Source organism: Rhipicephalus microplus, chromosome 10, assembly GCF_043290135.1.
Source record: "Rhipicephalus microplus isolate Deutch F79 chromosome 10, USDA_Rmic, whole genome shotgun sequence".
Taxonomy (NCBI): Eukaryota; Metazoa; Arthropoda; class Arachnida; order Ixodida; family Ixodidae; genus Rhipicephalus; species Rhipicephalus microplus.
The window spans coordinates 67,694,775-67,766,863 of record NC_134709.1 but is presented as its reverse complement, the minus strand read 5'-3'; the positions used below and the strand labels follow the sequence as shown (position 1 = coordinate 67,766,863).

Below are 72,089 nucleotides of genomic sequence, written 5' to 3'. Positions count from 1 at the left end.
AACCAATCATGATACTGTGGCAAGTCTTCCACCATGTTCTCTCCAGTATATTTTCAAATTCATACAACACTTAACCTTGGGACGTTTACCAATAAGGCAATTAAGTAATCACACTGCTTTCTCTCTTGACTGTTTCTGGAACAGTCCCTCCTATGAAGGATAACCATATTATCGTGACTGAAAATCTCCTTGTTGAAAGTGTCGCCCCGCCTAGCAGTCATTGCATCATGTATTTTGCCTGTTTTGTTCAGATGTAACCGTAAACACAGTTCCAAGTTTGAAAAAGTTTGATACAAAGAATCATTCGGTTTAGCTGCGTTTGATATAGTGATGCATGACAGTATATCGTATATTTCATATTTTCAGATTTCAAATTCTATTTTTTCTTGAATCACAATAAGAAAGGTACAGAGGCTAAAAGTATAGCAATACCTGAAGAAAAGCCTCTGTACCCGTTTTACAGAAATAGCGAACAGCCACTATACAAAAAATGGTTCCCAGCGTACAATAATTTTGTTTCAGTGCAGATTGAAAAAGACCAAAACACCGTTCACAATACCTAGTGACGGTACAAAAAAGGTCATGTACAGGATTAAAAAAATGAATAATAGCACACCAGTTAGTACAATTTATTTATTACAATATTGTTATCCAAAATAAATAATAAACGAACAAAATACGTTTAAGACAAGTTCATCTAAATATTGTATAACATGTCATTACAAAAAAACAAGAAAACTGCATTTTTTACACAAAATAGTGGCATGTTTTTTAATTTGACAGCCTCCAAGGAAGCGCGTTATATATTGTTACAGCGAGTTGTGATGAAATGGTTTTATTTACAAGAAGTTAGCGATGGTCGTTCGTGGTAGCGCATTGCGATCTTGCCAAGCCTCTTCGTCTTCCTCTCTTTCTCTTCTCTGCCTTTCACATGTCCGTTACATTTCCCTGCAAGCAGACGGAGCCCGTAGGGCAAGTATTGGTGCACAAGGAGGGTAGAAAGGTTTTATTCGAGCAATGTGAGTGAGCTGCGTTCTGCTCGATTGTCAACCATTACACAAAAGACGAGCTAGTATCACGTAGGTGAGCTGGATGAGACGTTCCAAAACTACAAATGGGCCTGAATGCCGTGACATGAAATTTTGACACACTCCACGCTTGCGTTGCAGTGTTCAAAGCAACACTAAGTCACCTTTTTTGAATTATAGTGGTTCGTCACGTTTGTCTTATCGTTCCTTCGAATGACGTTGAGAGACCAGAGTCCGAAGACGAGCAATTCAATGGGCTTATTCCACGAGGCACAAGGTGTTCAATACAGAACCGTAATTGTGTAGATGAAAGAGTAAGAAAATGTCCAGAGGGCTTAGTGGCAGCCTGGCGTACAACAAATAATATGGGCTAAAGTTTGTTGTTTCGTGTTTTGCCATGTTGTACGCGTACGTGATAAGAGGCAGTACGTCATGCCAGTTCTTGTGAGTGGAAGAAAGATACGGCAAGCATGCTGGTGAGTGTTCTGTCTGCCCCATAAACGAAGCCGTTCGTCTGAGGGTCATACGGTGCGGAATGAATGACATGTGAAGTCATTCTTCAATGGCAGCAGCAGTGGACTGGTGGCCATGGTCACTGATAATAACACGCAGTGGGCCGTGGCGAAGAACCACGTAGTGGAGCAAGAAGTCTGCCATGGAAGCAGCGGTAGAAGAGGGAATGGCTGCGGTTTCGGCATACCGCGTAAGATAATCCACGCAGACAATTATGCTATGGTTCTTACGGTTAGAAAACAGAAAATGACCCATAATGTCAATTTCCACTTGCTCCAAAAGCGTGCTGGGTGGTGTTAATGACTGAATGGGACCTGGTGTTGCGATGGCCGGGCGCTAGTGACGTTGGAATGTCTCGCAGCTAGCGACGTAACGGTTCATTGTTTCGTACATCTTAGGCCAGTAAAAGCGTTCCTTAGTGTGGTGCAGCGTTCGTATGAAACCGAAATGACCGGATGTCGCATCGTCATGCATAGCACGTAGAACATGGGAGCAAAGGTTCTCGGAGACAACTAACAGAAAACGTGCTCCAGGCCTGGAGTGGTTGGTCTAATAGAGCAACTGTTCTCGAACCGTGAAGCGACCACTGTGTTGAGAGGCGCGGGCGGCGGCAAAAAGAGCATCCAGGTTGAGATTGTTGCGTTGTTTTCTCTGAAAGTCAGCCGCGTCGGGGAACGGGCTTGTAACAGCAGCAAGGCAGTCGTCAAAATTGATTGATATGTGGGTTTAACGTCCCAAAACCACTATATGATTATGAGAGACGCCGTAGTGGAGGGCTCCGGAAATTTAGACCACCTGGAGGCAGTCGTCAAAAATCTCAGCATCGCAGTCGGTAGTCGCATGAGGAATCCGGGAGCGGCAGTCTGCGTCAGCGTGACGACGGCCACTCTTGTACGATACCGTAAAGTCGTATCTCTGAAGTCGCAGCGCCCAACGTGCAAGTCGGCTGTAAAAGAACCTTCACATGCCCACAGAGGTTGATATCAGGAGCCCACGTATAGTCGGCTGACGGTAACTGCATCCGGATAGCGTGTCTACACTCGCAGGTAATACAACTCTCTTGAATAACCCCAGCCTCTTTCAAAGCCCTCGCATGAAACAGCGGTACGCCAGAAAGCGATATTTCCTGGAAGAAGGCATAAAAAGACAACGCTGGAAGTGCAACTTGAAAACGCTTTTATTGTAAATTCCGTATTACCTGCACACCTCTTAAACCACAGCGCCGCTTTCTTGCAGGTCACGATAGACAGCGCTCTGCAACGCGGAGCTCAGGCACGCGCTTCGGTACTGTTCGCGCCGACAATGCAGTAGTCCGGCCTTTCGCAAAAAACATCCGGTGTGTCGCGACAGTAGACATATTCAAGGGCCGTTGGCATTGCTCTACAAATCCCGTAGTCGCAAATGGTTCTGGGTTAATTGGCCTAAGTTATTCTTATTGTGGACGCTGCACATACACCCCCATATAAAGTCAATGTCAAGACGAAATTGTTTGTGCGCTTTAGGATAGCACGAAGCCTACGTTACACGCACGGCATAGGAAGCGCGACTGCTACGTGTGGCCGAACAAGTATCGAACAAAACAGGCTACTTAAATTATTTAAACTTACTCATATTCGTAATTATTATGCGGGATTTATGGCCACTTTAGACCATGGCGGCCAAACACCCTCACGACCCGTGGGTGCTCCTTCACCCTGAGGAGGCAGCCTTACAAAGCAAAGGAAAGCCGTTGAAGTGCGATGCTCTTCATGCGCACGAGATGATTCGGCGCTGATTGAAAGCAGCTTTGCTGGTCATTGCAGTCTCCCAGTGGGACACAGCCGGAGGTGGAGAATGTGGGAAGGTGGGACATGTCAGGAGGATGCGGAGGAAACCTCCTGGTTCGCAGAAAAGTTTGCATGAAGAGGAGAATCGGTCTGGGTAGCTGGCGCTTAGTAATACGAGGTATGGAGCAGTTTGAGTTTGTATAGCCATCACTAATGTGCAGCCTACGCTATGTTTATGGATGGGGCTGGGAGTTTATATATTCTTCGTTGATCGTCGCAATACGATATAACATAACTAAAAGCGAGCACGTGCTCCTCGACCTATGGAGCGAGCTCCATTTCTCCTGCTCGGAACGTGGCACCTCACGCAAGAGAAGGAGCCTGCTCGTTTCCACGGAGCCCGGCATGTGCTGGCATCTTGACGAGGGTTCTGAATCGCTGAGGCTGCCAGAAGCGTATAGTAAGCGAGCAGCAGTGCGGGATATCAAGCCGTTGGCATAGTTCAGAATAGCCGATATTGAGTCGCTTATGATTGCGGTGGCGGGGGCCGAGATAAGAGCAAGCGCGATAGCAGCCTTTTCTGGTTTTGTGGAGGAATTCCTGGCAATTGAGCACAAAGAAGATTTGCGTGATTGTCAGCCACCGCTAGGAACATGTGGGATCCCCGCGCATATTGTGAGGCATCTACGTAGACATTATGGTGGTCCTCACAATATTGTGTCTGGGGGGCCAGAGCCCTTGCCTTTCTGCATTTCTCGTGTCGAACAGGATGCATGTTCTGCGGGATGGAGGGTACGTTCAGGTGATAGCGGAGGTTCGAGGAAAGTGCCCCATTGGGTGAGTGTGTAATTGGGTCTAAGTTTTATTGAGGCAAGCGAGTGCGGTCAGGAACCGAATTAGACGACATTTCTGTGCCGTAAAGGTATCTTCAGCAAGTTCCTTCTTGCAAAATGTCTGTCATTGAATGCGCTTTGGAAAAGGCGTAGAGCCATTTTTATGTAAATTTTTAGAAGCGCGTCAACCCGGTCTTTCTACTTTTGTCGGAGTAGGTATGGTATAGGGCATACGTGGTGTGGCTTACGATGTAGGCCTGGCTGAGGTGAACCGTGTTTTGCTCCCGTAGGCACGCCTGACGGTGTGCTATGTGACGAATCAGTCGAGTGGTCTAGTGAGCGTGCGTTTAGAGAGTCCTGATGACTTCTCTATGTGCACCACGTGAGTAGATAACTAGCCCTAGCACCCGAACTTTGAAGACAAGTGGGATCAGATGGGCGCCTAGCGTAAGGGGGATATGGGGAATGGCTGCAGTATGTTGCTTCGGGTGGTAAAAAAGAAGCTGCGTTTTCGAAGGGGAGCAGGTAGGGCCACGTTCTTGAATATATATGACGATGGTTGTCAGTGCCAATTGTAAGTGTTCTTCTATTTCGGCGTGACTACCACGGTTGGCTCAGACGGGAATGTCGTCAGCGTAGACGCTGATGTGGATGCGGGAATCTGACTCACCTTTTGGGTAAGATGAAGAAGCGCAATGTTAAAAAGAATAAGTGAGAGAACTCCTCTCTTGGGCGTACTACGCGTGCCAAACGTGATGTCTGGCAGGCTGTGATCTCCAAAGGTAAGTGTGGCTGTGCGGTGGCTGAGGAAGTCTCGGACTTAGCTGCACGTCTTTGCGCCGACTTCCAGGGTTATAAGGTTCTCTAGGATAGGCGAGTGTGCAACGTTGTCGAATGCTTTTGTTAGATCTACTCCTAAGATAGCTCTGGTATCTCAGGCTTGAGAGTTGAGAATGTCATGTTTCAGTTGTAGGAAAACATCATGCGCGGAAAGTCCAGGACGAAGTCCAAAAATGCAAGTATGCAAGAGATTGTTGCTTTTAGGTACTGGCAAAGCCTGGTTTGGAGTACATGCTTCATAAGTAGGCCGACACAAGAAGTGAGCGATATGGGCCTGAGGTTAAACGTAAGTAGAGGATACCCAGGTTTTGATATCAAGGTGCCCTTGGCCTCATTTTATTGTGGTGGGAGAATACCCTTTAGCCAGCACTAATTAAAGTATTCATAACAGATGGCGATTCATTGGTGGTGACGATTACGGAGTGTGTTCTTGTGAATACTGCCCGGATCAGCGCTGAGGAAGTGCTTCGCTTCTTTAGTTTGGCTTGAACTTCGGCTATTGTAATGGGTTGGTCGAGGAGCTCATTAGGAGGACCTCTACAGTTGGGATGCGATATGGCGGGGTACGTTGGGAAGTACTGATTCCGAGAGCCTGGAGGAGTTCTGGTGGAGGTGTATCGCAAGTATGTAGGAGTTAGGCGAGTTTATGTTCTTGGATAGTCTTTGAATAAGTGGGATCAATTAAGTGTCTGAACAAGTCTTATGTCTGCGGCGAGCTCATATTGTCATCTAATTCATTTCAAAGCGATTCCTAGTTATGTCATGAAAGAGTGGCTGCACCGGTCTCTATCTCTGTGCTCAGGCGGGCGAGTCGACGTCTAAGAGTTTCGTTCCAACACTGGCTGTGCCAGCATCGTTTTGGGCTTCCTTTCGCGTCAAATATTCTAGGAGACGGGAGTAAACTGTGTCACTTGGTCAGTCCTCTCGTACTAGACGAGTTGAGAATCGGAAATCACTAAGACGTTGTTTGACCCTTCAGCGATGTCCGTGATAGAGGCGTGGGTGCGCGTTGCCCTATAAGGGCGGGAAAACTATCCCTGTTGGTGAAAGTAGAACCTCTGAGAACCCTGCAGGGTAGTTGCATATTTAAGAGACTTTCGATAATGCAGTGTGTACTACCGAAATTCTCTTGTGCATTGCACTATGTGGCATGAGGAAGGTGATGTGAGAACGTCAGGTCTGGTGTAGTCTTTTTGCAGACACTATTCCCCATACATATTGGAAAGGCAGAATCTGTGAGCAGAGAGAGAGACCGACTTGCTGCGTTGCTAACCCCACCAGATGTCCTTTTGATGTGTCGCGCGGGTAACCCCAGACCATATGTGGGGCGTTAAAATCTCCCATGACGTGTAGGGGGCACTTATTTGCTATGCGTTTAGAGAGTGTGAAGAGGCGCTGGAAGTGACCTTGTAAGCACTTAAGGCTGCTATATTCGGAATGACAAGGCTGTTGGCTCTATCATGTCATGGCACAAGCCCAATTGGAAAGTGATAAATGTGCTGAATTGCTAAGCAGCGGGAGATGGAGGTAATTGAGCGATTATTTAAAAACGCCAACGGAGAGGGTGTAGGGCATGTGGGTGTGATAGAAGTCTGGCCGGGTGAGGGTCGTGAATGGGAGGGTTCTTTCACGGTAAGGACATTGGGTCACGCAGTGCAGCTGGTGGACACCATGACGCTTCTGGCCAAAACCTTGACATTTTCACTGCTACAGTGTCCGACTACGGTTTGGAGTTACCATCATCAGAACTGAGAAGGTGCGTCGCCGCAGCGCACGGTTTGAAGGCGTGAACGACGTCAGGTAGCTGGTTGTCTTGCCTTTCAGCTGCTTTCGGTTTCTTGCGTTTACTTGGGGTGAGATTCCGCTTTGGAAGGCGTGTTTCGAACAAATTAAGCTGTGAGCTATGATTGTTGTAGTGGTCAATCAATTTTTGAGCTAAGGCATCAAAACGATGATCAAACCACGTCTTTGAGCATTGCGCATTCTTCAATAATGATGCTATAGTTGATAACATCTTGCAATTTTGCCTCAATACGAGCAGTATTAGCCTCAAGCAGGATCGGCATATTGACTAGTGAAGCGTGTGGAAGGATGGGGCACTGTGTCCCGATTTCCTTGCCGAGACAGTTCCGTGTTGATATCTAACTCAAGCAAATCAGAAGAGGATGTGGCGTTGACATTACTGGGTGTGAAAGAGATGTTAGAGGCAGTGGGTGGGTTGTGCGTAGGAGGTTGGGATGCAGTAGGAGTTGGGTTAGCTGGAATGGCATGGCTTGTTGCAACAGTACTTATCTGGGCCTCTACCTTCGTGATGGGTTCTCGAAGGGCGGTGGCTTCAGCTTGGGCTGCCTGAGCTTCTGCTATGGCTCCCGCTGCCTCCTCCGGAGACTTGGTCAGGGCGTTTTATAGACTTATTGTCGCTTCTGATGATGGTGCGTGCTTGGAGGAAGAACGTGAAGGGCCCACGTCTTGTTTAAGCTGTTCGATCCAGGCTTGCTTTTGTTGGCTGGGCTGAGTGGGCTCCGGCGACAACTGGGTGAAGTTTTACCTCTGTGGAACCGGTTCTCGTCACTGCGTTTGAGGCTGCTTTATCTGTTCCCAGCACTGGTGATGGTTGCTTCTTTTGCATAACCCAGCGCCGGCAAGACAAGAGCCCTCGCACAGAATGCACTTGGAAGTGCGAGGAGGGTCCTGGGGCAGTGTTTGGATGCCACAAAGTGGCCGAAGGTTGGTCTTGGGGCTTGGGCATACGTCGTGATGATGATGCAGCCGTCTGCAATCCGTACAGGCATCCGTACTTCCACGGTATAGTGTGCAGTCTTAAATGGCTTTCATATATATATTGAAATGTGACACCTAATTGGCGTCGAAGGTGATGAGAATAGAGTGCGTCTTCCCCATTCGTCTGGCTGCGAATATGGCGTATTCAAGGTTTCATCTGACCAGGTTTTTGCACAGCGGCGTTAGGGTCTCGTCGTCAAAGACGTTTCAGATTACTCCTCTTGTAGCTCCTGGTGGGGGAGCCACGTAAGCCACGCTAGGGTAAGCGTGGCCGCCAATGGTGATTGAAATCAGTGATTTTAAGAGCTCAGCTTCTGCGGAATGTGTTGTAGTTGCAGTAAATGTATCATTTGTGGGGTGCATTCGCAGGCAGAAATCATCGGGTAGAGCAATTTGGAGTGCGGCCTGCTCTGTCTTCATGAGTCGAGGCGGTCGGACATCACGGAGTCGCATTTGGTCTCACGGGCAAACGAATGATGACGGGAATAGCGTTCAGTGGGAGTCGTGGCTGTTGCTTGCTGCATTGTAGAATGATGCGTGTTTTCTTGGTATCGGGTGGTAGGTGGGCCGGCGTCTTGCTTTTGCTAGTTGCGGCTGCTTCGACGCATGCGATGTTGCCGGTGTCCGGGTTGGCTGCCTCGAAGGTAGCATGGTTGCGAAAGTGGTTTCTTTGAACAGGCTGGTCAAGACACATAGGCTTTAAAGTGAACTGGTGTCCAATGGCCTGCCTGGAACTCTTCAGCAGAGATGGTGTGGCCTTCAGCCATTACTTTATAGTAATGAGAGGCGTCGCTGGCAGTGTCGAGGTAGAAGCGGCTTCTCAGAGTGGCTTATCTCGAGTGCTTAGCGACTTGGTTCACTAAGTGTTCGTTGCACACAAAACATCGAAGCTAGCCCGGGATTGGTGTCTTCCTCAGGCGCCTGTGTTACTGTCTGAACAAGTTACTGACTGTAGGAAAGGTTGGGTAGGAGTAGCACGTACCATTTGCCGGAACGGATGTTACAAGCATCCGCTCACGTTGGCCACCGTGAAGCGTTCTCCCTTGTTGAGAGGCGCCCAGTCGGAGGACGGCCGAGAGTGAAGCGAGAGCAGACGGGAAAGTAGGGTGCAGGAAGGAGAGAGAACAAACGGTGAGATATCGAGTGGCAGAGCACTGCGTTTATGGTCTACCCTCTCCTACCGTAGGAGAGTGACTCTTTCACACCACATGCTCCGGTTGCTAGGGGCGATGTTAACCGTGCGCGCCCGCAGCTGTCGCTATGGGCGAGAGAGTGAGCGTGGAAAGAGAGCACCCGCCGGCGCACGGGCACCACTGCGGACAACGCCAGATACCTGACATAGCCCGTTTAACCCCCGTATTCAGAAACACCGCTTGACTTCAACTTGACTTATCACCGACTTCAATGCAGCACAAACGCTTTTCGAACGCGCTGTCTTTAGGTGGTGTCAAGGCAGCACACACGCACAAACGCACTTGAAACTCGCTGAACTGAAGGTGGTTTCACGTCAATTACAAGTCAAGGAGTGTTTCTGAATATGGGGGTAAGAAACTTATTCACATTTAAAAAGCCGTCCACGCCCTCTCACGAGGGCACTCGAGTAAATGCGTACAGAGTGGTGAGGGTGTCACCTCAATCTTGTGTAATTGAGTATAGTTTGGGGATACGTAAGTGGTATTTCGTCCTTATTATTATAACTTATTGACTTAAGCAGAAGCGTTGTTTTGAACGAGTAGGAAGACGCTTATGTACGATCTAGCGAGAGCGGTTGTGAAGCAGGAGCAGTCAGGTTTTACTAGCAGACGGTATACTCGGGGACCACTTTCTGTGGTAATGAAAGGAAAACTGGGGTGGAGGAGCTACAGCGCATGTGCTTTTCCGCCAAGTAGTTTCGGATCAACTCGCTTTTCGAATGACAACCATGATCGAGTGATACCACTGCATAGAACTGGCTACGTCTGCTTGCACAGCCATTTGTAAGGGAAATATTCGACACAAGCTCATTTGGCAAGTCGTCGGAATAGCTGGAGGGTGACGTCCACGCACCTAAAGACAAAGACGCCATTTCGAATGTGAGGGAAGCCTTGCCACGGTGTTCTAGTGGCTAAGGTACTCAGCTGCTGACCCGCATGTCGCGGGATCGAATGCCAGCGGCGGCGGCTGCATTTCCGATGCTTGCGGAAATGTTGTGGGTCCATTTGCTCAGATTTGTATGCACGTGAAAGAAGCCCAGGTGGTCGAAACCTCCGGAACCCTCCACAACGGCGTCTCTCATAATCATATTGCAACCTGGTGTTCTGTGCCAGTGAACAGTGGGTCAGTTCTGTGCCGGTGAACGAGGAATACGAAGACGAGCAACCCGTGCCAGTGGAGACGTCCTTTTTTGTATCTGAGATTTTCGACAGTCGCGTCCCTTTGTACATTCGTTCGAGCTCTTAGCGCGTAACAACTGGTGGAGGTTCTGGGTACCCTATGCACCGAACCCCACCCAGTACAAGAAGCTCCAGCCACATACTGGTGGTTACGCCTGTTCACCGTGCTAGCCGCAGGATCCGTGGACTGGAGCCTGGGTTCAGACTTCTCTCAGAAAAGATGACGGCCCCAACTATTCCAGGCAGCGCCGTCCCAAGCGGCTCCAACACAGCCGGTATGGAAGGCGCAACGCCATTGCAATATACGCTGTTCAAACCACGAACGCCGAGTCCCTTTCGTGGTGCTGTCCAAGAGGATGTTGAAGATTGGCTAGTCCACTATGACTTCGTTGCCGCTCATAACATGTGGGATGACACAGACAAGCTCCGACATGTCTACTTTAGTTTGAATGACGGGGCCCGTGTTTGGTACGAAAACCGGGCAGGTGTGTTCACGTCATGGCTGGACTTCAAACGCTCGCTTCTCGAAACGTATGCAAGTCCAGATCGCCGAGAGTGAGCTGAACGGGAACTCCAGTGCCGTATGCAAACGCCAAATGAAGGCGTAGCAATGTATTTTGAGGACATGATGCGTCTTTTTCGACGAGCCGACCCTCACATGCCGCAAGAGAAGAAGGTGCGATACCTGATGCGTGGAGTGAAGGAGCAGTTGTTCGGTGGTCTTGTACGCAGCCCCCCAAAACTACGTCAGAGTTTCTTGCTGAAGCCGTCCCGATTGAAAGCACGCTTCGGCAATGGACCCAGACGTACGAGCGACAAGTGAACCTTGCTTCTGCTACGGACTACATGGGTGGTCTTGGGGCCCACGTCGACTTCTTCCGAGAGCTCATACGCTCTGTAATTCGCGAAGAACTGCAGAAGTTATCTGTGCCCTCGGCGGCCACTGTCAGTTCTTTGTCCAGCATCGTCCGAGATGAATTTCAGCAGGCGCTACGAGAACCGTCCTGTCAGACAGAGACGCGGCCCCTAAATGACTTCCCTCGCATGCCGTATGCGCGAACTCTGCTCCAGCCAGCCCCACCTTTGCCTCCGCTTCCCACCGCGGCCCCTGCCATGCTTCCGGCTGATCAAACTCTGTGCCCACCTGCACCACAATTCACTCCGCCTTATACCACAGCCCCAGCCATGCTTCAAGCAGTCCAAGCGGGCCCGTACCTCAGTGACCGCCGACCGATTCCGCGAAAATCAGACGTGTGGCGGGCCCTCGATCGACGTCCCCTTTGCTATCACTGTGATGAACCTGGGCACATCTACCGACAGTGCACTTATCTAGAGCTGGAACTTCGTGGTTTTTCGGCCAACTCCCCACCTCCTAGGTTCGGCCAGCGGCCTCCGGAAATCGCTGACTACGTTGCTCAGCAGCGTGGATCGACATCTCGGCACCACTCACGTTTTCCATCACCGCGACGGTTCCCGCCGAATCATCGCATCTATGCGGGCGTGGCGCAAGACCGGTCACCTAGCCCACGTCGGGAAAACTTGCCTCAGCGACCTTCAGGGGCAAGGCCGCTCAGACTGGTCATGCTCAAGACCCCCTATCGACGCGGACTGAAGATACCGACGATACATCGACAACGACACCACCGGCTGATTGCAGAAGAGTTTCCTTAGGTATTCCTGTTCTGCTAGATGGTCGCGAAGTCAGCGCTTTAGTGGACACTGGTGCGGACTATTCCATAATTAGCGAAAAGCTGGCCGCCCTTTTCAAGAAAGTAACGACGCCTTGGAACCGAACGCCAATTCGTACAGCTGACGGGCATATCGTCACGCCACTCGGCATGTGCACGGCAAGACTGCAATTCCGCAGTTGTACATTTGTTGCCAGTTTGAGAGTTCTCCAGCAGTGTTCTCGAGACCTGATCATTGGCATGGATTTTCTCAGGGAGCATGGTGCTATAATTGACATTCGACGACAAACGCCACAACAGTTTACGCCGACCCCAGCCACTCCCGAGTGTCTCTTCTCATCGTCGACGACGCTGTCACGTTACCACCCCGTGCAACTGTTGTGGTCCAGGTGGCGTGGGACGGAGTGATGCACGGTGAAGCAGTCATAGAAAGCTATCACTCGCTTTTGCTGTCTCAGGGTGTCTGCGTAGCTAGAGCCTTGTCGACCTTCGTGATGATCACTGCAACGTTTTTGTCACAAACTTCAGCTACGAGAACCGGCACCTTTTTCCTGGAACTGTCATCGCCTACGCCGACCCAATCGCCGATGTCACAGAGTGTTTTGCTTCCGAGGCCATCGGCACTGCTGAATGGCCTTTTCGCAGCGTCGACATCAATCCAACGCTTTCTGAAGCGAACAAGCAGCGTTTGAGCAAGCTGTTAATGGAGTTCCACTCATGCTTTGCCCGTTCTTCAAAGATACATCAAACACCGATAACGAAACACCGTATTATCACCTACAACGACGCGCATCCCATACGGCAGCAGTCTTACCATGTTTCGCCAACCGAACGGCACGCGATTCAAACGCAGGTTAAGGAAATGCTTCAGGATGGCGTGTTATACTTCTGAGCAGGAGGCAGATGTTTATCGCGGAGGTCGTCGAAGAGTCCGTTTAGAACGCAGGAAACTACACGTTTCACATCATTCCGGCTCGTTTATGGTCGAGATGTTAGAACTATGCTGGATGCCATGATTCCATATGAGGACATCGACAAGCTCGATTAATTAGCCCCCGACATCAATGAGTACCTTCAGCGCGCTCAGGAAGCACGTCAACTGGCCCGTGTGCACATCCGAACTCAACAGTGCGCAGATGCACGGCGGTACAACACCAACCATCGAGAAGAAAATTATGAACCTGGTGACCAAGTTTGGGTTTGGACACCCATTGTGCGGCGAGGTCTCAGTGAGAAACTCTTGAGGAAGTACTTTTGACCTTACAAAGTACTCAGACGTGTGAGCGACGGGAACTACGAAGTGGTTCTATACGGAGGCTCGGCATCATCCCAGCGCAGGTTACCACGCCCTGAGACTGCACACGTAGTCCGCCTAAAACCATACTTTACGCGGTGATGCGAATTTTCTTCTTGTGCCAGTGAACTCTTCATGTGAACAGTGAATGCGGTTTATTTGCGATTGCCTGGCCCAAGACGCATTTTCTCTCGTGCACTAATTTGTTTAATGTTTCTTTATGTTACCTACTTCGACCCACTGCTGTGCACACTTGCGTTTGAGCATCGGGTCAATGCTCTCTTGGGAGGAGGAGTAATGCCACCTAATGTTCTGTCCCAGTGAACAGTGGGTCAGTTCTGTGCCGGTGAACGAGGAAGACGAAGACGAGGAACCCGTGCCAGCGGAGACGTCCTTTTTTGTCTCCGAGATTTTGGACAGTCGCGTCCGTTTGTACGTTCGTTCGAGCGCTTAGCGCGTGACAATATGGTGGTTTTGAGACGTTAAATTGCACATATCAATCGATCAATGTGAGGGGCACCTAAAATATGCGATGTTTTCGAACGTGCAAAAACGCGAATTGACACGTCATGAATTAAAGCAAATTATGTTATCTTCTAGGCTTGTTCAGTGTCTCTTTATAAAGAGCATCTTAGAAAATAAAGTAGTGTTTTTTTTGTCATCTACACGCGGAAAACAAAGACGCATTTGCTAGAGACTATTCTGCAGTGGTAGCGCACGCCCACACTCGTTCCGTAGTTTTCCCTTCATTGCCAGAGAGGTCGCCCCCGAGTATACCTGCGTCAGCCTTGCGAGGTGAGAAAGGAGGGAGGGGGGTCGCAGTTGGCACGAGACGCAAGCGTGCAGCACAAGACGCGATTATGAGGAGTGGGGTGGCAGCGCCACAGCCGAGGCCAGATCTGCGAGTAGGTACGACTGTAAAATGCTGCGCATTTAAGTTGAAATGTGAAAAAAACTGTTTCACGGACTGTTTCAAGCACGCTGCTCAAACATAAAGACGCACGAAATGCACAGTACGAGCGCGACAGACTGTCTCAATTCTTATTTTGTGTTTGGGCTGCCGGCCCCTTTCGTAAACGCGGCCGCACAAACAATCGAAGTGACCTTCGTGCTTCTTATAATCACTTACACTTCAACAAAAAATCCGCATGTTACACTTTATATGTCGTCGAAAGACGATAGTCTTGCGTCTGGAGAGAGTGAACAAAACGTTTATTTGATGTCCTGCGCAAGAAAATCGGTGAATGGTATTCTGCAGGCGCTGCGTTAGAGTGCCTCCAGTGTGTGGCGGAGGCAAACGAGTGCATCTAAGCACGTTAGACACAAGTGCCATCTGGCAGTTATCTTCGAAAACGAAGGCGTGCAGACCGCGGAGAAAGATATGCGCGCCAGTCTCGGAGGTGATAAGGTGTAGAACGCAAAGTGACAGGCAGGCGCCATTACCGTGACATCGAAGCAAAGCGTTGGAAACACCTTTTTGAGCATCGCGTTGCACTGTCAGCGCAGTGCGATTAAACGCTACATTCCTTAGAGTTTAGGAGCGTCAGAGTGGTGTCTATTTGTTCGTGAAGATACAAGGAGTTACTTCTTTGTGCCTCTCCTAGTATAAAGGCAGACATGGAAAACATCGAAGCGTTGTTGTGGCGCCTCAGATATGCACACTAATTGCTTTTTATATGACAATCGCACAACTATGAACGCTAAACCTTGAGCAATAATCGTGGGCGCTGCGGATTGGGTTGGCCGTTTGGTGCAGTTTAAGGTATCGTTTGGGCGGACAAACAGACAAGTGTACAGACACACCGAAAGTTTTCCGTCGAAGGTGCCCAAAAAAGACTATCATTTTTAAAAAAACTTGCGGGCAAAGCACTAGAGGTACAAAGTGCCCTGATCGCAACACAGGTACGCGTACAAGATACCAAGCTAGCGAACACCTTTCTTTGCGCACTTTGACCACGCCATGTGGAGGTACGCCCATACTGACGTACAAGCTGGCACAGCACCATGACCATTAGAGTGCACACGCACTCAACGCGCGCTCGTCGTGCCATCTTGGTAATGATGACGAAAACGCGCTTAAGTTTCACAGTTCTGATGATCCCCAAGGGTTCATGGTGTATATATATGGCTTGTCGTTACCTAGTATTACAATGTCGCTCTGTGGCATAGTGCAAATTCTGCTTTCGGCCTCGGTTGTGATCGAACGCAGGATGCAGGGCTCCGTCGGAGCGGCTACAACGGCCTTTGAGGGCCACGGTAACCGATCAACTACAGAGTACCAAGTGATTCTGCATCATCTGCCAACAGGACGCTTTGCCTGGCGTACTGTGTTTTCGCACGGTGACGTTGTAGAGAAACCCTATAGGGTTGAAAGCTTCAGGGGTGCGTTGGGTCCCACTGGACTGCCGTCGGACGTCATTGCAGTCGGTGCGTACGTTATTAATCGCATCTCTGCCGTTACCCTGACCTGAGAGGCTGCGACGAAGAAACTGATGGCCTTCAAGGAATTCGGGGTAAAGATACACTGTTGTCTCATCGTCAACCTCCAGGACTGGTAGATTGAACTGCGGCTTCAATAGCTGCTTTACGGCGTCACTGATGAGGATGTGCGGATGGCGTTCACGGCTTTTGTCAACGTGGTCGAAGTGAATCGAGAACGCTTAAGAGTCAGCGGTGTTAGCGACAAAGGACCGACGACCAGAACTATAGTATTGAATTTGAAGAGTGGAATTACGATTGAGGACCTTCGTCCCTAAGTTCGCATTGGAGCGACACGGGCCTTAGTTATAACGCCAGGGAGGCCTATGCAGTACTTGAGGTACAAAGGGACCGGTCATGTACAACTGAACTGCAGGACGCCGTCGTGTTAGAATGACATCAAGACGCCCAGTGCGTCTGGTCATACGCAGTTGTTACGAGCGCTGAAACGAAATGAAACGAACAATGAGATCGGAAAGCAGGTCATGAACGCCGCCGAAGCGATAGACGTGGCTACAGGGGCAGGAGAGTGGCTAGTTCTCTGGATAGATGAGGGCCAGTTTTGTCTGAAGAGTACAATACAACGTCTGAGCCCGAGAAGGAACTGCTATGGAAGATGCCAATCAAGAGAACCCCGCTGAAGACGCACAGAGCTAACCAGGAGAAGTGTCGACGTAAGCAGCAGCAAGACGCGGCATGCCAGCGCAAGAAGTGACCCAAAGAATCAGCACGAGCTCGGCCGTTAAGCGGCCGCCAAAGCAATCTGTGGGCAATGCTCATGCGAGCAAAATTGAGGGACCACCAGTGAAGGCGACACTGGCGTGGCATTCTGGCCTCCAAGCGAGGCCTAATCTACCACTGGATCGACTGGTAGGCATTCCAAGAGACCAGCAGCAAACTGATGCCGGACCACTGGATGGCTTGAAAGGCGCCTAGCAATGAGCTAGACGCACACGTAAGTACCATGCTCCGGGCCTACCTTCTCTTCTTTAGTGTGTAATGTTGGCTAATCACTTGGCACTGAGCATTGCAACCTTAAATGTCCGAAGTTTGGTTTCTGTTGCGACCGGGGTTTGCAGGCACCGGAGGTTCGGCATAAAGTTGTTGAGGCAGGAGGAAGAGAGACTTGAAGAGGGTTTATTTACATTATATACATGGTGAGCTCTCGTGCATGACGAGCTCTTTCTTACATGGCGAGCTCTTGAACCTGGTATTCCTGTACATGGCGCTCCTTCGAATGAGTCGGGTGGCTCATTATAAAGGGCATATTCTCCCAAAATTCCTAGATCAGAGAACATGTGCAGATAATACTGTACCATCACAGATCACAGACAACTGGCGAGGGGAACGAGCTCCCACGGCCCACGTGAACGTCCGAAATTGAGGCGTGATCACTGCACTTTGAAGTCGCGCCAGCGGGGCTCTTCCTCGTCGTCTGTTTGCCGCTGGCCGTCCCAAGCTCATGACAGCATACATCAAATGGTCCGCCGATCTGTTCGCTCAAATAACGGGGCGATTCGCGGCTGCCGTCACAGCATCTTTCAAGGAAGCTTCCACACTTGTCGTCTCCCGAACCGCTTACGCACCGTGGTGACACGACGCCTCACCCTCCGTCTAGGGGGGACAATAACTTGCGGGCATAGGCAGCCAGCCGTTCGGCTCCTTGAGGATTAAAAGAGCGCCGCTCTCTCGTCAGCTCCGGTGCCAGTCACAACACCTCGTCCACCGGTGGGAGATTCGACCTGAGGGTGACCAGCTGCACAGTTTGCCCGAAATGCCGTTGTGTGGTGGAGTCTTCTAGGACACTGCCGATGACGCCCAGCCAAGGACTTTCTCTCGGTCGTTGCTCGTTGCTCTCTTCTCGGAAAAGCATTCACACACACCACTACAGGCACAAGAGAGCGCCCCGTCCGTACTGAGACACATCGAGTCCTAAAAATTATCCAAAACAATCTTCTTTAGATATTACTATCATACACAAAACAGCAATCGGAACGTTTCTTTGAGCTTTTCACCAAAACTCCCAATGTCGATTCGAGAATATTCCTCTCATTTACTGCTTTTAAGAAAGCTAACTATCAAGTGATGCGCTCCCCATGGCATACCTGTAGGCTAGCATGAGTAATCCGCTCTAACCTACCAGCCCTCATAGTCAAAAGATGAAGCCTTTTTCGTCACGCTGTCTTTTATTTCCCAAACTTTTGTGCCACCAATGCAAGTCGTCAGTTCCTTCAGAGCTGGCGAAGAGACGACTGTCATGCTGCATCTGCATCAGGAACATCCACATCCGCAAATGCACGTCACAGTGCTCATGTCTGGATTAACTACCACTTGACTTTCCCTTGCAGTAACTACTCTCACAAAGCATTCACATAAACTAACGAACTAGCTTTTCTTCTACACCGGACACATGCGAACAAAACATCGAATTAACAAAAGAAACTTACGCATTAACACTAAAAAACTCGCAAGGAATATCTTTGCGTCTCTGCGCTCAGTCTACTTAGTTCACAATGTCGCCCCTCCTCGTTTACACGTATCTACCATAATGCAGGTTCCTATGCGTGTCGTTTAGGCAATCGCACAATGGTTACCTAAGAAAAACGTATAACGCCCAAGAAATGAATAAAACCAAAATGGGTTTTCTAAACACTATCTAGTAGCCGACATAATTAAAGAACACATTCTAAAATCCAAAACAAACCTAAACCGTCAAATGCAAACTTCAAAAAAAAAATTATCTACTAGTGACCTTCGTCAAAAGTCGACAGCTGTCTACTCCTTTTTCAGACTGACACGCGGTGTCGCGTCCTGTGGGTCTTTCTTGGCGAGCGGTAAATGGAACAATGGCAAAACTCATTCACTTCGCCTTCGACTCCCGCAAAGCTCCTCGCTGGCAACCAGAGTTCTTACTCTCACTTAGTTACTATAAGCGAGCCATGGACCTCGCACTCCTGCGGCCCATCTAACATGTCGATAAAACGACGAAAGGCTGACTGTCTCCTTCCTTCCGTTTGCCTTTTCACCCAACGTGCTTTTTCTTTTTCGTTTCGTCCGGTGGCTCGGACGCACACAAACCAATGCCGGCGCCGACGACAAATGCCGAATTCTGTGAACGGCCCTCGAACGTTTACTAACTTTCTTCAAGCGGGCCTTGCTTTTTGTTGTCCTCTTTGCTCTACGACGCCGCTTCCGTCTACGCTTCTTCTTAAGGGGCATTTCTGAACCTATCGCTTGCATCTTCTGTATACACTTCTCGTCCGAAGCGGGTGTTCTGCTTGAAATCTGCTTGAACTCTGCATGCAAGATTCACCGTCGGGACGGTCTCACTCTGTCTGTGCCAGGTGTTCTAAAACTATCTTAGATGTTTCGTTACATTTACCCTGGCACAGCACCTCGTTGTACTATATCTGGCCTTCGTCGGCCTCTTCTCTTAGCGTAGCAACATTGGCAGTTGACAAACTCAGTTCATTCTAGAACCAGCCGTTACCCTCATAGGTGCTAGACTCTCCTCCACGGCTTCGATCTCAACTGCAACGTAGTCACTATTCAACTAGTGGTATACTAACATGATATTTCCTTGTGCATGACACGCAATGAAAACGCCATACACTATTTCCCGTCAGCTGCCGTCACCTAATTTTGAAGGAGCTCATCTCTTAAGCCCTTCAACTCGCTCTAATGCGTATCACTATCCTTCCGATAGATATATATACAACGCATATAGGCTACCAAGACGATAGAGCCGCAATGAAAACAAAGTTGAAACTACTTATGTACAAAATCACTAAAGTAAACAAATAAAACATTCCGCATTAGCGCCGTTACACCTGCGACGCCACCCGTGCGCAAAGGTGCTGCTTCGCATCCTACCAATGAGATGAGATGGCGATTTTTTTAGTGAAATTTGAGTATAGACAGCAGTAGTTGGAATTTCGCCCCAATGCACATTCAAGGTTGATCATGCACTTGTGAGAAAATATATCGGCCCACTGCAAAGAGAAATTGAACCATGTACCTACCTTCTGAACTATGCATTTGCTTTTCCAAATTTCTTAGTGCGTCCATTTTGCACCTTTTGTGAGTTTTAGTTGCTGTTGTCGTCGATGTCGTTCTTGTCGTAATTTTTTTTTCTAGTTTCGGTTGCAATTTTTGCAATTCTTTTAGCGCACGATGTTGAGCTTCTAGAATTGCTTTCTGTCTAGCATGTGAACCAGAACCCCACATTGTCAGGGGCACAGGGACAGCAAGTGCCGACGATAAAACCTCATTCTGATTTACCGAGAAAATAATAAGAACGAAAAGAATCGTTCCTGTTAGTCTGTTCGCTGCTGCCATACTTAATACCCAGCCACGTTGGCGCTGTTTTGTTTTTATAGAAAACCTTTATTTGTATAACAATGCTCATAGTGCACAAAGAATTTATGCTATATTGTTCCTTGCAGTGGTTTACAAAAGCTGTTTTCAAAGTTGTAGATTGCGCAAATGGTGTCCGGCAAATTACAGTGTCCTTTTTAATACTCGATGCAGGCCATTTTTAGAGAAGACCTTGTCCTGAAAAAGAATATAATTTTAGTCTGCGCGCTTTGAAATAAAATAAATTTCAGCATTCAAGGTACGTGGAAATAAGCTTATTGTCGCTATGTATGGAAAAAAGTTTTTTAAAGGTATAGCTGAAGCTCTAATTTAGAATCTAATAACGTGAATTGGCCTATCACCTTGCCTATCAATATATTGAACAGACTTTTGTTGTAGTTTCACAATAGTAAGCGTATCAGATTTTCTATTTTGTGTGAAATAATTCAAACCTATTCCAGCCTCTCACTGCAGAATCGCTCATAAGCAGTCGCGTCCAGCATCGTATTTCATCCGCCTTCTTGAAATAACTTTCTGCAGTGGTACCTGGCACTGCCGTGTTTCATAACGTGACCGCAACTTGCCTTCACCCAGCCAGTCGCCCCAGCCAAGGCATGCGGCCTGCAAAGCTTCCGAACCGTAAGAGCCAGTAGCTTGGATTACAAGCCAACATGGCACTACCCATGCAGACGCGACACTAATTTGGATCCATACTCACGCTTCCTATTCGCTCAATGTCTTCACAGAAATAAACTAACGGTGAAACTAACTATCGTATTGTGTTGCCTCACGCTAGGGGCAAAAGATCAGTTATGTTTTCTTTATTATTGACCATAAGTTTATTTATTTAGCCATGCCTGTTAAGTATTTGATCCGAGCACTTCAGAATTAACATTGAAAATACTGTTAAATACTGACGAATAAATTATTCTCGAAGCTTCACGACGTAAATGTTGTTACGGGCTTCATTGCGTAACTTAAAAAAAATAAAGACAGGCGTTTCCTAGACTTCCCAACACTGCTGCAACGTGATGACACCCGCAGCATTCTATTCGCGTATCTCCAATGCCACCCCAGCTTCAGTTCCTCTCGTCGAAGCCTTCGTTCGTCACGAACATGAAAATATCACAGCGACGTTCATCTGTTCTGTCGCCACCCCAAGAGTATGAGAACGACCTCCCGCTATGTTCTCCCCAAACCGATGGTTCTCTCCCCATTACCGCATACCGGCCGAATAGAAAACAGCGGACGACCACCGATATGGTTCACCGGCCGCCACGTTGGGCATACTGCTCACCAGTGCTTTAGCTCATGGTCCTCAAAAACTCGCGCAATGATGAAGATGAGTCGTTTCGATGGTTATTCGCAGCAAGTTTCAGGTCCGCCTTAGCCCAACATTGCCAACTTAGCTACTAGAAACACATGGTACAGTCTCTCACTTTCACCGCGTGCACGCTAATACTGTTTGCCTTAAGTACGTCACCCATCGTCTCATTTGCCACAACCAGGCCTATCGTCTTTCGGGGATTTTGGCCGTGCCCCTTCAGAAATCTAAATATGCAGCCTCAGAAAGTTTCGCTGCATTCATGACCATGCAGCAAATCCTCTGTCTCTGCTTCAAGACGAAGTGTAATTCACGGAGAAGTAGACGGCAGACATGTCCAAGCATTTGTTGACGCTATAGCCAATGTATGGGTAGTGAGTGCAGACCTACGTGGACATTAAAAAAAAGTCCTCACGTCAGCGGCTACACTGCTCCGTTTGGCCGACAGGGCATGCCGCGGGTTCTTGATTCTTGTACAGCTCGCTTAAGTATGGTCGACCACCCTACGTCAATGCTATTCGCGTTTATTGACCGTTGCCCTCATGACTTCATCCTTGGATTGAATTTTCCGTAAACTCATTCTGCCCTCGTCGATTGTGTCACCAGCGTCCTTCACCTCCTGTTGTCTCAGGCCATAACTGAACCCAAAACTATGACACCGTGGAAGTGTGTCTTTCACTTTAGGCAGCCACCCACGTCGTTTGCCTTGCCCAGTTTCAATTTCCAGATGGTGATATCTCCTCTCTTCCTCCTTGTTGACGTTCTTCTAAGCCTGCTTGGTGCCACCCCACTTACACTTATGACTATTGTGGAGACCGTACATACCTTCCACTTCTAAATTTCAGCTACTGCCCTCAAGTCTAACCTACTGCCAATGACATTGAAACTGAAAACCTCACGGTCAATACTGATTTACTTCCGCGTACAGAGGCTAACAGCACTAACAGCTCCTATTCTTCGCACGATGATTTAACAAAAATTATCGCGCCCGATCTTAACCAATGAAAGACCACTGACATCTGTCGCTGTCTTCTCATCTACAGTGACCATTTTATTTTGGCGACAAACTTCTTGGTTAACCGACTATCGTGCAGCTTCGTGTGAACACAGATGGAGCCTCTTCGACGGCGCCTTCATTGTGTCTCGCACAGTGAGCGCAGCGTTATCCAAGTGGAAGTGAACAATATGCTCAGCAAAGGTGTTATCCAAACATCGGGCAGTCTTTGAGCTTCGCCTGTCGTTCTTGTAAAGAAAAAGGGCATTTGCATTCATTGTTGTGACTCTGGGTGTACACCTCATCTAAAATTAGAGCACTGTAGCAGCAAGGGATAGGATTCAGCTATTTCTTGAAGTTATCGACGCTGACTTGATACATAAGCTAGGTGATAGGTGCATTAGCGCACCCTCTATGGCGCTTTTCAATCGAGATTTTTATCACTTGGCTGAGTTTTAGTGCCCATGTGTTGGAACGTTGTATGCTCGGAGCATGCCAAAGGATGAAGCAATGCTAGCAGTACCTTTCCACATTTTCTTTTTTATGCTTTTGTGTCACGCATCTTCTCTCTTTTTTGTATGTATGCCCTTAAAGTGACCCTAAAGTCAACTATCAAGTCGACATTGAGTGTTGAAATGGTAGTCCAGAAGCCTCGTAGTGTTACTTTTGTGTGAAGGGAGGGCCTATTTTGAACTAAAATCACGTTTTAGTGCTCCGCATATAGTTAGCACACTTCAAATTACCCGCCTAAAGAAGCGAACTAAACAGTCCGTCTCACGTCGCTGTTGTCGTACACAACGTTGTCCAGCTTTACTACGCTAGTAGCAGCAGATTGAAAGCAGCGGGAGCCACAGCAGCAACAACGGTCATTAATAGATTTCCCGCCATCGGCTTCGACATTGCAGACGCTTTTGTTTCAACTACGCCCTGCTAGAAGACACCACCTGTTCCGTGTAACCACGCGAAAATTGAATTTTTGAACCACTCGCGCTATTTCCCGTAGTAACGTCCGGCGATTCTAATTTTCATGAATCAAACAGAAATGAACAAGCAGCATTTTATTGCATCTCTTAATACACGGAACGCTCTTCATGTAGTGCAGTTAGATAGATTACTAGTGATTAATTTTAGGTGGTCCGTCTGATGTCATTGGGATTATTTCGAAAAAGCCCTACAGTGGCGCTTGTGTTCTTGGGCTTTTACTTAGTTCCTCGGAGAGTATGGCACTGTTGTTGACAATGTTGTCGTTTTAAATGTGTTCATACATGGAGCTTTCACTCTAACGTAATTTGTTGTTTTAGTTTAGTGTCCCTTTATCGTAGACATGAAAGTTAGTTGGCAGTCAGCACTCTTTGCCGATGCTGTCTCGTCCCTTCCTAGCCATTCTATGTACTGTGAACACTTAAAAAAAAGGATGGTAGCTGGCACTCTTGCATTGACAATCGACCTTTGAGAAACTCACGCGCAAAGACGTATCCTCACTACAACGAATTGATGAAGCACTGCACTGCCTACACGGAGCTACTCTTGAGAGCTTTATTAGCAAGGAATGCAGGAGAAAAGACAGCGGTCAGTAGCGGTCTTCAAAGCACAGCAGCCACGAACACTAGCCAATGATGGTGACGCTGAGGTACCCGAGCGATGCCATTGAGGCCACTTTTCTTCACTACAATTCACGATAGATAGACGGATGATCGGACAGTGGCGCACGCCACCTAGCCATAAAGTTAAGTACCATATCACTGTTCGTTTAAGTATTGAATATCACTTGCGCCTCGATTGTAGCCACCAGTCAGTTAGCCTCCTGCTGGCTATTTCTACCCGTTTAAAGCCTATTTTGCCTTCACTGTCCCTAAACCCCAATGCTTTGAGAATTCGGTGCCATTGTCTTCGACTGTAGGGTGCAGCCTACAGTCCGTTTTTAGCCGTTCAGCCGTTTTCTCCTCCTCTCCACACGCACTACATACCGTATCTGTGACTTCGTATTTTGCTCGGTGCGTCTTGGTCCGCAATACTCCCAATCTAGCCTCGAAGAGTAGAGAACTACCCCGAGAAATACTGTAGATCTTTTCCCTTGCAATTTCCTGCTTACAAGTTTGGTATGTCTCCTGTGATGACTTTGTAAGCATGCCCATCTTCCACATGTCCTTCTCTGTTTCATTCACCTCTTCTGTGTTTCCTTTTGGCTTGGTGTTCTGCTGTTGTCTAAATACTTGCTCGACAATTTTTTAGTTCGTTTCCTCCATTGAGTATCGACATTCTTTATGTACTAATAACTGAAAACTTTCCTGGCCCAACGCTCCTCTGCGATTTTTCTCAATCGCTTCTCAAATTCTATCTTGCCGCTAGTTTCCCTGCACATATGCGATGTCCATTCCAGGTCTCCCTGTACCCTCTTATTTCGAGTATTCCCGTGCGCTCCCAAAGCAAGTCTACCTATGTCACGTTGTTCAATTTCAAATGTTGTTTGAACTTCTGATTTGATGCACAAGACCGCATTGCCGAACGTCGAACCCGGGTTCAAGACACCTTTCCAAATACCTCTCACAACGTCATACCTATTTTAGATCCACAATGCCCTATTTTTCATTACAGGTGCATTCCTGGGGCCCTTAGTCATTACGTATCTTTTGTGCTCCCTTAGATACTCAGCCACGTTGTTTATCCATACTTCCAAGTATTTGTATTTGTCCACTATTTCTAGCGTGACTTCCTGTATCTTATGCTCACTGCCTTTGTTATCATTCAAAATTAAGATTGTCGATTTTTCCTTGCTGAACTTCAAATTTAACCTAACTACCTCATCACCACAGATTTCTATCGATCCCCGCAGATTTTCCTTGTGGTCGGCTATTAATACTATATCATCTGCATACATCAATGTTGGTAATGACTGTTCAATGTGTTTTCCTTGCTTGGCAAAACGCAGGCTGAATCCGAGTTGAGTCCCCTCTAATTTGGCTTCTAGTCTCTGGAGATACAACATAAATAACAACGGTGACAAGGGGCATCTCTGTAGAAGCCCGCGTTGTATCCATATGGGTTCAGATACCTGTTTTTACCATTTCATAACTTTCTTGTAACTTATGTAGATATCCTGTAGAAGATTGGTTATTCCATCTTACACATCTAGTCTGTTCAGTACTCCCCACAAGTCTTCTTGAATCACACTATCGTAAGCTCTCTCGATATCTAGAAATGCCGGCCACAGAGACCCGTGCTCTTTTTCCGCTATTTCAATACACTGCATCAATGAAAAAAGATTGTCATCGGCCTCCTTCGTTAACGGAACGCATTTTGTAGTTCTTCCAGCACCCCCTCATTCTCCACCCATGTCTGTAGTGTTTCCTTTACTATCTGCACCACCAGCCTATAAACTACTGATGTCACTGTTATAGGACGGTAGTTGTTTATATCGGCTCTGTCCTCCTTTTCTTTTTAGATCATGCTCATCCTGCTTAGTTGCCATTCATTGGGAGCTTCACCATTCATTACTGATTTGCTCGCTGCCTCTCTTAATGTTTGCTTACAGTTTGTCCTAGTTTCTTTATTAGCATGATTGGGATGCTGTCAGGGCCTGTTGATGTGCTAATATGAACTCTTTTCTCTGCGATTTCCCACTCTCCTTGTCCCACTGAGCTCATTGGTCTATCATCATCTAGTACAGTACATGCAGCGCTTTCTTGGTGTTTAAACTTTTTGTCATCATGATTTTATAATTTCCACTGCGTCATCCCCTTCAAGTCTGACCCCTTGAACTGTGGTTATAAAACTCTGTTTCATGCTTGTCTTATTACTCCGAGAATTGAAATAGGTTCAAAACTTTGCAGCTGCCTTTCTATCCTTTTTGTTTACTTCCACCATCCATCACACCCCCTTTCTTCTAATCTAGTCACTGATCGAAGCGGACGCTTCCCTTCTGCAGATCAAAAAGGTATCTTTTTTTCTTTTGGCATCATCCTCCAATTCACACCTCTGTTTAGCATACCTTTGTTCCCTAAAGGCTTCCTGACATCTTACTATGGCTCTCTTTAACTTCCTCATCCCACCAGCTTTTGGGTTTGTGTCTACTTTTCCCGGTTGATTTGACTCGTACTTTAGCAAGCTCTAGCTCAAACAATCGAGCTAGGTTTGTGTACGTTCACTCTGCTTTAGTATATTCAGTGATTATTTCATCAATCTCTTTAGCTGCTATTCTTACTTGCCTTTCTGAAAAAGTAATACCGTGTGGTTGCTCGTAATACCGCCATTTCAATTTTATTTCTCTTTCAAAACGCAGCTTGTTACGTTTGTGATCACTACCTAAGCTTCTGGACCCATATTCATCTATGTTCATCACCGTCAGCCGATCATACATCATATATGACATTGTTGCGTAATCTATCGTCGACTGCAGCCTTTCCACCTCCCATGTTATCCGCCCTTCGCATTTCTCGGTGCTGTTGCAAATGATTGAAAGATGCCTTTCACGCATATCAATTAGCACTCTTCCTGTTTTGTCAGTATATCCGTCCATATCTTCTATGTGCGCATATATATCTCCTAATATAACTACCTCGAACTCTTCTCCTAGTTCGTCAATGTCGTTTTCTATGCACTGCACCACTTGTTGATTTTCCTCTCTGGCTTTTGCGCCTGTCCACAAGTATACAAAATCCAGGAGCGTCATCTGCCCTGCCACTTTTCCTTTTATCCAGAAATGTACCTTTCACTCCTGCTTGACCATTTGACAGTCTCTACTTTTATAAATGAATGCCCCAATACCACCCCTCTTTCTGCTGCCTTTTGTTTTAATACAATATTCTCATGCGTAGTCCGGAGAGATAGGAGGTTGTTCCATGTCCCTAAGATGTGTTTCTACAAAAACATTTACCATAGGCCTCTTTTCCCTTAGCTGCTCTTCTATCTTTTCCCACTTCAGCATATTCCTGCCACCCTGCTTGTTTATATACCCTACGTCTGAATTGGCTCGGCCCTTGTTGCTACGTCGATTTCTGCCCCGGACTTTACGTGTCTGAGATATTGGTGCAACTTTGGAATCCTATCTGTATATACCACCTGGTAAGAGTCCCCCTGGTAGTTTTCCTCGTTACTAGCTATCCTGCACCACGAAGGGCCCGCATTCCGCGCCCTTCCCCCTCCCCTCCCCCCCCCCAAAAAAAAAGCTACTGCGCGTCCTGCAAAACGCCAACCCACTTTATCACCTAGCGTCCCATCGAAGTGAATTTTGTCTTCTTCAATACCACCCCACCTATGCACCTCTCTGTTTATTTCCTTCACCTCTATGCCTTTCTCTCGACTCATCCGTTATATCTCTTGTTTGCATTCACTCTTTGCAGGATGTCGTGACGCACCGGCACCTCCGGTATCGTAGATATCGCTACCTGTACCTGAGGAGAAATTGCCCGATGTCATCGACCCCTTTCGCCAGTGTGGTCGCTAGTCCTGCCGTATCTTCATCTATGATATCGTTCAAACCGCCTGCAATTATCACGAGGTTTCGCCCATCAGCAGTAGTTTTGAGTTTTGTACTCGCTTGCCTCATGACTGCTTCCATTTTGCGTCCTCGGAACGTCTCTACTGCAACCCTCTTGTCATCTATTACCCTCTCTTTGACGGCTTCAGCGCATCAATTTAAATCGCTGTGACTTTTCAGCTGGAGCGTCCTGCACCTGGGGTTTACTTGCACCTGTGACGCCGGCTGCTTTGTCCCCTCCCAGCCCCACCACTACTTCGCTGAAGCTGGGCTTTGCGACAATTGAACCGGCTGAACTTGTTTTTTTTTTGAACTTGCTATCTTTTTCTTCTCCGCCCTTCTGGCTGCCGGTGCCCTACCGTCCTCTCCATCGACCACTCTTTTGTTCACCTTGGCTAGTGCCTCCACGCCGGACTTGAGCCTTTCTGTTATAGCCCTCATTTCCTCTTGCTGTGTCGCCAACGCCGTCTACAGCTCGGTGATTCTCATCAGCAGTTCACTCTGGGCAACCATCATTTTCTTAATTTTTCCTTGACCTCACATTGCCTACACTTGGCGTCAGCCTCCTCTCCATTCGCATCTGCGCTTGGGTTGCTTTTGAAACCCACCCTCGCTCCTGAACATTTAACAGCCTTTTTAACCATGTCTTTCTGACACCAATTGTTCTTATGAATTGTGCCACTCGATAATTACAAAACACTGCGTACGACGAAGCCAGCCCTATGAAAAAGAAAGGCTAAGCTCTACTGCGAAAATTTGCATGTTCGTTGTACGTGCACCTCTACCACGAGGTGGCAAGAAAAAACACAAACACACACACGCACACAAACTAATAAATACCTTGTGACGGATAAAATCACTTATCTGCGCAGTCGATCGGGAGCGCTCAAAAAACACGTCCATCCACCGAATCAGCCCGAACTGAACTCAGCTGAGAAAGGCGCCACATGGTGGCCTAGGGGGAGAACATTGCCATTGGGTCATAGTAAGGCTTTGGGCGAGAGACGCAAAGAAGTTCAAGGCTGTCATAGCATAAACCTGTCGACGGCGTGACGGCCTCCATGATGTATATGACGCAGGAAGTTTGTCCGACAACACGGTATGACCCGAGGTGTTCGGCAACAAGTTTTGTGGAGCGCCTGGGTTCGGCAGCACGTACCTGAAACTATTTGCAATGTTCATAGACTGTCGCGCCACCTCGCGGAATTCAAGGGTGCCCTCTCAAGGATGATCAGTAGGCAGACGCTCCCAATTCTTACTTGTTCGGCGGTGGTAGCTGCAGTGTTAACGCGTTAGCAAGAAATGAACACAAACCACTTTGTATGTTTGGTGCATCAGTGACTAAACCGAACCGTTCTTCACACGACAAATCTAGTTCATTCTTGCGAGACGCGAAGTTTTCGTGAATATGTGTGGCAATTTGCGCTTTCGAATGTACGATGCAGGGGGGATTTATCAGCTTCGCGCCACTTTGGTTAGCTAAATGCTACCGTCTGACCACTCAAGTTGAAACTCGCCTTGTTTTACGTGCGTACAGCATTCGCCAGAGCTTTTGTAGTGCATGAATCTCATAACACTCATCGCACGCGCAAAGTAGCGCAGGCTCGCGATTGGAGCTTCCAAACCTTGGCCTACACTGTGCCACATCTTTTTTACGTTCGTTGATAGATAGAAGCGCACTGCAAGCTACTTTTTTCTTGCCGGGAGCAAAATTATCTGCGCACCCTATGATAAACGTGGTGAGTGCCGCCGTGTGGGTGTTGTGCGTAGTGAAGGACGCGTTGTTTGTGCCATCGAAGTCGTTTGGTGGAGAGAATTCCTCAGAATACTTTGAGCAGTGATGTTCAAAAAAGCCGTTTTGACGTCGAGCATTTTTCACTGGACGTAGATGGTTGTCAACGTGCTGAGAGTGACAGTGACGATGAACAATCAGCGGCACTTCACGTTCCATCGTGCGTTATGTTTTCTCACAGTCATAAGTAATTTTGATTGTATTTAATGTATACTAACCTTCAGCGAGCTCAAAATAAAAGCATGCTTCTATTGTACATTGAATGTATCCCGATTACAGTGGAGCACCACATGCCACCAACACGCTCGAGCTTCACCAAGGGAAGCGAAATGGTTAGAGCAATGAAATATGCAGTTATAACTACAGTCCACGCAAACTTCTCCAGCACATCATCGGTGCCGTCCAAGCGACGTTGTTGTTCGAGAAATTCTCTCAATTTCGACGTCGCGAGAAGCGTACGCGTATCGATAATTTTGTTCCAATCGCGCTGATGGAACCTGCAACATACGAGTGCAGGGAATTGCGCACTGTTGGTCTGGTCATTTCTTTCACACAAGCACTACTTAAAGGGCAGGTAAATGGTTGTGTTTTGTTGAAGAAGCAGCTGCATGATGCTTACAGCGCAAGTATTGATGACGGCGGAATATGTTTGCAAACAATCACGATGGTAAACATTTGCTCGTGTGCAGCCGCGACGGCACGCTACTTGCTTGCGGCCTACTACTGCGGCAAATCCACCAGGCCGGCTCTGCACAAATGATCTCAGAGTACTGTTCAGTTAATGCATGAATTCTAGTTTGCGCAGTTCTCAGTAGCAAGCACGGGATTACGCAAAGCATCGTTGATACATGGTGTATCAGCTGATACTACAAATTTTTGCACTCCGGCAAGAAATGAGCAAGCGAACAATCAGAAGTTCCTATCGGTTGGGAAAGTACTTTGGCTCAATATACAATCATTTGACGACCAAGATTTCATCCACTGAAAGCAGCAATGGGAGTACACCCGTGCGTACTATCTTTTATTATGCGAGTTCACTGGTTGATCATCCTTCCGCAGCCATCTTGGATTACACGGCGTGCCACCTATAGGCCATGGGCCTTGCGAATACTGAAGAACCAGGGGAAAATGTGGATGTTGAATGGTCGCCAGGTTGAACGGTCGCCAGGTCTTTGGTTTAGAAAAATCGTAGCCTCCAGCAGAGGTTTCAGTACGACCCATCTTGCTCATGCTCGAATCAGCCAATGAATGATAAAATGGCTGTTACGACCGAGTTTTGAGCTTGTTTTGTCATTTGTTGAGAAAGGATACAACAATTTTCAGAGCTGACAGAGAATTTGTGGTAAATTTGGCATGGCAACGCCGGCGTGGTGCTCTTCGACACAAAGTAAAATGAACGCTGGTAAGCACGCGCACCGCGTCACGCTGAAATGTGTTGGCGCCTTGACTGTGACATGTAGTCATGTTCTCACATGACACACATCTCATGATTATCATGTTTGCACCAGTTGGACCCCTTTGTCATCAATTGACGTGACGTAATACCAAGTTTAGTACATGTGAATCTAGCGAAACGGCCGTGAGCGCATCATGAGCGTAGCATGTAGTCAATTTGTTACATGACACGCATCTCATGTTTATCATGTTTGCACCAGCCTGATACCTTCGTCATCCATTCACGTCCCGTATTACCAAATTTGGTATAAGTGAAGCTAGCAAAACAGCCGCCAGCGCATGATGAGCGTGGCATGTAGTCATGTTGTTACATGACCCGCATCTCATGATTATCGTGCTTGCACCAGTCACATTCTTTCTTCATCCATTCACGTACCGTTATACCAAATTTGGTATACGTGTGGCTAGCGAAACGGCCGCGAGCGCATCATGAGCGTGGCATGTTGTGATGTTGTTACATTACGCGTGTGTCATAATCTTCATGTTAAAGTCTGTCGCTTGCGTTCGCCATGCGATCATGTCATACCATACCAGTTTCGCAACATGCCATGTGAACGAAACCACTGCAAGAGAAGCACAACCACGAAATGTAAATCATGACATTAGTGACATACATGTCCTGATTTTCATGTTATGACTAGTTAAGTATGTTCGTCATACAATCAAGAAGACACCGCCCGGGCCCATGGGATCATGGCCGTCGTCTAAGTTTGGTCCTCCCTTCTCCTCTCGCACCTGAAAGTGGAAGAGGACCTTTCTGCTAATTAAATAAAGTTTGTTCATCATCATCATACAATCATGTTATGCCATACCAAGTATGGTATTGTTACGCCTGCGAGTCCACACCAAATGTCAATGCCTCTGCAAAAGGCAATCTTTGTCAAGGTTAGCAATCGAGCCAGCCTGACACGATCAACTCAACGTCGTCATCAAGCGGTGGCGCGGGTCTGTCACGCAACGCACCGCGAGCTCCCCCAGCGCGCGAGCCCGTTGAAGCAATCGGCGCCTACCAGTCTGGGGAGCCTTACACAATGCGTGGGAACGTCACTCGTCCTTGGCTGCAACCACGCGCAGCAATCAGCGCTTTCCAGTCTGGCGAGTCTTACGCAATGTGTGGCAACATCCATCGTCCTTGGTGCGACCACTCGCAGCGGCGGGCCCCAATGTAGGATTCCGACATCACGGCCAGCGACGCTTCTGGTTGGACATTTGGTTACTCAAAGGATCCACCCAGTACCTATCAAAAAAACAGCCCTGCGGCGCGTCGCCAGCAGTAGACCTATGCGTCAGTGAAGCCTGTCGTGCTTCGAGCCCCTTCGCAGTCGGCGCGGCCCGTGTCCTTTGAAGCGGCGAGTTTCGTGGCGCCCATCGTAACCTCGTCGACGGCACGCCCACATAACACTGGTTGGCAGCTGCGGGATCGGCCGGCATCGTCAACATCGATGCGGTGAGTGCCTGATGTTTTCCCCTCAGTTCACCAGACTACTCTAGCACAGGTTATAGTAGTTTAGAGAAGGGCTGTGTGAAGCATTAGAGTGAGCTTTGATCAAGTCGAAGCGCTTTAAAACCAAAGTTAAGGCGGCGGATGTAAACACGGGAGTGTTAAAAATTCCTTGCGCGTCTTGCTAGTAGATAAATACGGCAAGTAAATTCTTAAGAGGGGCAAACAGCAAGAGGTTAGTGTGAACGATGGAGAACCTTAAAGTGAAGGAACTCATCGAAATGTGTAAGGAACTTGGCCTTATTTTTGGCCCTGCCAAACGAACGCAAGCGATACTTGAGATTGCGAGGGATGCAGGAGTTACGACTGAGGCAGTCGATGAGGCCTGGGCAGATATCAAAGCAGGCAGCGAGGAGGCTGAAAGGCGAGAAATAGAACTTCGCGAACGCGAAAAAGCTGAAAGGCGAGAAGTTAGTGAACGTGAAGAAGCTTGAAGGCGAGAACGCCGTGAGGAGGCCGAGAGACAGGAGCGCCTTGAGTTGAAACGAATATAATTGGCATCCTACAGTGTTCGCAGGCGCCTAGCGTAGCTTCTCCGACAGTTCAGGTCAGCGGTCAGAGAATTCGCGACCAACGGCAACCGTTCGTAGTAGGCGAGGACATGGCGAAGTACATCATGATTGAACACGTCTTTGAGCGAAATGCTTTGGAGCGGTCTTTTTGGGAGCAGAACCTGTTAGCTCTTCTTCCCGGCGAAGTGTCCGACGCGTTAACGTGCTGTCGAGGGAAGCGTTTGAGAGCTATGACGAGGTTAAGGGAGTGCTCTTGAGTCGTTATAAGTTGCCACACGAGGCTTTCAGGCAAAGGTTCCGGTATGCTAAAAAGGGGAATGAGTCACACGTTGACCTCGCGTTTCGTCTTAAAGTCGATTTAATTGAATGGCTCAAGGGCGAAGCTGTTTATGACGATCGCGATAAAGTGGTTCTACCACTTTATTGCGAAGCAATTCTACCGCTGTATCGAGGAGGATGTCAAGCTTTGGCTGCAGGACAAACTTGGTTATAGCTAAACAAAGCAGCAGAGTTAGCGGAGGAGTATTATACTCGCCGAAAGTTGCATAGCAGGGCAGTGCGCGTTCAAAAGGATGAAATGAAAGAGGGCGTTTCAAAGAAACCTGATTAACGGAAACCCGCTCCGCACAGAGATTTCAAGAAGGACCCGTCTCTTATGAAGGACATTGTAGGGGAAGGGCAAACGAAAGAAGAGAAATCGAGTGCGGTTCTTAAACAGTGCACTGATACCACACGGGCGTTTGAATCACGGAAGCCACTGATCTGCTACAAGTGCAAAAAAGAAAGGCACATCGCAGGAAACTGTAAGCAAAAGTTTGCTTTCGCAACAGTCCGAGAATCTTGAAAGAGCATGCGGATGTTAGAGACGTACCTCCAAGAATTCAGTGTGATTGGGAAAACGTGTCGAGCACTACGAGACTAAGCGGCAAGCATAGACGTTGTCGATCCTTTATTGGTGTCTCCGGATGACTTTACAGGAGAATGCGCGTGGATCAAGCAAGTCGCCGAGGAGCAGAGTGCTTGCTTAACAATCGCTACGGTTGTATTGAAGGCCCGTTCGGTAAGCTCCGCACCGAAGCGGCTGTGTCTGCCACGCATCCCGATCGTCTTACTTATCTTTTCTCTAACAACTCAGAGCTGCTTCTCAAAGAGCAGGGTAAATCGTTCTTCTCCAACTTAGCGTACATGGCCCTCACGCGATCGCAAGCGTGGAAGCTTTCACAGGAGCTTGATCTTGTTCAATGTGGTGAAGCACCAAGTGACCTTGGCGGTGAGTCGACGGAACATCAGAGAGAAAATTATCTGTGTGAATCATGTGAGCAGTCACTCGAGCGGCCCATCGCCGAAGCAACTGGTGCGCTTTCGGTAGCTGGAGGAGACGACATGGCGCCGTTGAGTCTGAGCGAGAGGGATGCAACACTCTCGCCTGTAGCGGAAAGTTGGAGTGAGCTTCCGAGGATTGATCGAGAAATGCTCATTCGAGAGCAGCGTGAACACCTCTCGATTAAAGCGCTGATTTAAAGCGTAAATTTGGGAAAAAAGGAAAAGAATGTTTCTTTTTTTGAGAAATCAGGGCTCCTGTATCGGAGCTACACAAATACGCAAGGTCGCAAGTATGCCCCGCCACGGGGGTCTAGTGGCTAAGGTACTCGGCTGCTGATCCGCAGGTCGCGGGATCAAATCCCGGCTGTGGCGGCTGCATTTCCGGTGGAGGCGGAAATGTTGTAGGCCCGTGTACTCAGATTTGGGTGCACGTTAAAGAACCCAAGGTGGTCGAAATTTCCGGAGCCCTCCACTACGGCGTCTCTCATAAGCATATGGTGGTTTCGGGACGTTAATCCCGACAAATCAAGGTCGCAAGTATGAGCAGCTCTTGGTGCCACAAAAGTGTCGTCGCCAACCATTGGAACTGGCGCATGAAAACGTGTGGGCCAGGCATATCGGCATAAAAAAAGACCAACTCTAGAGTTTCCCTTGAGTTTTATTGGCCGAAATGCTGGAAGAATATTGAAGACTTCATACACTCATGCGACACTTGTCAGAGAGTGGGGAAATTTACGGACAAGTTGAAGCATGAAGCTTGTGCCAATTATCACAGAACCTTTTCGGCGCCTAGTAATTGATATCGTTGTGCCGTTGCCAGAGTCAGGGCAAGGTTTTTGGTACATCCTGACGGCTCTCTGCGTAGCCACAAAATTTCCGGAAGAGATACCCCTTAAGGAGCTCAATTCCCCTCATGTCGGAGAAGCACTGCTATCTATATTTGCACGCGTCGGATTTCCTTCTGAAATCCAATGCGACAATGGCAGTGTCTTCACTAGCTGCCTTACCTCTACCTTTATCGATAAATGTGGAATAAAAGTAGTGCACAGCTCGATCCATCACCCGCAATCTAATCCGGTAGAGCGTATGCACTCCGTTCTGAAACGGATAATGAGAGCTCTTTGCTACGAGCGCAAATGCGACGGGGAAGAGTGTATTTCTTCCGCTATGTTCGCTTTGAGATAAGCTCCTCATGAAAGCACTGGGTTTAGCCCTGCAGAGCTTGTGTATGGCAGGAGTTTGTGAACACCATTGCGAATGCTACGCGAGCCTTGGGAGGGATTCAATGAGGACCCTATTGTTGTTGCGTATGTCTTAGACCTCCTTCCGAGGCTTGGAAAACAAAAAATCTAGTGGAAAGCCACATGAAGGCTGCCAAGTGTTGTCGAAGGAGTACTACGACAAATCGGCGAGAAGCGCGCTTTTGAAGTAGGAAGTCACGTAATGCTGCTGCGGCCGTCCAAAAAGAACAAGCTTGAGGTCTATTGGGAAGGACCCGACAAAGTAATATCGAAGCTTTCTGATACCAATTATGAAGTAAAATTAGGAAGGCGGCCGAACAACATTTACCACAGTAACTTCATGAAACTATACGTTCAATGTCAAGCGGTCGTAAATCTGCTGTTGAATGCTTCAGAGGAAGAGGGAGCAGGAATTTTGAGTTCTAATGATGTAATCGAAAAGGGATCGGGGTAATCTTGGAGCAGTTGAACCTAGAGCCTAGGTTAAGTGGAGTCAAGAAGGAGGACTTGAGAAGGATTGCTTCCGAGTTTGAAGACGCGTTTTCGGACCATCCCGGAAACACGACGGTGATAGAACACGATATCGAGCTAACTTGTGAGGAGCCAATCCGTAGCAAGCCGTATCGTTGCTCCCCTGTGCAACGTCGGAAGTATGAGCAGCTGTCGGTACCGCATTGGTATCGCCGCCTAAAGGTGGTCGGTTACTGAGGTGGAGCATGATACTCCAACAGCACAACTTCGACGTTCGCTACAAAAAAGGAAAGCTAAACGCTAATGCAGACGCATTGAGCCGTGCGTTTAGTTAGTATCTTCTCCACCCTTGGGTTTCTCACTGGCGATTCGGGGCAACATTTTGTCCTCATCACGGCCTTAGCTAAGCGCTCTCGTTCATAGTCAGCTCAAGGAGCCAACTTTAAGTTATATTCTATTTTTTTACGTTGTTGTACGTGTAAAAATATGAGTTTTCATTTTAAGAGTCTTGTGTCCCACATGTGCCTCTTGATGTAAAGAGAACGGAATTCCGATAGACACGTAGCTAGGTATGTGTTGTATTATACTTTGTCTGGTGTTCTGTTGGGTGACGGAGGGTACTTGCTTTTGTCGTGTGTTGTCTGTTGTCGAACCATTCTTGACAAGTTGCAGAACCATCGACAAGTGCCGAGACCAAAAATCGTCAGAAGAGACGGGCTAAGCTGGCCGGCAAGTTGAGCGACATGCCAGTGGAGCTGGGATCCGACCTCAATAATGGGATGCGTTCACGGAACGGAGTCTGGAGCTGCATTCTCCCCATGGCCCTGGAGGCGAACCTGGAGGGACCTGGCGAAGGAGCGCGCCCGGCGTCCAAGGCACGTGGAAACAGCTCGTCTTCCCGGCGCATTGTCTGGTGGCGGGGGTGCTGTTACGCCTGCTAGTCCACACCGAACGTCAATGCCTCTGCAAAAGGCAATCTGTATAAAGGCCACCAATCGAGCCCGCCTGACGTGATCAACTCAACGACGTCTTCAAGCGGCGGCGCCGGTCTGTCACGCAATGCACCGTGAGCTCCCTCAGCCCACGAGCCCGTTGAAGCAATCAGCGCCTTGCAGTCTGGTGAGTCTTACGCAATGCATGGGAACGTCACTCGTCCTTGGCTGCAACCACGCGCAGCCATCGGCGCCTTCCACTCTGGCGAGTCTTACGCAATGCGTGGCAACATCCCTCGTCCTTGGTGCAACCACTCGCAGCGGCGAGCCCCATTGGAGGATTCCGACATCACGGCCAGCGGCGCTTCTGGTTGGACATTTGGTTACTCAAAGGATCCACCCAGTACCTATCAAAAATGAGCCCTGCGGCGGGTCGCCAGTAGTAGACCTATGTGTCAGAGAAGACATCTCGGTTCTTCGAGTCCCTAAGCTGTCGGTCCCAGGCCGAATTTGTAACGCCTTCATTTTTGTGCTGTACACAAACCTTGCCTTAACTCCCCGTCGTCTCGTCCGCTCGTCTATCAGCTCTGCACAGAAGCAGTCGCGAGCTGAGTAACACACGCTGCCAAGCGGCTGGTGACCGTGTCGGCGGAGTTCATAGCACTGGCGCCTTCGGGACCGTGTTGGCGTCTCGCCTTCGTAACAGTATCGATACCATTATCAAAACGGCCAAGTGAGCTAAATGTCGTAGGCAGGTAGGTTAAATAGATTAAATAGATAAATAGATAAATACATAAATAGATATATAGATAAACAGATAAATTGATAAATAGAATAAATTGAATAAATCGATTAGATAGATAAATAGACAGATTAAATACAATAAATACATAGATAAATAGATAGATAGATAAATAAATCGATAGATAGATAGACAGATAGATAAATAGATAGATAGATAAATAAATAGATACTTAAATAGATAGATAAATAGATGAATAGATTTATAAATAAATAGATAAATAGATAGATAAATAGATAAATAGATAGGTAAATAGATAGATGAATAGATACGCTCAAAGTCGCCGAAGTTCGCTAAGAAATGCTTCGCATATAAAAAAATGCAACAGCAAAGATAGGAATTTCTCCAATAATCAACACCGAAAATACCGCTAGTTTTTTTGAAAGGGTGCCTTCTCCTTTCTCTCTTTTTTTCACTACAATGTCCCCTCCATCATAGAATGTCGAGCCGTGCTGTCATATGGGTTAGCTTTACTAACGCCTCTTCCCCCCTTTTTTTTCACAGAAACGTAGAGCGCTGAACGAGTCGTTTTTCTAAGCAACTCTTTTTTTTTCTGCGTTCGGCGTGTCTAGTACCCTCAGTTTGTTTCGCCCCTCTCTTTCTTTTCCCAAAAGCAATACATTCCGCGAAGAGTCTAGTATATTTATAGATTAATATCTCAGATATCATTTATCCAACCAAAATAACTTTTTCACAGGTATGAGTGTGTATGCGTTTTTAAAGTCTGTATCATATACAATGTTTTATCTCAATTCACTACAGTTATAAAGAATTGGCACTGATTTTAGTGATTCAACTTTATCAGTTCAGCTTACATATTCTATCAAAATAAATTTTACACCGTGGTATACCTCGACCTAGCGTTTATTGATATGGAAAGCGGTGAAATATTACCGTTTATGTGTATTGACAAGACTAAAGATATCTTTTAACCAGTTAGGTTTACCTATAAGAATTATTAACGTTTCATAGAATTAGCCTAAAACTATATTTTCTATTGTTGTATATCTAATCAGCATTCCAAATATTGCAGCGACTTGATTCAATTTACCGAAGCTATTATGGCGTTAATGCCGCTGATTTTTCACTGACGCCTTGTGAAATTAGCATGTTTGGGAAATAAACTTGTTTGGTTTATCAACCTAACATTATCCAATCTTGGCGCTACCTGACAAGAATAACACAGGTACTTCAAGGAAAAGACACTCACCATTTTTTCGCCGCACCAGCAACCGCAGAGTCCTTCAAAACTCGCGAGATCACAATGTGTCGTTCGCTCCCAGGAACCATCACACGATTACCTTTCGCACAACTCCCTTCTGTCGTCGATAACCTTCGTTGCTGCTTGTCGCTTGTGATATCCAGAAGGCTTGCAGAACGATTTCCTTTTCTCCAACGCGGCCGAACGTTTCGCACAATTCTCACTAAACCGGCTTAGTCTGCGCCCTGTTGGTTTGTGGGGAACGGCCTCCTGGCGGCGAGGCTGCCTACGTAACTCCTCGAACAGCCAATGATTGCCAGTGAGCGATGACCCGGAGCACATGGGGAGCATCCACAGAGGCAAACGTGATTCCCGGGAGCATTTTCGAAGGAATCACGGGAGCATATTCAGGGGATTGGCCCCGTTTTCTTCCGGTTTCCTTCGTCTGGTGGTCACCAAAAGAAAACGGTGGAAAACGAATGTATTTGCTCCGGCGCAATCTGGTTTGAGTGAGGCCACCGGAGCAGAGTTGGGCCGTCATTCCCCGAATCCTCCCTGCTGGGTATATCTTTGTTGGATGTACAATAAAACGCGGAAATTGATCATCGACGGCGTCCGCACGAGTAACGCAAAAAAAACGTGGCTGGTCCCCTATATAGGAAACAATAAGATGAAAGTGAAACTTGTCTTCACAAAGGTAGTTGGGCATTTATTGTGCATTGTTTTATCTAGAGCAACAAAATTTAAAGTCACGTAAAAACGGCACGCAGCTCGAAACATACAGCGCACACCTCAAGCAAACATCACACATAAAATTAGCATACACAGGACGAGCGCGGGTCAACTACTGTCACCGCTCGACACTTGAAGCACACTCTTGAAACGGAAAGAAAGACGCATGAGTACAAATGTATACAGGACAAGCGCGAACAATTGTCACAATTCTTTTAGCGTCGTGTGTCAGCTGCGCTGCTTCCGTAAACGCGGCCGCAGCTGCGAGCGAAGTGACATCCATCCTCTCCCGAATAACGGGTCTCATCCACGCGCGCAAGAAAAAGAGAGAGAGAGAACGCTCTGTGGAAGCGGCGCTTTGAGGAGGCGACAACCTTTAGTGCGTGCCCTACACGAGCCCATCACACCATCTCGCTATACTAATAACGAAAACGCACTGAAATTTAGAAGCTCTGAAGGCAGCCAAGCGGTGCATCGTGCATAAAAATGCTGCGTAACTTTCGTGGCGTAGTGATTAGCACCGCGCGCTGCAAATCGACAGGTTGCTCTTTCAATTCCAAGTGACAAGTGCTAAACGTCTCGTTTTTTTGTAATTTTTCCAGCGGAGCCATGGCGGACCTTGGCGTAAAAACACATTCAATTAAAATGACTTGATGGAGGCCCCGTAAGGCATCATTGAGAGACAAGCTTCGCTGGAATATCCGATGACTTGAAGGCGTTACTGCGACGTCCTATAATGTGACATTATGCCATGAAGTCATCGCATGGCATTGCTGCTTCTTCAAAAAAGGGTGGATGCTGGAGGCAGAGCATTAGCCAGTTGAGGAGCAATGAGAATGCAGTGCCTCCGATCTTTGGGGCAGTAAGGAAACCACGTTAGGGGGCTAGAAAACCCCGCAGTGGGGAGCGTCAGATCTTCATTACATCGATTAGGAAGAACATGATGTAGATATGATTTGAGTCTTAGGTCAACTCACAGAGCACCCTGTGAGTTTAGATGTGAAGCACCTTATGCCTTTGCCCCACCGCGGTGGTCTAGTGGCTAAGAATGCTCACTGGTAGCTGAATTCTTGCTATAAACTTATAAAGAACTTGTACAATAAAAATGGCGTTTGATAGTTGTAACACTGTCATGGCGGGAATCAGCTAAGGTACTCGGCTGAATGCTCACTAGTAGCTGAAAGCATCTTTTCAAATTTGACTATCGAGCGTACTAACTAGTGAGTGTATGCTTGATCCAAAATATTTCTGGAAGCATTATATACGGATCCAGCTTTAAAAACACGTCGTATATGTCTTTATTCTGCACGCGGCAATCACTGCGACTGCGCACTCTTGGACCCTTGCAACATCGGAGGTGTTGTCTCCTTCGCCTTCTTAAGACTTCCTTATGAAGGTTAATTAATTATTTTACTATGGGGTGCTGGTAAAGAAGACTATGCTAACTGAAACATTGTCAATTGAGTCATTGTTGTATCAGAATCCTCAAATGAACAAACTGCTAAGACCTTGTGAATTCAAGCCATGCCAACCAGGCCATCGATAATCTCGAACTTACTAATCAAGCAATTGCAAAGGAAGACATGCGGGCAATGCTAAGACATTTGCTATCATGTGGAGTCAAATTAAAACACAATTATTCATTCAACTTCCGCAGTCACGACAACACTCTTTCTAGCCATATAACTCTACGTTTCACATAGCCAGGCCTTCCAATGCCTTGAAAACCTTTCACTGAAGTCAAGCCAGCAGAAACTAGGTCGAACCCACTGTTACTCGGTCATGGCACCGCTATTGCAAGATGACCTAATACTTTTCTTTAATTGGAAGATAAATATGGTTTATCTAATGCCCAAACCTGACGGCCACACTGGCGTTCGCAGGTATTGGCGGCTCCAGGACACATACCTGCCCACTCTCCTGCCGGTGTACTACTGCTCTGCTATGGTCATCCATGGGTACGCCATTTGGGCGTCAGGCACGCTAGTCTGGAAGTACCCGACTGCGGTTCGCTACCTCATAGCCTGGAGAGACATGAAGTCCACGGGTAGGCTGTCTCACCGCGGCAAATACGCACCTATCTACTTCACGTTGGGAGGAGCGCGCGAAGACAGCACGAACTTGTCGTTCGTACTTGTGCACACCGACTGGGCGCACTTGGCAGCGAAGGTGAAGGACGAGATTGGAAAGTGGAATCAGCTGTTTACGGTAAGTGTCCCCGTGCTTACATTGACCATAGTTATAACTAGAACCATTATATTATTCCTCGTAACCTGCACTAACACTGCACGTGACCAACTACTAACAGCGTAAAAAGTTTGCAAAAAAAAGCACCGTGTGTTGACATGAAGTTAGGCTTTTTGCATGGCAATAAAACACTGCTACGAAGCTCTCGAACTGATTTTTGTGTCGTCCGCCGGGGATCGGCTCTTCGCGGACCAATAGGAGTGCTGGTCAAGCAGTTTTAAAGAAAAAATGGTGGCCACGTCCGACCCGCTGGTGTTGTCACCGTATGAGAAACTGAATATTGTAACCAAATACAGTTTAACTCACCGTCTATATAGCGTACAGATCTTGAAGAAGAGGTAGCAGTTGGAGTGACCGAGCCCTGCTCGGTCTCACAGAACAAGAAAGACGCACCTGCACTGCCGTCGCAACGACGATATTAAAACTCTTTCCTTTATTAGTTTAATGCAAAAAATTCGGTAAGTGTGTCTGTTGGGTGTGAATAACGATTTAACCAAACAGCGAAATTTTAACCTCTTGCTCAACAAACACTCATCCTAATCTCGTGGCTCCCTTTAAACTTGGCATTGTCAATCAAAAAACAAATACTAAGCATATTTTAGGTGCAACATCAATACGCCAATGTTAGGCAGTGTTTCTCTTTAGAGCGAAGGCTGTTTATGGCTAGGAGAAAGAAAACCAAGTGGCCGCATATCCACCGGGTGAATGATGAAGAGTGGGGTGAAGCATCTGTCCGTCCATTCGTTTTTGCTTCCGTCCGCCCATGCGTCCGTCTAAGTGACCGTCCGCCCGCCCGCGCGTGCATCTGTTCGTGCGTCCACACGTCCATCCGTGCGTCTGTCCCTGCGTTCGTCCATGCATGCGCCTCTGCGTCCGTCCATGCGTCCATCTATTCGTGCAGCCATCCGTGCGTCCGGCCATGCATCTGTCTGTGTGTCCGTTCGTCCATCTAGTCAACACTCCAAGTACCACCATCTCACATCTTTTCATCACATATTCCCCATATAGAAACACCGCCATCCAGCGGACATTCCAAGGGCTAAACGAGAGGTGGCACACGCACACTTTCTTACGGCTTGCCCTTCGGGTCTACTTCCCACCTTTAACCACCTCGAGTTCATTGTATAGTTCATTGTATTCGTGGCACTGTGGTCCAAAGCTCGCTAAACCTTTCTAAAACCAAAGAGCGAGTTTAACGTAGCAACTCTTTCTTGTCAGATAGTGCTCAATGTGCCTGCCAATGGCTGCTAATGGGGAATGAGAGACAGGAATATTCGTCGTTTAGTTAAAGCGCACGCTGTGAATTTTATATTGTTCAACAACGCGCAGGAGAAATCTCCCACCGCCACCACCTTGCAGGTCAAAGCGCAAGACATGTTGCGTACTGTGATGAGGGACGAACGGGAGCCGCTTTGAGGAGCTTCGCCCCTGAAAAAGCCATTCGACATCGATGTCATGAGCGATCTTCTTTATAAATGTTATCGCTTAGGTCATAGGCCGAGCGCGCTCACATACGTTTCACTGAGAGCTTGCACGTGAGTAAGCTATAAGGAACACTAGAAGAACACCGGCAGTGGAAACGTAAGAGCTCGCATTCGCATGGACGATGGTGCAGTCTGGGCGCAGAAACAGGCCCGGGAGGCTGACTGTCGGCAGCAACCGCGTATCGATGATCCGGCAGCCTTCCAAGCCGTGCGGAATCGCCAGCAGCAATGGAAGCGCTGGCGGAGGACGGATCTTGGAAACCACACCACCGAGTTAGCTCGCGACGTCGAACGCTTCTCTATAGATGGCACAACAGCGTCAACGTGACGACTGCGGGATCTCGTTTGCTGCGGCGAACGCCAGCTTTCGACGGGAGTTCCTCCAGCGGCACCTTGGCTTCAATTGTGACGTCGGGGATGACTTGTGGTTTGAGAGCCACTGTAGTTAGCACTTTGCGAAACGCATTTAGACGCTCATTACATTCCTCGAGGACATTGACCGCTCGAGGCACAATGTGTTGCATGCGAAATAAACACTATGGTAAACCAAAGCTAAACGTGTGTCTAACCCCATTAAGAAGCGTGTACGTATGACCATTACCAGTAAAGGGCTTCAGCGCGGCATCGAGTAGAACCCAGTGCTAAATAACGGGGCCGCACGTTTCAGCTTTCGCTGTTTAACGGTCTATACAAAGCGCTGAGGCGATGATTTCTATTTAGTAAATGCATAGATACTTAATTCTAGAAACCGACTTGTTTATTAAGCTGCGCTAATAACAATGCGATTGGGATGTTGACCACCTGGGGTTCTTTAACGCGCACCCAAATCTGAGCACACGTGCCTACAGCATTTCCGCCTCCATCTGAAATGCAGCCGCTGCAGCCGGGATTCAATCTCGCGACGTGCGTGTCAGCAGCCGAGTACCTTAGCCATTAGACCACCACGGTGGGGCCACATTTTGCTGTCAAGTCGGACAGAAGCACAACCAAAAAGTTGTACAGAAATGAAGCATCAAGTTGAACATTGACTTAGCCATTCATCCAGAAGCGTATGGTCCATCATATAGTTGAGCATCTCAGCCGGCAAATTCACCTAGATGCTTTAAAGACGATCCAAGTTACCGTTCGCTTCATCATTATTCGAAAGTGCTAAGCATCCCACAAATCTATTTTCGGCGTGCTAGACACCTTGTAGTACAGACGTTCGCGATCCAGCAGTCACCGCAGACAAGACATGCAGACGCGTCTACGCCAGCTTGTTGCCTCTCATAAGCAGATTGGAAATACCCATGGGGCGGCACCGAAATGTTGCCTCACGGAGTGCCGTAAACGCCGTGTTGACCGCTTATATTTCATGCAGTAGTCATTATCATGCTTTGATAATCTTCATTTTGCTAAACTTCCAGTTTTCATGATTAAAAACACAGCGCAAACAACGGCAGGAAGAAAGGAACAGACAGGACAGAGCGCTGACTTACAACTGATCTTTATTAGGAAATGCGAACAAATATATATCATGGCAGGCAAATAACACGTGTCCACCACAATATCAAAAAATTCGCACAAGCGTCACCATCACCATATCGCTACTGTCTCACCGCACACGTGTTCATCCTACAGATAAGAAGTCCATCTCTTTTTGAGAGAGGGTTACAGATGCCCTACTTACACATTGATCTTTCAGACGTGCAATTTCAGCCGCTTCTATTATCTCCCTAGTTTTTCTTTCTTTGTGCCTGGCTAGGATTTTAGTGTCGCGAAACTGCGGTGTGCACCCACAATCCCTACAATGGATGCCAAGGTGGCCGCTAATAGTATTTTTCACGTTGTACTCGTGCTCCTTCAATCTTGTGTTTACGCACCTTCCTGTTTGGCCCACGTATATCCTTCCACAGGACAGCGGGATCGAATAAACTACATTTTCCGCGCAAAGTATGTAGCTAAATTTATGATTTACTGCGCAGAGCTGCGGCACTCTTGCGGGTTTATTCACTTGCGCACATATGGACAACAGCTTTATCGGCGCAGAGAACAGCACTCTGACGTTGGCATGCTTCCCTATCTTTTTCAAATTGTGTGCGATCCCATGCATATACGGCACAACGGTACACTTTTGAAACACAATTTGAAAAAGATAGGGAAGCATGCCAACGTCAGAGTGCTGTTCTCTGCGCCGATAAAGCTGTTGTCCATATGTGCGCAAGTGAATAAACCCGCAAGAGTGCCGCAGCTCTGCGCAGTAAATCATAAATTTAGCTACATACTTTGCGCGGAAAATGTAGTTTATTCGATCCCGCTGTCCTGTGGAAGGATATACGTGGGCCAAACAGGAAGGTGCGTAAACACAAGATTGAAGGAGCACGAGTACAACGTGAAAAATACTATTAGCGGCCACCTTGGCATCCATTGTAGGGATTGTGGGTGCACACCGCAGTTTCGCGACACTAAAATCCTAGCCAGGCACAAAGAAAGAAAAACTAGGGAGATAATAGAAGCGGCTGAAATTGCACGTCTGAAAGATCAATGTGTAAGTAGGGCATCTGTAACCCTCTCTCAAAAAGAGATGGACTTCTTATCTGTAGGATGAACACGTGTGCGGTGAGACAGTAGCGATATGGTGATGGTGACGCTTGTGCGAATTTTTTGATATTGTGGTGGACACGTGTTATTTGCCTGCCATGATATATATTTGTTCGCATTTCCTAATAAAGATCAGTTGTAAGTCAGCGCTCTGTCCTGTCTCTTCCTTTCTTCCTGCCGTTGTTTGCGCTGTGTTTTTAATCATGTATTTGAACCAACTCGCCCAAGCTTTAACCTTAGCAAGTTCCAGTTTTCATATTGTCCCTGTTTACGAAAAGCGCATTCATGATTGATGCAGGGAGTGAATATAGACTGGGACTATCCAGGAGACCCATGCAACCCCTCCCCTGGCACCTTCAGGCTTTTCCCGCAACTCATCCGCAAGCTAAGGCTAACAGCCAAAGTTCCGATCATGATTAGCGTTCCACCGGTGAAGTCACGGCTGGATCACTTCAGCTTGGACCAGGTGGCCGCCAACGTCGATTACATCATCATCAAGACCCATACACACACGGCGCCCCGATCACTTTTCAACGTGGTCAGGTGCAGTGGAGACCAAAGCGTCGCGGCTGACGTCTTCAACGAAGCGCTCAACATGATCCCCGCACTTGACCAGAAGTCTCGTCTAGGATACAGCATTTCAGTAAGTGAACCGTGACCAAAGCTCTACGTGTTGGTGTGTTGTACAATCTAAGCGGTGGCCCCTACCAGTTCACGCATCAAGCCGATAATCAATGCTGCAGTCGACATCACCTACCTACTAGACTATCGGCGATCATTTGCCCTTGTCGTTCGATACTTCTCTAAACACAAAGACTACAGCTGTGTCGGGCAGGCAGCGATAAACTAGTTTTTGTTAGAAACCTAGTGAATCAGGGACGTCGTCAATGTAATATTGCCACGACATAGTGACTGCATTCAAATAACGCGCCCATCACCACGCGCACAGAGACATACATGGGCGCCGTCTAGTGTTGCGCAGAGACGATGATGATAGCACGAGAACCCAGCTGGCCCCTGCTGATGTGTGCCACGCGCTTGGGACTCTTCTTGAAGAAGTAGAAGAGGAAGACATCTTGCCGTTCTGCTGTAACGTGCTACGACCATAGTCCGTTTGAGTTGTGGGCACAGGTTCGCCCTTTAATAAATACGTTTTGTTATACCCCGAGTCCTTCAACATCGTTACAATATGTATAGACCATGTCAGTCTGACAGCTCCGCAAGTGACTTTGACATTTAACATGCATATCTGCCAACATTGCACATTGTACCATTGCAATCAACTTCAGATTGTGGCCATGATCTGAAGTCAATTTTTTGTATTTTTAAAATGTAATAAAAGGAAAGACTGATGTCTGATCAAACGCAAGAAGTCAACTTAGCATGCGGCGTCGGCGGCGCCAGCTCTTGGGTTACAAGAAGATTGAGGTGCGAAGATATCATCCTAATATGTTATCTAGATCGCCAGATTGCCAAAATTTGTGACGTTAACGACATTATCGACCTACTGTGACTGCCTTTTCTGGACATAATAATGACATACGTGTGACCAGATACAACGTGATGTCACCTCGTGACTTCATCGCTTATTGACAGGTGGACCGATCCCGGAGGTACTACGAAGCCCCGCATATTGTGTAAAACTTGCAGTACCTCTGATTTCAAAAATTACGAGAAAGCCCATTATTTGCCGAACACTTTCGATGGAAAAGTTTATGCGTGATTTGCACAATTGGCAGAGAGCAACATGATGTTTTCCGCGTTAGGTTGACTATGGTATAGGGGCATACGCAACCATGTGATTTTCATGTTCTATCGAGCTCGTGAGCATTTTCATTTTATTAACTTCAATCAGCAACAATAATGATGTTGTCCGATGCCCACGCACCACACATGGAGTCCGACCACTATAAGCTTTACATCTGCGAGGGCTTTTTCTGGTTTTCCCAACACATATTCACTACGTCCAACTAAAATGTGGCTAGGTCATTTTGTGTTATCCTTCAGAACGATTTTCATGTGGGAGTTTGTTCCACACAGGGGTGTATGGGTGACTGATTTAAACATGCCCTTTTTGTGGTTTATTTTGTTTTTAAGATAATGTGTTACGGAATAGGAGACGTCTGTAAAAATGCATTTACACAGGAAAAACCACAGGCAAGAATCACAATGGCTGATTGGCATCTCGCGCGCCTGTCAGCAGCTTGTGTCCTTCCTCTTCCTTTACTTCATCTCCATAACAGGACCCCGGGCGTTGTAGCACCATCTCGGCGCGAGTTCTGAGAAGTGCGGCAGAAGTAGAGTTTCATGCGCGAAATATGCACAATCTCAACAAGTGAAGAGCTTGATGACGTATTGGAGTGCAATGGCGCTATCCCGTAGTTGACGTCGCTAACTTAAAGGGGGTGGTGCCACCAAATTTGCGGCATGCGTGTTCTTTGCTGTAAGTGTTTCCTTCAGCTCCAAGCAGCATGATGCTTGCACCAAGATTCGTGTATTTCCGCTAAATATTTCGATATTGATCTACTTATGTGGACCATTTTCGGTTTCGGTTTCACGGCGCCGAGTTGAGCAGTGACGTCGATGCATAGGTGGCTTGGCCACGTGATCACTCAAGGCTGTGACGCGAATCGTGCTGAATTTCATCTGCTCTCACTCACAGGTGCTACACAAGCACCAGCAAAACAGAACGCCTTCGCGGGTTTCGATGCGTAGCACTTAGCCAAGAAGTGATCGAAACTATGCGAGTAATACAGCAACCGCTGCATTGCTTGTACGTTGGGTACGCTCGTTTCGGAGATGGGGGAGGCCACTCACGTCAGTGCAGACCTGTTGTGACGTCACAACTGCCGTTTTCTCCTATTCTGAAACGTCAGCGCTGCTGCGCAAGCGATGGGCCTAGATCGCGAGAGTGAGCATTCATCTACACTTTTAGAGGTGAATTAAAATATATTGGATTTGCTTGTAGGGTCCGACCCTTCGTGTGGAGAGTCCTTGTATACAGAGGAAATCCACAACAAGCTTGGGATAGCCTCGAAGTTTGGCGCCACCACCCCTTCAACGTAAGGCCACGTAGGGTCCTGCGTATCGGGACAAAAGTTTTTCGGAGAGATCTACGCGGCGACACAGTGACCAGTGAAGCCCGCGGTCACCTAGGGCAAACGTTATATTACTATGCCGGTTGTCGTAGCGGGCTTTTTGTATATCCTGTGACCTGGTGAGACAATACTGGGCAACTTGACGAGCCATGTGAGCCCGATCAATGGCTTCGCGAGCGTACTCAGAAGCAGATGGCTTGAGAGGCAAGGTGGTTTCATATGGCAATACGGGGTCGCGACCATACAAAAGATAAAAAAGTAAGAATTCCGTGGTGCCATGTCCAGAGGATTTATATGTGAAAGTCACATAGGTCAAGGTGGTGTCACAGTCACGATCATCTCTTCGGAGACGTACATCGAAAGCATCTCTGTGAGCGTTTGGTTGAGACGTTCAGTTAGGTCATAAGTTTGTAGGTGGTAGGTGGTAGATAGCTTATGCGCTGTGGCACACGATCAAAGGAGGTCGTCGACAACTTTGGACAACTTTGGACAAGCCATTGTGATTCTTGCTTGTGGTCTTTCCTCTTCCTTTACTTCATCTCCGTAACAATATGTCGGTTCAGAAGTAAGAAGCAAATTATTGTTAATATTGTGTTGCTTTGTAACCTCATAACAGAGGCAGAAGCTACAATAGTTATCGCGGTTTATAAAGTCGCTTTGGTTTTCGCTTAACTCCGAGAGCATTTGTTATATATTTATGCACGTTTAGCGGGGAGTCCGCTGTACATACCGATAGGCGGGAACCACTCGTGGCCATGGCGTTTGTCAGTCATACTGCTTCTTTAGCCCTGAGATAAAAACAGCATAACAACGAAATGGCTGGCACAATTTTCGCTCATTTTAAAATGTAGCCTCACAAAGAAGTTCGTCATGCGAGGACAGTTTTGTACGCACGACAGCTGATCTCTTCCACCTGAATCCTCGCGGGAAATTGTCACACGTAAGCCCAGTCAATCCGACTCGTTTCACACTGCTGGGAGTGGTATAGTCGTAGTAGGTGAACATTCTGCAATTTGAATACTGTAGTACTAACTGATCTCAATAATAACAATAACTCCTAGGACTGTACGTACCCAAAGCGCAATATGGTTATGAGGTACGCTGTAGGAAGGGGCCCTGGGTTCATTTTGTCTATGTATTTTTTTACATAGCACTTCAATATACGTACCCGCGCGTTCTTGCATTCTTACGCTTTCAAAATGAAGCAACTATGTACGGGTGTTATGCCCGTGACGTAAAGTTCAGAAATACATCGCCTTACTGCCGAATCATTAGGGGCACCAGTATGGGCTTGTTCGTAGTGGGGGGCTCCAAAAATTTCCACCACCTGGGGTTCTTTAACGCGCACCCAAATCTGAGCACACGGGCTTACAACATTTCCGCCTCCATCGGAAATGCTGCCGCCACAGCTGGGGTTCAGTCCCGTGGCTTGCGGGTCAGCAGGCGAGTACCTGAGCCACTAGACCACCACGGCGGGGCTCGTTGATTCATCAGAAAGTGTGATATGGCACTGCGAAAAAGAGTATGAGGGCAAAGAGTACATGACTGACCACTGCACTTACATCCGCATGTAAATCTTCTTTGTCCCTTGCTTCTTTCCGCTTAGTGGTACAAGCCAATTTACGCAGGTCTACCAGTCCTGTAGAATCACTATGTTGCTGGATTATGTTATCACGGCCTTCTGCTGCAAACAAACAAGCCGACCAGCCACGTGTTTTTACAACACCAACATATGCAAAACAACAACAGCACCACTAACGTTCCCAAGCTTACCAGACTGTGCACTGAAAGCAGGACTACCGAGACATGTTCCCGCTCTTAAAACTTTCAGCGGTAGTAAGCTATTATTGTATCAACTGCTAGGTGCTGGGTTCATTAAAAATTCTCGTCAGAAGGTTCAGAAAACAAGAAAGTGAGTGGTCACCAACGCAAAACAATTTAACAAAACTGCTAATGAATATCTGAAAAAAAAACCATGAAAACACAATTCTATCCATACGAAATTTACTACCGGCTATTGAAAGAACACAAACCTCACAAGAGAAAAACCTTTGTCTGTCGAGTAGAGTGGTTGTAGCATTTTGGGGGCCGCCTCATTCTTAGCGGTTAGATGCGCACTTGAGTGGGACGTAGTTATATTTCAGGGAGGTTCGAGTCTGAAGCAGTTTGCTGGGGCACCACATCAGGAAAATGCGAACCTGAATGTGGTTCAGGTGGGCCGGTGTCGTGACCAGCATTGGCGATCACGGGAACAGAGAGAGCTGCGGCCATCGCTTGAAGCACGTCACAAGCAGCAGGTAGCTCAGTATTTCCGGTGAAGGTGACACTTGTGGACTAGCCCCTTGCTCGCTTCAAGACTCCTCGGACGCAGCGCATAGGGACCCTAAGGAATTTTGGCAAGCTTCGATGCCTTCCAGGTTTTGCTATGATCGAAGCGGAAGTAATATTGTCTGCAGTGTTACAGCACTTTGCGGAGACTGCCAAACGGAAGGTCTCATTTGAAGGTGACGGTCGGTTTCCTCAGTTGAACGAAGTCTTCAACTGCCACTTACGTCGTCTTGGTGGCTCGACAAAAATATGTCCGCTTCTTGCTGCTATGTTGCCTTTGGTTCTCCCGATGACGCAGCAAATCGAGTTCAGTGGTTTGGCATTGAAAAATGAAATGGCGGTTGTGCTTGATTACTTTCAGTCGTGTTCTCAGCCGCCTTCTAGGCAGCAACAGAACCGGGGCGACCCCTGTAGTCCCGGGCGGAGTGCACCTCCAAATTTCTAGGTACTAGATGTCCTCTGGGTGGAGTGGTCTATGTTCCAGCAAAGCTAGCGGTATGAAGTTATTGAAGAAACCTTTGAGGTGTTCTACAATTTGACCGGCATGGGTGGTAGTAAAAAAAGTGTGAGAGGCGAACGGCACAACCCTTCAGGAATTGGTTGAATTCTCGGGAGCAAGATTTATGGATGTTGTCACATACAATTTCATCGGGGTGGGCCTCTCAAAAATATTTAGAGAGAAAAAAGCTTGTCACTGTGAGTACCGGCATGTCACTGTATCAACTTTCCACCTCTTGGTAAATCAGTCTGCGGTAGTGATGGTTACCCGTCAATAGTGTAGCACTTTTTCCATCGGACTGGTTGTATCGGTGGCCTTCTTCCACCATGGACGCTCAAAAAAGGGAACAGGTTGCAAAAAAGTTACAGCAGTTTTTGCAATCTTGTCTGCACTCTGGCAAACTACGCAGCTTTGGATGGTAAGCTCCACTTGTTTGCCCTTTATAGGCCACCAAAATCAATCTTGTTGTCTTGCATTGGTGTGCACACTCTCAGGGTGGGCTTGGTGGGCGGGCAGTTATAAGGTCCTCTAGGGTAATGATGAAGGAACTGCGAGGCGTTTCCCCCGCCAAAGCAAGTCGTCGACCACAGGCAGTTCTTCGCTCATGCCCAAAAATGGCTGTTGTTCCCCCGATATTGACTTATGGTGAATCCAAGATCAGGTGCAAGCACTTACTTGCGGCAAGCTTCACCGAAAGGTTGCTGAACGTTCTTTGTGGTGAGGCAGAGTGGACAGATGAGAGAAATAACCTTTTCATTGAAAAACGAACCTTCCAGTAAAACAGGCACTGGGTGGCGGGACGGAGCATCCACAATTTAAGTTTGTGACCAATTGCTGGGTTCTATCAAATATTTAGAGCGCATAAGACGCTCTTACCAGCGCGCGATCTGAAGATGGTGTTTCCTTGAGTCTTGAGAGGACAGATCAGAGACCAAGGCATGGCGCTCCGTACGAAGATCGCAGTATGTGTGCCAACGCTCACAGTCGCGCACTCAGGCAAGTTCTTTTCGTTCACCAACCACATATTTTCTCTTTGCTGAAGGTATACATTGTGTGATATGCAAAAGCGACTGTCAGTAGCTTGTGCCTATACATTTGTTGAAGAACAGCTTCAAGGCCACGGCCAGACTCATCCGTGGAGACAACCACCGGAAGAGCGGGATCCAACATCTGAATTGCTGTGATAGATGACATCAACTTGACCTTCCGGAAACAAGCATCAATAGAATCACTCCTGGTGGAGACTTGATTCTTGCGAAGCAGTGCCCACAGCGGATACATGACTTAGAAAGTCAGGAAACAAACTTGGCGTAGTACCTATGTAAAAAAAAACAACGCTGACCATTGGCGCCTGTATGAACAGAGGTATTAAGTATTGAATCCATTCTTTCTGTCATTGATAGAATGCCTTGGTCCACGGTCCTGTAATTTGATGCAAGAGGTGTCCTGGTGGTATAGAGCAGGAGTCCAGCGGTCTTGATACAGCGGGGAACTGCGCCTAAATTCATTAAGTGTTCTCGTTTGGTCCGGTAAGACGCCAGAGCATTCCTTGAGAAAATTCTATGGCATCAGCTGCTGGAAGCCTGTTGGGCCATACAACACCCCAAAGCATGCCAACTTGAAACGGAACAGATCATGAGTCACGTATTCAGTCATAGTTTGGCTCTCTGGCTGCAGCAGAACTAGATGGTAGGCAGATGCAAGACCCGACTTGGCGAAAATTGTTGCTCCGATGTGGCTGTTCACGAATTCTTCCGTGTGAGGAAGCGGAAAGTAATAGGCGATGGGAGCTGTGTCACGTTCCTGAAGGTGGACGCAGAGTCAACCATCTTTCATCTCTACCACATCGATAGGGCACACCCATTTTACAGCATTAATGTGCTGGATGACATCTAGGCCTTGCAATCTATAGAGCTCTTCTAAAGTTATATGTCGGAATGTCTACGAAAAACGATGAAGCTTTGATGTCACCGGAAGCCGCTCGAGTCGAGTCGTGATGCAATGAACAAAACCCCTGGCATGCCTAAGGTCTGGGCCGAAGAGCGAGCCGGACTATGCATGTATGCATGTATGTACGTAGTATGTATGTATGTACGTAGTTATGTATGTATGTATGTATGTATGTATGTATGTATGTATGTATGTATGTATGTATGTATGTATGTATGTATGTATGTATGTATGCATGTCTCAGCCCACTACGCATGGCGCGGTATTTGAAATGAGAGTGGAGGCAGTGACGCTCAACACATGCATCAGTGGCAGTGAGAGCTCGTCACTAGTGCCGTTGAGAAAGAACTCGCGAGTGTACGCTTTTCGGCGAGATACGAGAATGAATGCGAGTTAAAGGCGGCGGAGGAGTGAAGCGAGATGACGAAGGCGTTAATCTCTATCCTAGGTAGCCCAGTTTTGAGCCGCTGGTGTTGAGCACGATATAAGCAAAACATTTCTTTTTTCTATTGCCACAGATAGCTTACCGGGAAGTTGGCCTGTGTAAGTTATACGCGATCATGCGACATAAAGTGGGAAAGGCTGGATACGCTTAATTAGTCAAGTCGCTGCACTTTGGTTTACGTAAGTGTCCTTTGCAGAGGTTCGAGTACTGCCCGAAGTTCGGGCACTTGGCGGGAGCATCACCGCAATGAGACAAAATATACTACTCGGATAATTTATTAGATTATGTTTTTATCAATATCCTTAAACAACAAAGAGTACGTGTATTGTGAAAGAGAAGAAAAACTACTAGAGTGGAGACACAGCGCGAGATCACACAGGAAAAGGCATGACATTTTTTTCAGCAGCTGTGTATTGGGCCTTTTAACCCGCAACATTGTCATTTCTTTTTATCAGCGCTAGGCGAACTTTTCTGGTGTTAAGCTGACACGCCAGTGGCGTAGCCAGAGTGTAGTACTCCAGACCCTTGCCCCCTCCCCCCCGCACAAAAAAGTTTTGCCATAGCACAGAGAGCACTAAATGGCGCTCATGCACATCCGCCTACCCGGCCCTCATATCAGATTAAGCACGAGTCCCATCCCCCCTCCCCTCCCCTCCGAAAATTATCCCTACGTTCCCGCGTCGTGGTCGGCAGGAGAGGGCGTGGGGCTGTAATGCCAGTTCCGGTCTTCGACAGGGCCTTCTAAAGGAGATTGGTTAGTTATCCTCATACTGAGCCGCATCGAGTTTCGCTGGCATGGTTTTGCCCCGCCGCGGTGGTCTAGTGGCTAAGGTACTCGGCTGCTGACCCGCAGGTCGCGAGCTTGAATCCCGGCTGCGGCGGCTCATTCCCGATGGAGGTGGAAATGTTGTAGGCCCGTGTGCTCAGATTTGGGTGCACGTTAAAGAACCCCAGGTGGTCGAAATTTCCGGAGCCCTTCACTACGGCGTCTCTCATAATCATATGGTGGTTTTGGGACGTTAAACCCCACAAATCAATCAATCGCTAGCATGGTTCACGTCTCAAAGCAGTGCACAGATGACCCTTCAATGCTCAGGTCCAAAACTTTGATCCCACCAGTGGCGAAGATGGTTGTACCGTCTGACATATCATGCATCTGGATTCAAGCTGTGCCTTCTTTGAACGCGACGGCTGTGAAGAAACCAACACGTAGGATGATGCAGCGCTTGGAATCCTCTTGCAGTTTCACTCGCTCAGCCGAAAGAAGTGATTGATCAGCTAAGTATTGCTTGAAATTGCTCTCTCCCAATATAGAATCGGACGATGCCGATTCAACTAGATGCTTTAAAGACTGGCCGGTAATGAAAACGTCAACAAAAATGCAGGCTCCGGAAGAGCAGTGCTAAGAACGCCTAACCCTCAGCATCATTGGACAAGTCCAGGCAGTCGCCCGTTGCAAACTGCGGGGAAGAGCCCACTGTAACCGCACAGAAGGCAGCGCTGACCTTGTGCTATACAGAAGAATGACGAAGCGCAGTGCTGGTGGGAACCACCGCGAAAACAGTGCACAGAGGCATTGTTAGAGCCTCGGAAGCACTCGGGGGAAACAGTCATAGTGCTACTGTCGGCGGGAGCTTGCCTGCGAGGACAATAACTGGCGGGAAGATGAGCGTGGCCGCGTTCAATTTTTTTTATTATATACCGGTCGTATGCGCCCCGGAACAAGCTCGCGAACTTGCTGCGCTGGCTGTTCCAGTTGCTGTACCAGGTGTAGAGGACATGCGGAAAGGAAAGCGATGAATCTTCTAGACGAAGACGTCTAGAAGGTTTTCTGACGGGATACCTTTTATGAACTGGTTGCAGAAGTAGTTGTCCGTGGTGACAGAGCAGCGAGCTCCCATAGAGCGGTGACGTAGTCTTCTATGGAATCACCTAGCTGCTGAGCGTGCCGGGGGAAGTGATGGTGTTTCCTGACGACATTCGTTGTTGAGGCCAAATGTGGCGCTAATGCTGCGACACCTTGCTCGTAAAATGGTAGGTAGTAACTAATTTCTTGGCCTTATCATACTCGGTTACGCTGGAACGTAGGCAAGCGGGTTCGTAGACATAGGATGGCAGCACGAAGGAAAGACGTTCACAGCCGGCTCCCAGAATGCGTTGCAGGCTACTTTGCATCGTTCGGAGATGAAGTCACAAGCTCCAGAGACCAAAAAAAAGGGTTTCGGATACACTCTAAAATTATATAGTAAGAAGCGTGTCTTTTTGTCCCACAACAATAATCGTCGTCAGGCTTGCGTGCGCTTCCTTTCTTGAAAACTCGGCGCTGGCCACTTTCCTATCAAGAATGCAATGTAACCCTGATAATGGGCATGTCGATCGTGACCGGAATGTACCGGGCGCGGGGCGATAGCGTAAGGATGGAACGCAATATTGATGATGATTACTGTTGTGGGAAAAAAGTGTAACCCGGCTGGACGTGAAGCCATCAAATAACACCCTTAATCACGCGACATGTTACGTCACGCATCTCTTTCTATAGCACTAACCCAACTGCAATAAAGTTGTTGTTCACCTGACTGTCGGCGTCGCTACAAAAAGACACCCTTTTTACTCTTTCTTTTTTGGAGTTTATGCGATACTATTGCGTCCATGAAACCGGTGGGCGGTCCTGTTCGGGTAAAAACGGTTGTGGTGGGGTTATACCAGAACTCATGACGGGGGTGGCCTTACAGGTAAGGTAATGCCTTCATTAAAACTGGGAACCTCGTCGGGAATATTGTATCGTGGTTTGGGGCAGCGAAGAAAGCAGCCGACCAAACACCATAACACAGTAAAACAGAATGCTGCTTATTTTAGAACACCCATACACGTAAGACCACAACAGTGCCACCAACGTCCATGAAGATTCCAGGCTGTGCTCTAAAACGAAAACAGCGGCCCAAGAATGCCTCATATAAGTTCGAAAATGTGCTGACCAGCGAATAGGGGAGGGAAACGAGTAAATTATGCATGACGGAACAGTTTTCGGATTATCATCAATTGGTATGCTGCACCTTCGGCGTTGTTAGTCTTGTCCCACTGTGTGTCTTACTTGTAGCCAATATCGTACTATCGATTCTATGGGATTGCGACACACGCATTCAAGCACGTGCAAACAGGCATGTTTAACTGCACATCGGTCGCAGGTGGCTCCGGAGACGTTCTTGGCGCCGGTGGCTCAGCTGGGAGCTCCTATCCTGGGCACCATGCAGTGGGACAACCACACGCGTCAGCCTGGCAGGACGAGTTATGCGTCCGTGTGCCAAGAGAAGCCGGTCATCAGAACGAGCTCGCACCCACTGTGCCTCATGGTCGCCCGCCAAGTGGACAGCCAGACTGTGAACGTAAGCGATGTTCGTGAGTGCGCTGGAACACTACAAGCACAAATGCATTTAAACATACGAACATTTCAACCCACCTGTTACCTTCCTATCTTTGGCATTTCCCGGATGTTACGCCGGAACAGGCATAGCTTCCGTAGGGTCGAATGTACTTGTAATTCTGCTGTTACGCCGCAAATGTGTTCCCATTCACAAAGGATAGATAGGTCAAGAAGTGTTCTTCGAGCCGCCCAAGCGACTACGGAAGAGAGCAGGCATTACAGAAAAGAGCAAGCATGGAACAGAGCAGGACTTTTCATGCACCTTCACGTGGTTTGACAATAAGACTTGCCGCACGAAATGAGCAAGCGACTGGTACTTTCGTTGTCGCAAACAAAAAAAAATGTCCTTCGAGACTTGTGTCACTAAGATTGCATTTATGGTATACTAACTATGGCGTACTATGGCATATTATGGCATTACCGATTGGTGTTTCCTTTCGCTATCACGTGAATGTAGACTTCGCGTCATCTTTGCTTGTCGAAGAAGTTGGAGCGGGGGTCGTACGCCTGGCTCACAGTCAGACTCGTCGCGATGGTGGTGTAAAGTGTGGTTACTACTTTCACGCCTAGAACTTACGATTCCAAAATAAAAACATTGATTGGTTTCCTTTCTGTCGATGACGCCCTTCTAAGCAGCGCGTTTTTATTTGTCGACTAGATCGTGGCTGAGTACGGCACTCGTGCACCAGTGATGAAATTAGTCGAGCAGAGGAGAGGTTCTGCGGCAATAGCTCTCTGGAGTACTCTCGATTTCGTGGGGCGTTATACCGAATACTACGAGTCGTAATGATACACTATTCCGACAGTGATACGTTATCGCTCGGAGGCACCAGCACAACACGCGACACACCAGCGAAGGTATCGCGATGAATTATCGCTTGCCAAGTGTTTGCCGTGATGACACAAGATTTGTTGAAAATCATAATTTTGAAAATCACCGCAAAGGCGAAGAAATGAGTGCTATAGCAACAGATTGTAAAGTAGCACGTAAGGTTAGAGGCTGATTCTTTTTAATTCGATATCGCGTAACTCTAAAACTACTAATGCGAGAATACGGCTGCTCAGAGGAGAGAGGCTCTTTTCTCACAGTCTTTTCGCATTGAGGGCACTGCACGAATAAACGTATATGCGAGCCGACCACTAAAGTCTGTCTAAATTGGGCGCGCGGCAGCAATTGCGACCGCGCTCTTAGACCCAAATTTCACAGTCGGGGTTCCAATGCCCCCCACCCCTTCCATGCACCTCCCCCGCGTCTTTAATGTTCGTTCAAGATGGCCGGAGCGTAGAATATCTTTGAGCAAGCGATGGCAGGTCTAACCATGGCCGACGGGCTTCTACAGTCGGGCCGTGGTTTAGCACGAATGGGGATGTTATCGCAATAGTGACGGCAATGAGCCAGTTGTTTGATCTGCCTTTCAGCGGCGTTAATCGCCCCCACTCATGAGCGTTTGCCCGTGGTAGAGCATACGATGTGCCGAGGTATGTTCTAAATGTAGACTTTATTCGAGACTGAGACGCCGACAGCAAAAACCCGTCGAGAGTGTATAATTGCTATCGTAATAAAAAGATATGGCGCTGCAACTGTTAGAAATGTTTTCTTGTTCTCCGGCATGCGTGAATTCCCGAAGGGACGACGTTGCATAGTTTTAGAGCGTAAAAATCGAAATAAAAATGATGTACAACTAAACATTTTTTTATGTTATCAATCAGTGCCTTTCTATTCTTCTCTCTCCAACACACACACACATACACAGAGAGAGAGAGAGAGTCCTAGCCCCTGTTTTCAGAAAGAGTTTAATTTTTGACGTGAATTACGCGAAGAGACGCTGCTAAGACACTAATACAAATACTTTACGCGTCATGCAAGCGTACATGAAACTAAGGACACTGTGTGCTCCGGCACTTCAATCCTATCGTCACCAAAATCAAGCCCGCGTCCTTGAGACTAGTGGCTTGACACTTCATGTGCTAAGCTATACAAAAGTGAGCCGGAATCATCGCTCCGTCCTTGTAACCAGTGTGTGTGAAAATCGAAAATCGAATCTTCAGAGAAAATAATGCCGTTCCACATAGCCGCATCAATCGCTTAATGACATTCGAGTAATAAGTGCAAGTTTACTTCGGTAATTTGCTTACACAATAGGGCTGCGTCAGTGTGGGAACGTGTGTCTTGGACCCTACTGGCGTAGGGTCGCAAGCATCCATGTCATATTTCTTATCTGTTCAGGGGAGTAGGTCCTTAGCGCTATGACCAAACGCCCGGATTGTGTTGGTCCAGGTGGCGACGTTTGCAGATGAGCGGGCACTCCTGGAACGCATGAGGCTGACGTACTCGAACAAGATGGCCATGGCTCCGGTGGCGGTGTTTGACATCGACCTGGACGACTTTAACGGGACATGCGGGAGCGGCATGTCCCCACTCATACGAGCCGTGGCCACAGGTCGCGGTTGACTCTCTCAGTAGCGTCATTCATTGAGTCCCTGGTGCCTCACACGGTGTCGATAGTTGATGTGCGACTGTGTATTGACCAGCATGTGTCTGCTATGCTCGCACGGCTGATCCTTATCCCACGCTGCTGAGTACTGCGGCGGCGATATTGTACTATGTAGATAAAAACACAATTGAAGTGTTGGAAGAAATGTTCTTGTCATCTAGTGTTTCAAGCTTGAGTTACGGCACCCTGATGAAGAAATTTTTGTGCCATACAGAAGGTGCACGAGGCCATGTGTGTTTTTGTTTTCTGGGGATTGATAGACACTTCTTCTGCTAGAATAAAAACCTGTCCGGATTATAGTAGCTAACTTTCAATATCGTAGCAATCACACATGAAAAAACAGAATACCAACTGAGCTATCTCCACGGCCATCGCCCTTCCACTTTATGGGGTATGTACGTGCATTTAAACATTTGAGCATGAGTGAGTTCCGCCAAAAACTAATTCGGTGTCTCCGTAGCAGCGCCACTAAACAAATGTGAAACTCCCTTCCCCCACCAACAAAAAAAACAAAATCAGTACGACAGTCTGTTATATGCCATGAGAACCATCCAAAGCGAAGCTGCAAGTGCGCAAGTGCATATGATAAAGAATAACTTCATCATCGCGATTTTGTTTCATTTTATTATACACTACCCATACTGATCACCTGGCTTGCGTTACTACTACTACTACTACTACTACTACTAATACTACTACTACTACTACGACGACGACGACGACGAAGAACAGATAATCAGAAGTGATCGCATATGAATTGAATATGCAGCGGAGTATAGAATGGTTAGAAGAAATTTATATTTAAAGATTTGCGATAAAGACCACCCTGATTTAATCGAGATTTCTACAGTGGAACAGAGATTCCGAAGACTATAATTTAAAAAGAAGGCTCCGAAAGAGAGGATATGAGAAATCGCTGACCATGATATGATGCAGAAAAGGGTGCTTTAAAATATGTATCACCCCCCACCCAGACTGGGTGTGAGCCATGCATATAGGCCATCATCATCATCACCACCTGGTAGGCTGAACAGTAGAAGAAATCTTACGTAGAATCTTCTGTGCTAGTTGTGTAAGTTGTATACGTAAGCGGTATCTATTAATTAGCTTATGTCTTCTTTGATGTTATTCTGGTTATGTTCCTCTGATGCAGACAGCCTTCACGAAGCGCTTGTACTTCCCGCGATTTTTCCGCGTTGCAGTCTTCTCGAAAACGTTGCTATCTAGAGGCACCATGACTGCGTCTTCGTCCTTTTTTGCCACTCATAACCGTTTTACTGTATGAACACTGCTGCAACAAACTCGTTTGATTCAAGCAATCCCATGTTTAACGTGAAGTTTCAAAGCCAAAAAAATGTTCTGCCGTTTCACGACACAAAACAGGGGCTTTAGACAAATTAATAAGGTCATTTGCAATTTTCACGTTGTTTTACAATACTACCACCACCAAGCTTCTTTGCTATCTGCTCTAACTAGAGCAACTATGACTCATAGCGAAAAATGGAAAAGTGATCCAAGATACGCTTTGTGCTGCCGTAAATACCGAATGTGCGTCTCGCGTCTCCACGCTTGTCGTCGTCCTTGAGGTAAACGCCAATGTGTCATTTGATGTCTTCTATCAACGAAATAAACGTGCATAGCACACAATGCGTTTAAGAGTGGGTCTTATTTCATATGTTTTTGTTAATAACAAGGCAATGACGCCAGTCCTGGCAAGGACTGGCGTCATTTTTCTTGAAGAACAACGTTATCGTTGTTCGTTACCATCAGCCTGACCGTTGAAAAACGTGGTGTCTTTATGCGTAGGAGACACGTGAGTTTTTCGCTTTTTTTTTAATTCGGAGGTTATAGCTGTCCTTCATTTTTTTTTAAATTGTGGTTTTACGAATGAGTTTTCGTGTTTTGGTGTAAGATAAAACCTGGCCTTTTCTTTGAATAAATTAAAGTGAGCGCTCGCCTGTATTTTGGAGTCTTTTCTTTTCTGTTTCCACGCTCTATACTCGGCGACAGCTTTTCTTGACATTGGAGCGAAGACTACGGAGGCGGGGCCTCCGCACATTTGTGTGCAGCTTGCTGCACACAAATGTGCGGAAGCCCCGCAGGAATTCCGGCAGCTTGCTGCCGATTTCGGTTCCAGTTTCGGTTTTCACTTGCTCGCTGCGCTAGTGTGTTTAGCAAAATGTATGCATGCAAAATGGAAACGTCAGAGTTAAAGTTTGATGAGAGTGCATACATGCAGCTAGTTACTGTGCTGTTTATATACTGGTACATATAAAATTTTCCGTTGTTCAGAACGTTTTTCCAGCATTATTCAGCTTTTATAACAGTGAAGTTTAGGTTCCGTGTTCAGCCCAGTATATACGGGTACGCGCCACACGTGATCGAATATTAACTTTTACGGTATTGAGCCCTGGTACAGGCGAAACGGAAGGCCGGTTGCGGCACGATCCGGCCACGGGCCTGTCTTGTTTCAGTTTTGCTGTGTTCGGTTTACGCCCTCAAAAGCTGTCAGCAATGATCGGCGCAGAGTGCGCCTCAGTGTTCGAGAAGCCTCACAATTGTTGTAGATCGTTGTTAAGATTGCGCGCAAGACGCGAACAGTGAAGCTTATTTCAGAGCTTGCGCGGCCACCAGTGACAAGGCTGGAAAGTTCGATGCGTGATGTATAAAAGACGGCGCGTTCCAACGATGAGCAGCTTTTCCATGCCCGATGCTGTGCTCGCCGCTGCAAGAGCAAGCAGCAGACGCAGCCGGCGTGCGGAAAACGTGGTGCCGTCCAAGAAATAAAAAAAAAAACTAGGGCGCACGATAACTTCTTTTCCATGAACAGCGTCCCATACTTGTTCTATGCTTATAATGAAGAAAGTTTTATTTATGTGGGCCAAGTAGCTATTAGAATCAGAAAATAAAATAGTTACTATTTCCTGGCGCGCGCGCATGCAGGTGGTTCGGCTCTATAGCTTCCACAGTTCTGTCAAGAAAAGCTGTCGCCGAGTATAAATACCACAAGGGCGTATCAGTTGAGTACTCTATGTCGTTGTTCCAGGTCAAGGTTAAATAAATATAACGCCTAAATAATTATATAGTGAAATTGTGTCAATTGTGATATTGTCAAATCTGTATGAATTGGTCAGAAACTTTGTCGTCATGCTGAACATAAGGTGCTTTGTTTTATATATGTTAATTTCTTGCACCGGCCAAACGGGACACCAATCTGTTAGTTTACTGAGGCCAGACTGTAAGTGAATGATGTCGGCAGGAGTCATTTTTTATATTGTTACTATGTCATCTGCAAACATCTAATATGCAGTTACGTTGGTTGCTAAAATGATGTAAATTAAAAACAAAAGTGGGGCCCAGCACTAACCACTGGGGTACCCCGTGGTATGACGCGTTCGCTGTTCGAGATTCGGTATTTTGAGAAACTGGACTGTGTAGCAGCATCGCGTGCGTCATTTAATGTGCCCTTCATTTCCTGGTATACTGATGTGGCCTGCAACCCACTGCAAATCGAAATCATGTCGTCCTCGCCGACAACGCACGTAGAGAAGCAGTTGTTCAATGACAGGAGTGGTAGTGCGAATGTGCTTGCAAGCTAGAAATGCCTCTTGGGAGTCGGTAAATACTCTGTAGTGAATTTTTTCGTGACCCGTAAGGTCTGAGTGGCGAACTCGGCATGTTTGGCAAAATTTAGGACAGCATATGCTTCCCCGTAGATATATGAACGCTACCCGCTATACGCAGTTTGGTTTTCCTCTAAGTGACCTCCATGTCGGTCCATGCCGTAGCAAACGCCAGTGATTGCTCTTGTTACAGTGGCTACTCTTGTTGCACTATGAATGCGTTCACGTGCGCGGACTATAGAGCTATGGGGGTGGTTGCCACTACGTATCACCTGCATTTATTTCTCGTGGCTTCGGGCGTGGGCTTGCCGTCTTGCTGAATGTTCGTTTCCCATTTTCTTCGGGCAGAGGTTAGGGATCTGCGATTCATATTTGCTCCCAACGGGGAGTTGTGCGGTAGCACGCAAAGATGAGATACGTCATGGCCCAATTTTCTGCATGCGTAGACTCAAGTCTCGTGACCTGTTTCACCTCGTGCAGAGACATCAGCTTCTTAGTGCATGCAGGGAGGGGCACACACTTTGGCAACCCTGTGATTACTCTCCTGACCTCATGATTGAGGCGCTCCAAAGAATGCAGCTGTGTTCGAGTGATGGGGTGATAGAAAGTGTTCTAATTTTTTTCCCCTCCTTGGTTGTGATACGACAGCACATCGTTCACCTTAACGGCCGTTTAAGCCATTGTCGTATCTTATCGCGCAACGAAATAGAAGCGCGCAGAACTGCTCATTTTAGAAATGGTGTCGATTAATCATAAAAGCACGGGGGTAAGTGCACACCTTTTTAATCAAGGCTATTATGCGCCAGATGCGTTTACTACTGATAAGCTTTGGTACACCATTCTCTAGTACAGATTGAATTACTCGTTCAGAGCAGCGGAGCGTGTGGCCGTTGACACTTGTATCTCGCAGCTTCTACGTCGCACCAGCTACAACCTTACGTTCATGCTTAAATTATAGCACAGAGGCTTAGTATGCAGTATAATCATTTTGCGTATAATTACGGCTTTAGTCTTTAAATATTTATGCAGAAAATAGCACCTGCGCTGACCGCTCTAGACTAGTGGTATTCTATCTGCACACACGAAATTACTATTTTTCGCCAACGAAAAGGCCGCGTGTAGCTTGCACTAATGGCGCACGACGGAGCTGACTACTTCCTACCTGGTCCGGGTCGTACGAAGTGATACCACATTGTGTGAAGTACTCCCAAGGGATTCCAAGATCCAATCGAGTTCAGCACAGTCGCCTCTCACCGTCTCGGCCGAAGTACGTCACGGACCAGTTGAAACGAGTCGAGTCCAGCGGTCTCACTTGCCAGCGTGCCGTCATTTCCGGTAAGCGCCTTGCTTATCGGCAGCGCCGAGCTTCCTCGGCTTCCCGATGACTGTGTCTGGCGCCGCCACCATGCGCCTGCTTTACATAGAACGAAAGAGCGCGTGCGCAGTTGGCAGTGACGTCACGTTTAGCGTGACCGAGTTGTTGCGCACACTGTCCAGACAGACTGGAGTACCCCGATGCGCGTTTTCTGCACGCATCGAGGCGCACTAAGGCGGAATGGTGGCGAATCATTGTAAGGGCTAGCAAAGCAGGCGTACAGCTGGGCAACCAGTTGCTCGGCAATGAGCAACGGCTTTATCATGTGGCGGATATTTTTTCCCCCGGTTGGACAGAATACGGCTGGCGCAAACTGTTAGGAATGAAGATAGTGCAATTTTCGAAGACTGCTAATGGCTGTTCGAAGTACAGTCGCGCATGATGTGAACGTTATCGCACGAGCACCGACCTGCCTAACGTCCGTGGGGCCTAGCAGCAAAATTTTGGAACTATGAATATCATTATTGCGCAATCTTATCTTTCTCGTTGGCTGTTCCATGCTACACAATCGCCCCTAAGGAAAAAACTATGTCCCCTTTCTCTCTAATTTGTGCATTTTATTCATTTCGATGAAGCGTATTCTTCGTGAGCTCTCCGCACGCGATTACGAAATTGCTGGGAAAAATGTGTTAAAGTTCATTCTTGGCATTGCCTCGTTTGATCAGCTTTCTATGACGGGAGTGATCGAAGCTTAACGAAAAGCAAAGCGAGCGAGTGATGCTTGCGTGTTGCACCCTTCTCCTCGAAAGAGTGTTCTGGTGCTCTACGGCTCTGGGGCGTGGTGCTGTGGTAGTTCTTGGTCGACGCTGGCGCGATATTCTCAATATCACGCATGACTGGACGAAATCGCATCACTGATGCTACCGCTATCATAGTCTGCTGATGACCAAAGTTGGGATCACTACAGCTTCTATGCAGCCTAGGTCCATGACGAGCTGCTTATCCAAGTGTCTTCGGTCCGTGTCTAATGAACAGTAAGGGTCGTGGTTTTCGTGTGCTGGCCTCATCGAGTGGCGCGAACAGTTTGAGTCGTACGCAGTGACTAGAAGTTGATTGACTTGTGCGATCTTAAGACATCTCTTTCAGGTAATAGGCACTCTGCAACTGTAGAGGCAAGGAGGGTACTTGGAGACTAAATGTGCCTGTTCATCGTCACTGGGACTTACCATAAATCTTAACTTTGTTTTTATTTATTTATTTATGATCGATTTAACAGCTACTGCATGCAGCGGAATGGCCCTGTGCGCAGCTATTATGATTGAATGATTGATATGTGGGGTTTACGTCCCAAAACCACCATATGATTATGAGAGACGCCGTAGTGGAAGGCTCTGGAAATTTCGACCACCTGGGGTTCTTTAACGTGCACCCAAATCCGAGCACACGGGCCTACAACATTTCCGCCTCCATCGGAAATTCAGCCGCTGCAGCCGGGATTCGAACCCGCGACCTGCGGGTCAGAAGCCGAGTACCTTAGCCAATAGACCACCGCGGCGGGGCGAAGCTATTGTGCTTACACTGTTTTATTACATGTGCGAGTTCTCGCAGCAAACTTCACATTGGCGTCGTGACCAAAAAAGTCACGACGTCATTGTTAAGTGTGATTGTGAGGTACGTGTCGCCGCAAGGGAGAACCAATGAATGCGATAGCAATACCTTGGAGTGTAACGCTGAGAACGGCCAGCAGACAGAAGTGTGCAGCGTGCTGCTTACGCACAAAAGACGCACGAAAACAACTCACACGGGACGAGACCTAACTAACAACGTTTACAGCAACACTTAACGCACTGTCCAGACAAAAATGACGCACGAAACGTAATCACAGGTACAGATAAAAGTGCGAACTGACAAATATCACAATTGTTACTTCGCTGTCTTTGAAAAGCACGCTCTTTTCGCAAGCAGGGCCTGTCCAGCGAGCGAAGTGATATTTGTACGCCCAGCAACTAAACGCAGTCGTTCGGATGAAAGCAGAAGGCGCGCGATTCTCCTCCACCACAGCATAAGTGCGCGGATAAGGCCCCTTCCCTCCGCATAGCAAAGCACGAGTGGGAGATAGCGCGCATGGGCGCTACGCGACGAGCTGGGCGCCGACCTTTACGTTGAGCGCGCTCATCGCGCCATCTGGTTGGCAACGCTGAAACTACGCTATTTCGTCCGAGATAGGCGCCGCAAAAGCGAAGTGGTAGATATAAAAACACGCCAGGCCTGCGCGGAACACGCAGCGCTGTCACAGCGTTCCTAATTCATTCAAGGGCGCTTTGGCTTTCGCTTGACGGCGAAGGCAGCGCTTCTCCTTCATTCAATAAATGAGAAAATTAAAAACGAAATAGGAATTAGGCATTTCCAAAGCATACCCAATCACGCAACATTCACGCGATACCACCCACAATCGGTGACGCATTTACTCGTGTTCCCTTAGGTGGAAAAAGTGGGCGGCATTTTTTTAATACTTCCGGAGTATCATTTAATCTTTTACACAAACCACAGTATGGAATAATCTATCCCTAATTCGAAATCGGAAATACAACTCACGATTAACCAATGGTTTCTAGATTTCCAGTGACCCTTAACTGAATGTAGTGGAAAAGCAGTGTCATACGAACGTCTGACCTTTTTAAAGAAATTTTTGTATTTATAAAAATTTACAAATATAAATACAAATATTTTGTATTTATATTTGTATTTCTCTTACTCTCAAACGCACACAGCTTTACAGAGGGGAGTGGGGTACACAAAAAAACTATAACCAAGAGCAAACATAGTAACATCAAAATAATAAAAATTACAAGACATGAAAATTTGATTTGGGCAATTCACTGAATGTACGTGTAAATATCATCAGAAACACGTGAGAAACAGAGTGCGAAAATATATGTGCAATATACATTTGACACGTCATCACGTAAGTAATTCTGTATTGTAGATGAAAACAAGTCATGATTTGAGATGGAAACTATGTCCGAAGGAAGGTGGTTCCAGTCGCTGGATGTGCGTGGAACGAAGGAATGGTGAAAAGCGTTAGTGCGGCAGCTAATGACGTGTACCTAATGTTGATGATCTGAACGGGCTGAGTAATAGGATGCTGTGGTAATGAACTGGTCTTTCAAAAGTGGATGATTGAAAATCTTGTGAAAAAGTATGAGATGAGATGCTTTGCGATGTGACTCAAGCGACTGTAGCGAAAGGATGTGTTTCATAGGCGTAACACTGCTAGTGCGATGATAGTTAGATAGAATGAAGCGTGTTGCGTTATTCTGTACCATTTCAAGCGAGTGAGTCAAGTTCAGTTTAAAAGGGCCCCAAATGGAGCATGCATATCCTAGTTTTGACGAACTAGTGTTTTATACATTGTTTCGTGGCTTGAGGGGGACGGTTAAAGTTACGTCATGAATAACCTAGCATACGGTTGCTATTGTTATAACATAGTTAACGTGATGCTTCCAGTTCAAGTCAAATGGAATATGAATCTCCAAGTATTTATACGAAGTAAAATACTCTGGGGCAGCATCATCTAAGATGTAGTGGCAGATTATCACTGATATGAAAATGAAGGATTCCTGAAAACACATCTGAGATATCATAATTTGTTATACCGGCGTCACCTGGGCACTTTTAATTGTGATCAGGGCAATCCCGATCAGTTTTCTCGATCGCGATCAACTTTATTACCGCTGCTCCACGGACCCAGCTAATCCGGTTCGAGCATAGCTCAGATGAAATGCACCAGGTGACGCTTGCGTGCCGTAAAACATGCCACTGACAAAACTCGGCGTACGATTTTTTTATGGAGCCCTTTATCAATGTTATTCTTTCAAGAACCACTCGAACGTCGAAAACTTTGCGTGCCACTGGAAAAATATTTTATATATCTATCATTCGATAGCGTTTTCCTTGCAATCTCTATTGCTGTGTGAGATTCCTAACCTTCGCTTTTATTTCTGATGGGCCCCGCTCGTATAGCCGTCCAGTCGCAGCGAAGCGTCAATCTTGGTGTACGCGCCAGCGTTTCACTTCTGGCGCCTCAATTCTACCAGTCACTCCTGCCAGCGGTAAATTACTGTAAAGGTCCCTTCATTCGACCACGAAGTGCACGTACGTTGCGACGTAGTCGAAAGGCTTGCGACACTCATAATCAGTTTGCTTCGAGGTGCTCCAACAGCTCCAACGGTGCGAAGCGCGGAAGGCAACGGTCGTCTGCTTCTCGTCTGCTTCTCCCGCAGCTACATGCGGTCGATACAAATCTTAAAATGTAGGATATTTTCGATATTGTTTCAATTTCAACAGTTTTAATTCGTGTTTTTTTCATAAACATCTAGTTGTTCCAAAGTGTTTTATTGAACTCTGCTTGATTTTCTTTCTTTAAGTGCTTTCAACAAGCTCGGCCAGGGGGTGCAGAAGACTGCAAAGTCACGATCCATCATGCAGATAGCGATGCGCGGATCGCAATAGGCTTGATCCTGATCACTTCTGATCGTGAATAAAAGTGACCGTGTAGTAGCACCTGATCCGGATTGTGGTTAATCCCGATCGACATTTAATGCGATTCAAAGTACTCGCATGACGCCGCTATATCAATTAAGCTTTAGGTATCTGCCGTTATTCTGGTGGCCGAATTGAGAGGGTTAGCACAATGAAATGACTCGATGACATTGATAAAACTTTGCGTTTTTGAATTGGTTAATAACAAATTTATATTAAAATCATCAATCAGAACAACCGACAGACCTACCATATATAGCACATTGGAAGAACCTTGCTGAGACTCTAAATTAAATTCAAAGAAAGCACCAGCAGGGGGAGGGGGGGATAAATAGTTGCAATCCCGGTACCGCAACCCTTCGCAACAATCGTCTCATAATCGTCAATAACAGGTGAAAATTCAGCAACAACAGAATAGTTAATGGTAATATTAATGTATAGTGAACAACCACCACCTCGGCGATTCCTTTTTTTTTTTGTACACACTTTCACACATGCAACCGTCGAGAATATTTACATCAGAAACCGACAAAAACCGCGTCTCTGCAGATGCAACAATGTCAAATCTATGATCTAAAGCATCCAAAGCAGTTTCTAATTCTATGCCCTTACCTCTCAAGCTTCTGCTATCCGCATGAAAAATAGACAAATGGTCATTTGGACTTAAAAACGGCACTGCAAAGCAGACTTGAAGATAAAGCTGATATAATAATTTATGTTATACTGTAGTCAGGCAAAAAAGTTTGTGAGATATAAAACAAACAAGAGCTCACTGTATCTTATCTAAATCCGCTTCGAGTTCAATGTAGATCGCCTGCTCGCCATTTGCCTTACGCACAAACAGCTTTCCTTCTTAGTGCCAAACAAACTCGTAGTGCTTTTCTTGTGTCCTATTTTTCATCAGCCGTCAAAGCTTCTTGTTTTGTGCCGTGAGATTTTCTGGGAAGTAGACATCTTATTTTGGGGTTTTCAAATGGACTTCCTTCACCATCCATTCGTACCGTGCAACGTGTGACACAAAGCGAACGAACACCGCTGGTTCTTTACCTGGCTCAGGGGAAAGTTCATGCAAGCCGTCAATATTAGCTGATGTGAGCTCAGCAAGACTTAACTGTTGACTTAACTGTTTCGCTAGGCTGTTAAGTATATCATGCAGGAAGTCGTTTTGGTAATGTGGCAGACCATGAATTTCTAAATTTTGAATGTACAGGGCAGGTGAAAAGTTCCCAGGCTACTATGTCATGTATTTCTATGGCAGCGGGGTTTGGGAACTTATGGCCAGGACTGTACGAACATACATAATATAATTATGGTTGGAGTTTAACGTCCCAAACCCATGATCATGAAAGACGCCGTATTAGACGACTCCGGATGTTTCAACCACCTGTGGTTTTTTTAACGTGCATTTGAATCTAAGCACAAGGGCCGCAAGCATTTTCGCCACCGCCGAAAATGTGGCCGCCGCGGTGGGGATTCAACCCGGCGACCAGCGGATCAGCAGCCGAGTGCCTTGACCATTAGACCACCGTGGTGAGTGTACATACATACATACATACATACATACATACATACATACATACATACATACATACATACATACATACATACATACATACATACATACGTACATACATACATACATACATACGTACATACATACATACATACATACGTACGTACGTACGTACATACATACATACATACATACATACATACATACATACATACATACATACATACATACATACATACATACATACATACATACATACATACATACATACATACATACATACATACATACATACATACATACATACATACATACATACATACATACATACATACATACATACATACATACATACATACATACATACATACATACATACATACATACATACATACATACATACATACATACATACATACATACATACATACATACATACATACATACATACATACATACATACATACATACATACATACATACATACATACATACATACATACATACATACATACATACATACATACATACATACATACATACATACATACATACATACATACATACATACATACATACATACATACATACATACATACATACATACATACATACATACATACATACATAAAGTGGGCAAGGTGGCAGCGCGTCTGCAACTATGCGCTACAAGCCTTTTCTGTTTCTTATACAGATCCTGACCCTTGGTTGGATCACGCATGCGTCAACGGAGGGCCATATCTGCTCATCTTTTGACCTCAGCCATGGTAATCATCGCATGGACAGCGCCGTAAAGATGAACGAAAATTCCTGCTGTTTTACGGAGCCACCTTCACTGGAACCG

General features: G+C 47.1%; 1 protein-coding gene and 1 long non-coding RNA gene across 2 annotated transcripts; one reads left to right on the top strand and one right to left on the bottom strand.

Annotated features, from left to right (window-relative positions):
* Nucleotides 1–40,912: 40,912 nt before the first annotated feature.
* LOC119181630 (putative chitinase 2) lies at nucleotides 40,913–60,482 on the top strand. Its single transcript, XM_075875784.1, has 4 exons — nucleotides 40,913–41,913; nucleotides 46,315–46,659; nucleotides 57,522–57,719; nucleotides 60,036–60,482. The coding sequence occupies exons 1-4, from the start codon at nucleotides 41,488–41,490 to the stop codon at nucleotides 60,207–60,209; spliced, it is 1,143 nt and encodes a 380-aa protein (XP_075731899.1). The 5' UTR covers nucleotides 40,913–41,487; the 3' UTR covers nucleotides 60,210–60,482.
* LOC142774761 (uncharacterized) lies at nucleotides 57,160–65,211 on the bottom strand. Its single transcript, XR_012886543.1, has 2 exons — nucleotides 65,038–65,211; nucleotides 57,160–57,711 (listed from the first exon to the last, which is right to left on the bottom strand). It is a non-coding gene; the product is annotated as an uncharacterized LOC142774761 (long non-coding RNA).
* Between the last annotated feature and the right edge of the window lie 6,878 nt (nucleotides 65,212–72,089).

What these genes read in the sequence shown, in the direction of transcription:
- LOC119181630 (XM_075875784.1), top strand. Translation starts at nt 41,488, where the DNA reads ATGGCACCGCTATTGCAAGATGACCTAATACTTTTCTTTAATTGGAAG. An exon ending in AGTGGAATCAGCTGTTTACG is followed by an intron (nt 41,914 to 46,314) that starts GTAAGTGTCCCC and finishes TGATTGATGCAG; the next exon opens with GGAGTGAATATAGACTGGGA. An exon ending in GTCTAGGATACAGCATTTCA is followed by an intron (nt 46,660 to 57,521) that starts GTAAGTGAACCG and finishes CATCGGTCGCAG; the next exon opens with GTGGCTCCGGAGACGTTCTT.